This window comes from Lytechinus pictus, chromosome 2 (assembly GCF_037042905.1).
Source record: "Lytechinus pictus isolate F3 Inbred chromosome 2, Lp3.0, whole genome shotgun sequence".
Classification (NCBI taxonomy): domain Eukaryota; kingdom Metazoa; phylum Echinodermata; class Echinoidea; order Temnopleuroida; family Toxopneustidae; genus Lytechinus; species Lytechinus pictus.
The window spans coordinates 5611389-5683477 of NC_087246.1; the positions used below are offsets into that span (position 1 = coordinate 5611389).

The window sequence follows — 72089 nt, forward strand, 5'->3', positions numbered from 1 at the left end:
TCTTTTGGGTTTTTTATTATGTGAAATTAGGTTTATTCAAAATTTTCCTACCAAGAACTAAAACAATTGGATTGACAACTGATTAAGTGCATTAGTAATATTTCTTGCTGCAACTTGTTTCATAATAATGGAGACACATCATTTAATTATTTATGAACAAAATTAAATAATTATGATTTCATGTAATAACATAATAAAAAGGAAAGTGGGGTATTACTTATTAGCCAAGAAAAGTATCATCTTCAGATACGCAAGATAAAATTTATCACGAGATAAAATTTCAAATTTTATCTCGGAGATAAAATGTCATTTTAGAATACCAATTTCATTTTAGGAGATGAAATAAAATATTTTAAAGATAAAATGACCTCAGAATACCACCCCAGGTCAGGTCAATCTTGGCGTTCATATGCCATAATAATCAATATAATGATTGTGAACATTAACGGAAAGACAGGACATAACACACTCATAGGTCCGACATACTCTCTTACGATAAAAAGTATATACACACTACCAACCACCATGTACCTCAATTCCCAATTAAATCTGATTTTTTGTCATTATCATCAAAATGGCATCAAGCAAAATACCACATATAATTATGACAGCCTCATTCGATACGCTTTCACTTTATAAACTATTCTTAGTCGCAATATTGACGAGCTTTTGAACAGGTGGTCACACATGTACATACTTAAAACCCATTAAAAATACACAATAAGTGAAAAGAAGATCTCCATAAGTCAGGCTGATGCATTGATGTGTTTTAATGTTTGAACATGATTCTTGCAAGCTAGTATTATAACCTAAACTCTATGAAAAACGTTCTGCTAAATACATGTATATAGTTTATATAATAACAGTTACCATGGTTACATTTAATGCAAGACATGTGCACCGTTAAAAATTATTTAAACAACGCTGTTTACTATATGAATCAAACAGTAGTTATTTAACCGGTTTAAACAAGTATTTAAAATCTTAAACAACCATGCTTAAATTATTGATAATTAAACATTTCAATTTAAACTTTGTTGTTCAGGATTTTGAACACTTGTTTAATTTTTTAACCAACTACTGTGCGATTCACATAGTAAACAGCGTTGTTTAAATTATTTTTAACAGTGCAGTAAGTCATGTGTATTTTTGACTTATGCTTACTGTAACACTTTCTCTAAGATAACAAATTGTTTCATGATAAATCAAACACAGTTCATGTTCTTAAGAAACAGACGAAAAACAAAAAAGTAAAGGCGAATTTAAAAAAATACACATTCGTTTTCATAGGTGACCGTCCACTGGAGTTCGGACACTCAAGGAAGGGTTTTGGAAGCAATTATGTTAGGGACGCACCATTAGATACCGGGGGGGGGGGCTGGAAGTTTGGGTTGATGCAAAAAAAAAAACTTTTCCTTACTCCATTGAGACAAGTTTTTTTTTTTTTTTCACCTTTCAGATGATTTGTCTGTGGACCAAGTTCTTTTTTTTACTCTGATGGTGAGTCAAGTTTTGTTTTTTGCTAATATAGCAAGTCAAGTTTTTTTCTATAATCTTCCAGCCCCCCCCCCCCCCCCTTGGATATCAAATGGTACGTCCCTTGTTTGGCGCCCTGTCCGGACCCGCTGCGGAAATACTTATACTTCATGTTCATAGGCACATACAGGTAAATCATATAGAGGAAAGTACATATCACTGCCATACGCAGCATGGGGGCATTTTTTCCTTTAAATTTTCACAAAATTTTCCAAAAGTGTGCACTAAAGCTTTCAATTTTTTACTTTTGAAAATACAAGCGTCTCTGTGACCTGCACGGTCGCTTCGCTCCTTTTTTTTTTAGTTTCTTCAAAAAAATTTACGCGTCTTTCCCCCTAGGAAAAAGAAGTCCGCGTAAAGCCTTGCTCGCCATGAGTCGAGACCAAAATTTGATACAGATATTTTTTTTCGCATTCCCGAACACCAGGATTCAGAAACGACATATACAGTGTACTGACTAATTCAAGAGTGGCATATTATTTTCGCAATCACTACGGTGAGATGCTTTCTACAACGCACTAATTCCTTTGAAAATGCAAGTAAAACCACGATGAACAGCCTAAAAGTTTTCTCGTCGAAAGTTGGTGGACCGGGACAGCAGATCGTCCGAAGATTGCAATTATGTAGTTGTCCACGGTCCAGGAGGGCACTGCTGTGTTGATTCACTGATTTTCGACAAAGGCTATCATCGAAGGCTTTTGACAAAAGATTCTTTGCATTATTGAAGCGTCTGCGCAGTGATTGCGAAATTTCTCTAATGTCAATGAAAGGGATGAGGATTACAAATTTGCATTCCTAGCCTTGTCGTTACGTTTTCCAGGCCCTAGTGGACAGTTTAAAGCAGTTAAAAAAATATTAAGGGGCCGTGGAACCAGGTGGCTTGGGGGCTTCAGCCCCCTACGCACATACATGCACAATCTTGCACATATTTTTCAATAACCATGCACACAGATGTTTAAAAATATATATATATTTTAAGTAGGGGAAGTATACAATTTTTTTCGAATCTTTCGGGGGCAATTTTACTAGCTAGCTTTTGTTACATAAATGTGTGATATGATATTGTTAGCTTGCCTTCCGAAACCTTGTAATAGGGGATCAAAACCTAACCCATTTCCATCCTGAAAAGAGATATCTGACTAAGAACCTGGAACAAGCATGATGGTTGACATTCTAAGTGGTGGTGGCCTGGGGTGGTGGCGGTGGTGTTGAATTTTACGACACAATAATCGAAAAGGTGTCATTTGCCTTCAAAATATTCATATTGAAAATTGAGCATGAGAAACTTTATAGAGGGATGATTCCCTAAAAAAAAAAAAAAGTTAAAATTTATCCACGGCCCTGCCTTTGCGTGCAGTTGTACATTAAAGTTGGATGAAATCCAATTGATTTATTTGGGTAAGATGTGTATTTTAATGTAAATCTTTTCCGATTGAAAAAGAACGAAAGAGCAAAATCCCCATATGGAACAACGTTGAACAGATGAATAAAAAATACACATTGGGATAATCAATAAGTCCCAAAGAAAAGACAAGTAAATATGTAAGCAACTAAAATATTGAAGAATAATCCAAAGCGCGAAATGCATTTTATAGTAATTCGAAAGATTATTTCTTGATGACTTCGGATCGCAGTATTCTTCATGATATCAGATCGCATCCAAGAAAATCCGATTGACATTGGTCTGAAATCTTCAAGCAACTGAAATATCGAAGATCGCATCCAAGAAAATCCGATTGACATTGGTCTAAAATCTTCAAGCAACTGAAATATCGAAGAATAATCCACAAAGCGAAATGCATTTTATAGTGATTCGAAAGATTATTTCTCAATGATGGATCAGATCGCACCCAAGAAAGTCCGATCGAAATGAAAATGATGAAGAAGAAAAAAATAGCATACGTAAACCATGAATCCCAAAGCAAAGATAAGAAAATTGATAAGAAACTGAAATAAGGATAATCCGCAAAGCAATGTGCATTTAATAGTCATGCAAAATATTTTTCAATGACAGACCACTCCCAAGATCGAAGGTCCGATCGAAATTGATCCAAAGTGTTCTCGCTCTTTTTGGAAATTAACTTAAGCAATAAAGTTGGAATAGAGTTTTAATAAGTAGATTCGATTAAATTTAACATGTCGTTATTGCATACAAAATTGAACCAAAGCGCCCGAGATGTAAAGTCTGAAAGCAAATCACATTGAACAAAGGGACTCAAAATTACCGGTAATAGAACTTTGTGTTCTGCGATATAAATCAAGGATGAATATGAGCACATGTGTTTACCAATATTTATGTTTTTAATGATCTCTTCAGATGCAAACATAGAAAAGGTATTTGTTTTAGTTTTAGGGGCGAATATGACGATAAATCAAATTGGATGTAAGCTCTCAGTTTTGATAAAGAATTTTCAGAATATTGTTTGGTGACTACGATTTTAACGAACTTATCTGTATTGAGTAAACTTGAATTGTACAGTAACTTTGCGGTGTCTCTACCAGTACTCTGTTGATACTTAAGCATGGAACCCCGGAACACCTAGAACTATTTTTTTTAAAATCACGTACCTATATCGAACTGCACTATTATCTTTACATTTAATTCTAGATCACATGTATCCTTGTTTCATCTTAGGTTGGCTTTTTCTTGGAGGGAATTGTTAAAGATATTTGATGGGTTAGAAGCTAATATTTTTCATTTCCTTTTCCAAAAACTTAAATTTTCCTTCATGACATCCAGATCACTCATCATCCACATCGGTGTCCTTCACAAGGTGGTATTCATGTTGGAGCATACGTCGCTTTGGCATCATATAGAGCACTACAGCTACCATGGCAACAATCAAGCACGTGATACAGGCAAATACACCAATCAAAACTCCCGATTCCGCACTGACGACCGAATCATCTGAAAACAATTTAAAATGAAACAATCGTATAGATTCATAAGGAAACAATTTTTAAAAGAAGGCAATTATATTTTGTATATTTCTTTTAAGAATGAGAGCTGTGAGGGTTTTTTTTTCATCCCATGCAGCTGTTTCCATCAATTTTACAGAGCTCTGCTTAGCAACAAACTTAAAATTGAAAGTGGGGGTCATCTTAATTAATCATTTAAAAAAAGACCGTGCTATAAGTAGGTAAGTTTTATATCTTATATGTTTTAATTTTCCCCTGTAAAACTTGGAAAATTCCCCGCAAATTCAAAAACATCTTTATAGGAACTACGGCAGCTATTACTCTGTGGAAAATGACGTCACTATCGTAGCTATAAAAATGAATATTTGATTTAAAGCAAATACTAAATAACATTTATTAAAACGATTATAAACAATGATAAAGGCTGTTCATGTATAAAACAACTGCCTTTGTAAAAAAAAATCGCTTTAACTACAGCCATAGTTTAATATTGATTTGACTTTAAAAATCTGTTCTGCAAGGTGCCACCAGATTCTTTTATATTTTATAAAAATATATCCCAGAAAAAATTAATATAAAAAGGTGAAATAAAGTGATCGTAAACACTATCTGAATTCAATCCCGTACACTGGCATGTGTTGTATTAATCCCTTGAGCAGGAGGTTTAGTAAATGATGATTTTTCAATTACAGATATCTTCAAAGTGTCCGCACGGATTTTTTTTTTATCTTCGTTGTTGTACAACTTCATCCTCATCCATAAGTTCATTTTTTTTTTTAAATAATGCCTTTGTAATGTTAGCCTTTGCCTTAAAAATAAGCATTACCCAAACGTCAAATGTCACATCTATTTTTTTTTAACTACAGGTAGTACTTTTTATCGATTTCCCCTCATTACCCCCTTCTCCATTTCTTCCAATCAACTTGTATTTGTGTGGTGAGTTTAAGAGAAATTACCATGGCTTTCTGCTGTAAGAGAGGAGTGAACTGTTGACAAAGGTCCATTAGAGATAAGATGAGGCGTTGAACTAGTTCCACGGGTGTGGCGGCTACCACGTCTGAATCGACTTTGACATCCTTGAGCGCATCGAGATAATGGTTCATCATTGCATACAAGTACCTCGCAGTGGAGGAAGACCTATACCGAAAAAGAAATCACAAATTTGCATTATTTTTTTTCGAATTAGTGTGTGTAGACCAAATAAACCCACTTTATCTATCTTAATTGTCTCAATTATATCATCCATTACAAATAGTGTCGTAATGAACCACATATTTTGAGGGGGTCATAGCGTATCGGCCAAAATTTATTATTTTATAAGTTGCAAGTGAGCAAAGCAAGTGAGCAAACAATTTGATATTTTTGTTACAATAATCCAATTTTGTTATCGATTTTGACATATATTCACAAAATAATATCATATTTCACTCTCTAATTTCTTGGTCGGAAAAAATGGGGGGGGGGGGCAAACGCCCCCAAACACCATCCTTCTGTACGCCACTGCTGACAAATAGAATCAATCAATCAACTCGTAATGCAAAATAATTCGTGTGTAGTACATTTATATGTATTTTCGATCCGAACGAAATACCTTAAGTATCCTTTTGAGTTTATAATAATAAAATAAAAACATTATTATTCAAGATAAACTTTCTTCGATGTGAACATGTTTTACGATGTTGACATATTCAATGATTTACATATTGAATAACCGAACTCCCTTTAAAGCAATTTACTCTTTACACATCTAGGAAGAAACAGATGCGCCAAATGCAATCTTGCTTCAAACCTATTATTAATGTCGATAGTATTAATGATAAAAAAAATATAATGATGATATTACTTACAATAACGATAATAATAATAAAAATAATCATAAAAAATGAACATGATAATGATTAAGTGGTAATCATGAAGTTAGTATGAAAAATACTTTGGTAAAAAATAAATTAATGGCAATAAGTATGTGCATCAAGAGCGTCATACTGAATACCTTATTCTCAAGGCGCTTTACATTGAAATATTTTATGGTAACCTGTCCTGGGGGTGTTTAACAAAGTTGAGAGTTAAGTATGACTTATAGTCGTACTTAAATGTCCATTTGCGTGCCGAATAAAAGGCATCACCGCATTGGTCAAATCATGCTAAGTTGACGCGCGCTACTGCGTATTATTAATCAATTTGTGCCATAAATAATCATGTGCCCGTAAGCACTAAGCATGACTTTAATGAAAAACCCCCTGGTTTAGTCCAAGATAAAGCAAATCTTCTTTTTTAAAGCGTGTGCTATTCACGCTAATGCTAAAGACAAAATAAATTTATGGCACATTGACCCACCTGTGGATTTTCATCAATGAATGTGAAAGCATCAATGACAAACTTAGCGAACGAAGGATCAGAAGAGTGTATCATTGCCATGGTGGGATCATCTGGGCATCTAAGATAATCAAATAAAAAAAGATATAATATTATAAATACTACATTATTCGAGGAGACTATACCGACACCTATTTCATTTGGGGGGGGGGTGATGTTTGATTCCTTCTATCTTTTAAGATGAATCTGGAATCTTGTTGTTAGTCACAGATTGAGAAGCTACTGTTTCTTTTTTCTTAGGAAAGACGGCTAAAACGTTTAGTCAGTTTGAGCTGAATAGCGCTGCATTATGCTTTCCGTTTCAATAGGCTGACAGCTCAGCGAGCCTTTTTTGACCAGTAAATATGAAAATGTGTCCACTTTTGGTATTACATATTAGTGTTTTGTTTGTGTGTGTAACCGTGAAAAGTGTGTACTGAGTGTATTTTTAAAAACGTGAATAAATAAATGATTATTTACCTTTGTAGATTGAACACTACGTCACCAGCCGAAAACGGTGATGTGGATTAAACTTATCAAAATCGTGGCAAGTTTTAGTTACTTTTAATTGAGATAACGTTCATTTTGAAAGTTTTGTCTATTGATAGGCCTAACTTCACTGAACTTAAGCCTAAAATTCCGCTCAGAACTATTAATTTCCATAAGGAAATTGCAGTTTGGGGCATTTTATTTAATTCAAAAGGAACTATTAAAATGCATATCACTTTGATATCTTTAATTATCATCTTCCAAGTAATGGAATATGTCATCCCTTTCCCATCAAAACAATTACACACTCGTCTACCACAAAATGTGTGTAAAAAGTAATTTACACCTAAGATGTAATAAATATCAGTTCGATGGAATGGAATTAAACCATACATCATACCATAGACCACACACGTAATTCTCAAATATTTTTGTCATAACATTGTTATCACTGTGTTGTTTTCGAAGTATTCCACAATTAGTATGACTTTCATTCAATTATAAACATACCGATCAATCAAGACAATGGTGAAATCAATTTATTATTACAAGGTTACCAATATTTCTTAAATGGGTTGTTGAAAACACACAGACTAAAAATGATCTAGTATGAATTTATGAATAACAAAGTGAATAATTAACTAAATATATACACAAATATCTAAATTAATACATTAATTTATGCACCCTGAGTCATTCCCGATATCTTCGTGACCGATGGTTGATCAGCATGATCAATCGGCAAGTTAAATAATATGAATATTCAACACCAGTGAATGCACATCGGATAAAATACTAAATTAAGAATAGGTGTATAAATATGAATAAAGAAAATACAATATGAATGAAACGAAATTAATAATACTCTACAGTGCGTCCCACAAAAAAACGAAACCTAGATTTATCGATGATTTAGCATAACTTAATCACAAATACAATAGACAAATGACCTACCATTGTAAAGCTTATAATCTACTCTTCCATTGAAATTACTTAGATTATTTCTCATTCACGCATGAGTGAGCAAAAATATGAAGAGGGGGATTTCAAAAAGTCACTTGGCGGACTGTATCCGAGTTTCAAAAAGAAAACCACATTTTTAAATCAGTTCAGATGAAAGAGGAGATTCTAAGCTTTACATTGGTATGTCATTTGTCTATTGTGTTCATGATTAAAGGACACGTCCACCCCAACAAAAAAGTTGATTTGAAAAAAGGAGAAAAATCCAACAAGCAAAATACTGAAAATTTCATCAAAATTGGATATAAAATAAGAAAGTTATGACATTTTAAAGTTTCGCTTAATTTCACAAAACAGTTATATGCACATCCTGGTCAGAGTGCAAATTGGCAGACTGATGACGTCACCTACTCAATATTTAATTTGTATTTTATTACATGAAATATGAAATATTCTAATTTTCTCCTCCTTGTCAAGTGAAAAAGTTTTATTTCTCCCTGAACATGTGCAATTACCATTATTTTAACAGTTTATGGTTAAGTTAAGTTGGTCCTTATTGTCAAATCTGTAAAAATTGAAATATTGTATTATTCAAACAATAAAAAACAAAAGAAATAGTGAGTGATGGACATCATCGACTCTCTCATTTGCATATCGCTGAGTTGCGCATTGAACTGTTTTGTGAAAAATAAGCGAAACCTTAACATGTCATAACTTTCCTATTTTACATCCGATTTCGATGAAATTTGCAGCGTTAAATATGTTTGTTTGATTTTTCTCTATCGATTCAAATCAACAATTTTCTTGGGTGGACTTGACCTTTAAGTTATGATAAATCATCGCTAAATCTCGGTTTCGTTTTTTGTGGGACGCACTGTATATATATATATATATATATATATATATATATATAGTGCGTCCCATATATATATATATATATATATATATACTTGTAAATAATTCAGCATCATTTATATATATATATATATATATATATATATATATATATATATATATATATATATATATATATATATATATATAAATATATAAAAAAATGAGAAACTTTAATCCATACCCATTAGTAAGAAAGTTATAACTCTTTTGATCATTCGGGTAGTAAGATGGTGTAGCCCAGCAGTTCTCGATAAAGACAGACAAGCCAGCTACTGATGTCAGATTAACTGCAAAGTAAAGATGTTCTCCAAGGATAATCTCGCCTTCGTTATCATCCGCGAATTCGTCGAAAGTTGCATCTGCGTAGCGATCGAGTCGAAGTGAAAAGTCACCGTAACCTGTTTCGTTGAAGACTATTTCACCAGTCTTAGGAACGAAGGAATCGCCCAGAAGCCGATGCCTATCAAGCTCGCATGCGACAGGTATCTTAAGGATATTCTCACGAGTGATTACCGTGCCCAGGATTGGTCGAGGTGTGTGGTAAGTTACCATGTTAGAGTAGATAATTTTCGTATCGGTTTCCTAAATGATTCATAAATACAAAGATAACAAGTAAGGTAGAAAATGAGGACGTTGGTGTTAATATTGGTGATAATTGAGAAACCTGATAACAATCAACAGCACCTATCGCAACTTATGATAACGATCTACACAGCAAAAACTGTGGTGTTAACCGGTGTACATAGAGGACCACACCAGTTATTTTACACCGGTGTTAAATTGGTGGTGTTAGTTTTACACCTATAGGTGTTATTACAACACCTATGGTTGTTAAATTTACACTCTTTGGTGTTATGTTCAATCTCTAGGGTGTTATTTTAACACCTCAGGGTGTGGTCCTCTATTAACACCAATTGGTGTCAGTTTTAACACCGCAGTTTTTACAGTGTATACATGACACATTCATACACTTGTATGTTATGTCATCACATTAATTTTTGTTGTTGCTTGTGGTGTCTGATAATGTATTTTGTTGTGTATAACTCATGAGAAATATATAAGATCAATCAATTTAAAAATTAACAAGAATTACGAATGATACTGATGCTGATGTGTTCATCTACGTGTAGTAAGACTTTCCAGGCATTCACGATTTTTTTTTAAAACCCTGAAGCCAACTTCATTCAATTCAATGAAATCTCGTGTTATGTCATCACATCATTTTTTTTTATTTAATCATTTTTCTTTGTATGTATTTTATCATAAGAAATGAATCATATCAATTAATTAAATAATGACGAGAACAAATTATTAATACTATCAATACCAATCAATGATTGGTAAGACTTTCTAAGCATTTACTATAAGGCCAATAATTTCAATTCAATAAATGACAATGCAGCGTTTGATAAAAAGATACCAAGCATCAGATTTGGATGCAACTCAATTTGAAATCTTCGTACCTTCGTTATCCCCTTATCTTACTCCGTTGATATAACTGGTAAATCGTGGATATTAGGGCTCTTCATGAACATCAGACATAAAGTATATATTTTTTACTTAGATTTGTCTATCACCTGATCACATATGAAAATGACCGCAAAGGATTTGAAAAATATCATGTCACCTTTAGCCTGGTTGAGCACCTGTTGTATCTGGTGTAGAGTACGATTTGATTGTTGTTATGGTCCCTCCCTGTGCATCCATCATCATGAACATTCTCAAAATGGATATCTTCCGAATGGGTTCCGTTTGCAAGAAGCCTCCTGTCCAGGTAGACCGTCATAGATGAACTGTCACACTCCACATCGACTGCCCTGGAAAATATCATTAATTCCAAACCATCATTTAAAAATTCGGCGTTTCTTCAGGTTTTGTAGATGATACAAGTCTTTAGAAACTCTGGTACAAATTCTTAAGAGAAATTGCACTCTGAAATAACGTTATTTAAACATAGGACCGCATGTAGGTTTGAAAAAATGCAGACTTTCGTTTAACAAATAAAAGGGCGTTGACTTTTGAGTAAATAATTATTGCAAAATTAAAGGTACTGTGCGAGCTCAACTTTCACTTGAATGATTTTTTTTAAGCATGACACGAAAGTCACAATCTATTTTTGTAAGTATGTTCGTAAACAGATCATGATGACAGGGATGCAATTACTCATCAATCAAATGATCACTATATTTGAAAAATGAAACACTCAATTTAAATTTATAGTTTATTACTAGACGTTGTTTTAAAAATAGAAACATTACAATTATCGGGAAAGTAAATAGATACGGAACAAGAACAGCTAAACCAAGCAAGGTTCAAATCATTTTGTTTGAAACTGTTCGCAACAAAAATCTTGATTTCGATAAAAAAGTTCTACTTTCCAATAATGATATTGTTATCGAATTAAAAAATATATGATGATAATTGAATGTTTATTTTGTTTACTGATCAATTAAACAAATTAACTGATGCTGGGTATGACAAATTAATTTCCACTTACCAGGCGTCCCCATGGCATCGAGATGGCGATAGTTAATGTTGATCAGAGAGTTAATTAGAAGAAATGGTCAACATAGAAAGAGAAAGGGCGAGGCAGAAAATGGCTTGATTAAAGGTAAATCTCTTAAAAGACTCAAAATGCTAATGAAATAAGAAGTTAACTAGGCCTACTTTCGCTGAAATAATATTCTACTATTTGTAATAAACTCTATTTAATCACGTGGATAAACAGTGATTTATAATGCTACGTTTATCATTTTTTTGGACTTTCAACAAAAATGAATAATAATAGACTTAAATTAAATCAGATTTGATAATTGTCATCAAAGATCACATTTTCATAAAATCTTCCAATATTCAATCACCGGTATGAATGTATATTATTTTATGAATTAGGCTTGTAATTTCCAATTTGTTTCTTCTTTTTGTGCTCTGTTTTATTTACAAAGTGCTACTGACAATTTTACCATCCTAAATAACATTTTCATCAGTGGCGATCGCATAAATATTATTTCATTAGACAGAACTAAAAATCTTGTTGTATTTTGAAAATATACCTTCAAATACACAGCTAATGCCGAAACTAGCTCCTTTGCCAGAAGTCCCAAAATTGTTGTAGTAGTACACAGTCATAGTGTTGCTGCTTGAAACCGTACTACTCGGTGTGTTTGAGCCAGTTGAATGTTGAATCACCGAATATCCGGTATTCGGGCCATCGTGTACACGAATATATCCGGACGAGTCAAGCCCGAAGTCGTTAAAATCGATTCGAACTGCCGTTTGGCTGGGGCATTGTATAAACCACGAGCACGCGTAGTAGTTACCGCTAACATATTGGTAATCGGGTGTATTTAGTTGGATGCTACTATCTTCATCAGTCAATTTAATAGCGCTACCACATGAAGACATCGGTTCCATATTTTCCCATGCTGGATCTCCTACACATAACAATAAAAAGGACAACCGACAAAAATGATCCGGCAGTTTACTGCGATGCGGAAAACGGAGGGAAAAAGTCACCGAATTCATGAAGAACACAGAATTTCAACAGAAAGAGCATTTTTAGGCCAACAAGTTAAAGTACCGGAAATGACGGTGAAAATCATGAAAATCAAATCAAAATTCAATGAAACAAAACTGTAGACAAAACCATTTTGAAGTGTAAAACATGCCTTGTGTTTGCCAAGCTTGCTCGACATAGAAACTTCCATTTTACAAAGATTTTCACTATTTACTACTGCTTTAAACTCTATTTTGAACAGTTATAAAAAAAAATAGCTCTTACCAATTAGGTAGCAGAATTAGAATTGGTTAAGATCAGATTATCTTTACGTGTATTCTGAAAAATAACTGCCTGCTGATAATAATAGAAAAGACAACTAAATGAAAAATTATGTACTACAAATTATGACATTTTCATATTATGTCTTAGAATGGTCAATATTTTTTTATTTAATAACAAACTGTAAAGACAAACATCTTACTTCAATGTAAAAAAAATACGATGTCAGCTTTATATCAACATTAACATAAGTTGCGACATTTTTTCTGACACGTAGAATATTAGACATATAAATTGAAGAAATCAAATACGAACCTGACGGAACAATGAAAGCATTAGCTATTATCCCGCGTTGTTTTGTTACGTCACTCCAGTCAGCATCGTCGTAATGCACCGTTAGTCGATTACTTGATGATTGAATGGGTGCTATTCCCGGGAGTGAACTCGCAGATATGGCAGCCAACCGATTGGTTGTTGAATAAATATCATCATCATCATAGACAAACAAACGGGAACCAGAGAAAGTGTCAAAATCGTTGAAAAGCAATGAAATTCGGTATCCATATGGGCATGTGAAATACCAGAAACACGCGTAGTCATCATTGGCAACCTCCACAGGATAGGTGGGTGTTTGAAATGAGATAGATGGTGAAGAATCGTCCAGGTGTACCGTCTGACCACAAGAATCAATGCCCTCCGAATTCCAGGATAATTCGTCTGAAGAAAATGAGGTAAGCACACGATTTTGAGATGTTTTAATTGAAGGATTAGATATAAACAAAATTAAATAGATTCATCAATAGAGAAAGAGATATTTGTGGTGGGGTCTTATGATTAGGCAGTTCAAGTATCATTCAAGAAGGATTAGATATAAACAAAATTAAATATATTCATCAATAGAGAAAGGGATATTTGTGGTGGGGTCTTCTGATTAGGCAGTTCAAGTATCATTTTAACATAGACTTCGGTTTCTTCATTGAGTTCTTATGTATTTAGTTCTTACACAGTAAACAAAAGTATAAAAACACGAGTTAAAGTTTGTTACCGCAAAGGAATTATGATTTAGATGTAGCCTACCTGTTAGTGCGACATCCATGGCAAAGCCTCGCCCATTTTCAGTATTCGATGTATCATCGAACTTTACAGAGAAGCCTCCTCTTGTTGAAACCACTGTAGAATCACTGACATTACCACGTAGATTAGATATCTGGTAGTTCTGTGACCAACTACGGCTATGGTCGTATATATGTACGTACTCGTTCTTAGTATGCATATCGTGTACGCTTATCTCGACTTCCTTGCCAGAGGGACTTGTAACATACCACCAACAGTCTATCAAGACATTAGCTGAAGAACCTTGATAGTACAGTGGAGTAGTGATGCTGACTCTGGGGATACTAGTACTCAAATGAATCTCTCCGCCACAGGAACCCGAAATATCCGAAGGCAGTTCATCTGATTGTGTACGGGAAGAAACATGAATGTAAATTTGTTGTTTATGGATTAAAGCGTGTTTGAACCCATTGTTAGTTCTTTATTCCATTCGTTCCAGAAACCGTCTTAAAGTCTATTTCATAGGTCCTTAATTAACTAAGAACTTCTCAGAAAGCCCATCAGTGATGCGATGTAAATAAAACCTGGATATTTTGCTTTATGATAGCCATGGTGGGCCTATATAAACAGTGTTATGCTATATGTTATAAATTTACCAAATTGATCGATTTACCACCCCCCCCCCCCCGGGTTGATTTCCGATTGCCGCACAAATACTACCCCATGTTTCATTATGGTATATCTTTAAAATTAAATAATGGAAGCCATAAAATCATAGAAAATAATTATGCAATCATGCATCAGGAAGAGACATATAACAACCAATGCTTTCTATATCATTTTACTTAAATTTAAATTATTGTGTGTTATGAGGGAATTAATTAGTGGAAATAGTCACGATAATCTTCAGAAATCAATCCTTACAACAGCAATAAAAATAAGCATCCCCCTATATAGCTAGTAATAGTTAGTTTATTTATTTGTAAAAAGCCCAGTTTAATTGATTGCGTTATGTTTTGTTTTTATTTTTAGAGTACGCCTAAGCACTCAATGTAGCTTACCTATAATCTTCGCTTCGAACAGAAACCCGGGACCGTTATTATCATATCCAAAGTCGTCGTATTCAACTGTCACTCCTCCGCGCGAAGACACGACATTAACAGGGGATTTTAGTTGTCCAGAAAGCTCAGATACACGGTACGACGTCGATGTCGGGTAGTCATAAATTTCTATTCTCTCACTGGTTCCGGTTAACATATCTAAAACCGTAAGGTGGACCTGCTTTCCTGAGGGGCTTGAAATATACCACCAGCAGTCCATGTAAACATAGGCTAGAGAGGTCTGATAGTAGTATGGGGTTGAAAAGGTAGCATTTGGTGAAGACTGTGTCAACGGGATTGTGCCACCACATGATGCCGAGGAAGAATAGTACTGGGTATCTGCCATGGGGGATATTAGTTACAGATAAGAGGCCGTTTCATGAACAGTTATACTTATTATGGCAACTATACCATGGTATCAGGGCTTAGCAACCAATCACGATCACGAGTTTCAAAGTACTAGTTACAAATTTTTATGAAAAATGTCCCTGGCCTATGTGATAGTAGGATGTGATGTACACCTTAATGTACTTGGAACAATTTTTTCTTTTTCTAATTTTGTAATTTTCTGTATAATATTATGTATGTTTCTTTTAATGTGAAATAAATAAAATGAAAAATATTGATTACTGGTGAATTTTCAGTAAAACTATTCAAAATGAATTCTACGGTAATCTCCTGGCACTCGACAGCCAGCAGCTCCCCTATCGCCTACAGCAGTTAAACAAAATTAGTAGACTCTTTATATTGCAAATAAAATAGCTATTCATATTATAATCAATGATACAGACTTCTTGACACAATTAATTTTTCTTGAATAGAAAAAATCGAAAATTTAAGAATTTAATACTTTTCAGCATGGACAGTTTGTGTACAAGTTTAATACTAAAACATCACTTGCTCCAAATAAGAAGCATGTTCATTGAAAGGCATATTCTGATACATGACATCAGCCGATATAAACCAAGACTAGGGGCCCGTGACACAAAACTTAGCAATGATCGTAAAACATTTTTCTAGGATTGATTCCATTGACTACAATCAATCGTAAAACTCAAGCGTACGATTAATCGCTAACCTTTGTGTTACGGGACCCTGTTACTGTTCGTTTTATATGAATGATTGCGCTGAGTGTCGTTTTCGTAAAATTTCGTCAGAACACGTGTATGATTGTATTTAAGATGCACATAATCAAATTAATAGTGATCAATTCATCAAAAGAACACTGGCGTTTATCGTCAGTCTCTTTGTATGGCCATGATTTAAGCAGTATATAATCTCATAGACATTTCTTTGCAAATCGTCTAAAAAAATATCAATCTGCAACAAGAATCTAATTGAAGTTTTCAAAATGCAAACGCATGTACGCCGCCCACTTTAGATGACGTTATAGAATCCTTGCTGGTAAATTGGACAATGATAATTGCAACGTTTCTAAACGTAATAATAAACTTTCAATCTGTCTATGATTCATAATTTTTTTTTCTTCCAATAAATGCTTTTTAGTACACAACCTCGCACAGTAAATTCCATTGACGTTTCAGTAATTTCTGAATCAGCTCTTCCCAAATAAGAGAAAATATATATGGCATATGCTGAATTGTACGCTAAAAAGAAACGAAAAGTAAGCCTTCTATCTTTACCATTTATTGTGCCCCTTGTGCTGAACAATCACGTCATTGTTTATTACACAATTAGATGTTTCTAGTAGCTATTCGCAAATCGGCTTCAGTGAAAAAAATTCTTAATTAAAAACAATGTAATATCATGAAGGGCCGATACCTCTTTGAATGAATTGTGCCAGGAAGCCTCTTCCGTTGTTACCCGAGTAGTCGTCATAGTGTTCAATCGTCCATCCACCACGTGAAGATACCACAGATGATATATCAACGTCAAAGTCCCCACGTAGATATGAAATTATGTAGCTGGTAGATAATGGGTAGTCATAGAGAGACAACCATTGATTTGGAATTTCTACTTCCAACCAAGTAATCTCTACCTCATTTCCCGAGGAAGCATACACGTGCCAATAGCACCGCACATAGGCATTTGACGATGGTTGGTAGAAGAAGTATGGAGAGTTTAGTGTAAAGTTTGGCATCAAGTCGTTCAGTCTTACGGTACCCCCGCATGACCTTGGGCCCACAACCGTAGTCGCATCTATAAAATATAAATTTCAGAACGAATGAATAATTTAACTGGTGTCGTGAACGTGATTATAGAACCTTGGGGAACCTTCATCATATACAAATGTGTTGGGAAGGATAGAAATGTATGAGGCGCCGAATGTACCAATATTATATAGAACAATTATTTGTTATATAATCATTATTTATTAAATAATAACTATTATTTATATATAATTTACATTTTATTTGTAAATAACTACTATTATATAAAATATAATTTCTAATTATTTATATATAATTCCAAGTAATACTTCATTATTTGTAAATAATAATAGTTCGACATTCCATTATTTATAAATAATGATTATTTGTTTTTCATTATTTATAAATAATGATTATTTGTTTTTCATTATTTATAAATAATGATTATTTGTTTTTCATTATTTATAAATAATGATTATTTGTTTTTCATTATTTATATATAATGATTATTTGTTTTTCATTATTTACAAATAATGATTATTTGTTTTTCATTATTTATAAATAATGATTATTTGTTTTTCATTATTTATAAATAATGATTATTTGTTTTTCATTATTTATAAATAATGATTATTTGTTTTTCATTATTTATAAATAATGATTATTTGTTTTTCATTATTTACAAATAATGATTATTTGTTTTTCATTATTTATAAATAATGATTATTTGTTTTTCATTATTTATAAATAATTTGTTGAGTTTTCCATTATTTATAAATAATGATTATTTGTTAAATAATGAAAACGTCTACTTCATTATTTATAAATAATTTTTTCGAGTGCACCATTATTCTCATTATTTATAAATAATCATTATTTAATGTTCGAGTTTTCCATTATTTATAAATAAAGATTATTTGTTAAATAATGAAATATCTACTTCATTATTTATAAATAATAATTTTGTTTCAATATCCCATTATTTATAAATAATCATTATTTATAAACAATTTTTACAGTTTGCCATTATATACAAATAATCATTATTTATATACAAATAACCATTATTTATTAAATAATGCCATTATTTATTAAATAATGCCATTATTTATTAAATAATGGAAAACTCGCTATAACATGCAAATGTGGGACCGCCCATGATATGAATATTCATGATGCGATTTCCTTTTTCGTGATTTTTCTTCACAAATTTTTGTCCATTTCCTCTTCATAATGACATTTCTTGAAGCAATTTTCTAGGGATATGGTCTGATTGTAATATTCTTCATTTTCTATATAACTTCGTCTTCGTAGAAATATCAAAAAGTGTAATTTTATACGATTTTTCCTACAGTTCACAATCCCCATAGGCGCGCGTGTACGGTAGGGACAACCGGTGAATCGACGGAGTGCTCTTCATCGAAATACTACGTTGGTTGGTCCCCGGAAGTGGCGGGCGGAATTTAGCCCGAATCCTCGATGGAAGTCGATCAAGTGCATATGAGCTGAGAGAGTGAAATATCAGTGTACTTGTACAGGCCCTTCTACTTTTTATAAATATTTCTTGTTGCTTTTTTTGTTAAGTTAATTTTTCCTGGTGTAGAGATAAGTTTCAGTTCTAATAATGCACTTCAAATACATTTTGGAGTGTCTGTTTGAGGCGTTTGGGGCGATTTCACCCTGGCCCCAAAATGCTCGCAACGACAATACGGGGGCATGATGACCCCTAAATTTTTAAAAACTTATTTTTCTATTGAAAATTATCACAAAATTCACCAAAAGTGTGCACGAAAGCCTTCGTATTTCACTTTTAAAACTCCGAAAAGTGCCCAAATGACAAGCTTGGTCGCTTCGCTGTGTCGCTTGATCAACTTGAGAACGTTTACGCGTCTGCTCCCCCCCCCTCCTCCGAAAGAAATTCTGTATACGGCCATGCTCTAAAGAGCCTGGCACATTGATTTATGTATACTTTCATTTTCATTATTTTTATCTCATTATCAACATGGCCTTACGCAGAATTTTTTCCAGGGGGGCCGGGGCCGGAGCATGACGCGCGTAAACTTTCTCAAAAAAATCTTGAAAGCGAGACAGCCACGGGACCAAGCCCAAATGACAAGCTTTGTCGCTTCGCTGTCTCGCTTTCAACTTGAGAACGTTTACACGCGTCTGCCCCCACCCCCCGAAAGAAATTCTGTGAACGGCCATGCTCAAAAGAGCATATGGCACATTGATTTATATGTACTTTTCATTTTCATTATTTTTATCACATTATCATCATGGCCTTACACAGAATTTTTACCGGGGGGGGGGGGGGGGGCAGCTATAGGACGCGCGTAAAGTTTCTCAAAAAAATCTTGAAAGCGAGACAGCGACGCGACCAAGCTCAAATGACAAGCTTGGTCGCTTCGCTTTCTCAAGATTTTTATGAGAAAGTTTACGCGCGTCCTGCTCCCCCCACCCCCCCCCCCCCCCGGAAAAAATTATGCGTAAGGCCATGATGATAATGAGATAAAAATAATGAAAATGAAGTATACATAAATCAATGTGCCAGGCTCTTTAGAGCATGGCCGTATACAGAATTTCTTTCGGAGGAGGGGGGGGGGGGGAAGCAGACGCGTAAACGTTCTCAAGTTGAAAGCGACACAGCGAAGCGACCAAGCTTGTCATTTGGGCACTTTTTGGAGTTTTAAAAGTGAAATACGAAGGCTTTCGTGCACACTTTTGGTGAATTTTGTGATAATTTTCAATAGAAAAATAAGTTTTTAAAAATTTAGGGGTCATCATGCCCCCGTATTGTCGTTGCGAGCATTTTGGGGCCAGGGTGAAATCGCCCCAAACGCCTCAAACAGACACTCCAAAATGTATTTGAAGTGCATTATTAGAACTGAAACTTATCTCTACACCAGGAAAAATTAACTTAACAAAAAAAGCACCAAGAAATATTTATAAAAAGTAGAAGGGCCTGTACAAGTACACTGATATTTCACTCTCTCAGCTCATATGCACTTGATCGACTTCCATCGAGGATTCGGGCTAAATTCCGCCCGCCACTTCCGGGGACCAACCAACGTAGTATTTCGATGAAGAGCACTCCGTCGATTCACCGGTTGTCCCTACCGTACACGCGCGCCTATGGGGATTGTGAACTGTAGGAAAAATCGTATAAAATTACACTTTTTGATATTTCTACGAAGACGAAGTTATATAGAAAATGAAGAATATTACAATCAAACCATATCCCTAGAAAATTGCTTCAAGAAATGTCATTATGAAGAGGAAATGGACAAAAATTTGTGAAGAAAAATCACGAAAAAGGAAATCGCATCATGAATATTCATATCATGGGCGGTCCCACATTTGCATGTTATAGCGAGTTTTCCATTATTTAATAAATAATGGCATTATTTAATAAATAATGGCATTATTTAATAAATAATGGTTATTTGTATATAAATAATGATTATTTGTATATAATGGCAAACTGTAAAAATTGTTTATAAATAATGATTATTTATAAATAATGGGATATTGAAACAAAATTATTATTTATAAATAATGAAGTAGATATTTCATTATTTAACAAATAATCTTTATTTATAAATAATGGAAAACTCGAACATTAAATAATGATTATTTATAAATAATGAGAATAATGGTGCACTCGAAAAAATTATTTATAAATAATGAAGTAGACGTTTTCATTATTTAACAAATAATCATTATTTATAAATAATGGAAAACTCAACAAATTATTTATAAATAATGAAAAACAAATAATCATTATTTATAAATAATAATAATAATAATAATAATAGCCAATTTTTATAAAGCGCTTTTCCCTGAATGGCTCAAAGCGCGTTACAGCATATTATTACCCCGGTCATTGGATTCATTACAATCCCGCACGAAAAGTGCACAATATTCACTCCCTGGGGAGCATTCCTTGCATTCATCGCAGCCTCATTATGGCGCTGGCAAAATCAAACATACAATATCTTTCGCATCCTACCGGGTACCCATTTAGCACCTGGGTCGAGAGTGGCAAAGTGTGGATTAACGCCTTGCCAAAGGACGCTAGACCGCGGTGGGATTCGAACACACGACCCTCTGTTTACAAGGCGAGAGTCAGAACCACTACACCACGGCTCTTCCAATAATGAAAAACAAATAATCATTATTTGTAAATAATGAAAAACAAATAATCATTATTTATAAATAATGAAAAACAAATAATCATTATTTATAAATAATGAAAAACAAATAATCATTATTTGTAAATAATGAAAAACAAATAATCATTATTTATAAATAATGAAAAACAAATAATCATTATTTATAAATAATGAAAAACAAATAATCATTATTTATAAATAATGAAAAACAAATAATCATAATTTGTAAATAATGAAAAACAAATAATCATTATTTGTAAATAATGAAAAACAAATAATCATTATTTATAAATAATGGAATGTCGAACTATTATTATTTACAAATAATGAAGTATTACTTGGAATTATATATAAATAATTAGAAATGATATTTTATATGATAGTAGTTATTTACAAATAAAATGTAAATTATATATAAATAATAGTTATTATTTAATAAATAATGATTATATAACAAATAATTGTTCTATATAATATTGGTACATTCGGCGCCTCATAGAAATGTACCCGCTCAGTATCCGCCTGCTTTAACCCATTGTGTCTGAGCCGACGACAAGAAAATGTGTTTTAAGGACGTTCCACAGTTATGTTTGTGCGCATTATGATCTGCGCATAGTTTACACTCTGCGCGCTGACGTCACAATGAATGAACAGGTGATTAATTAGCTGCAGGTTTGAGCTGATTTTTCTCATCTTCTGCACTTTAACTGCAGATCCTATGTGTTATTTCATGAAACTAAAAAATTGAATTATTCCATGGACCATTCAAAAAAATTTCTGTACAATTTCAAAATACTTTACTCTGCAGTGCTGCCAAGAATCACGAATATTACCCCGAGTTTGAATAAATGGTAGAGTGGTTTTGATTTTTCTTCACATAGATACAAAGCATTCGGCGCATTTTTGGTGTTTTAAAAAGCACATTTGCTCTAATAAAAATGCTAATAGTTTAAAAACAAGCACATGAACCCCTATTTTTTAATGTTTGTACCTCTTAGGTATACCTTCCTCTACAACTCTGCAAATTTTGGTGAAAATGACATGGATTTTGAATAAAGTGCAGCATATATTGTACGTTTGTAGTTTGTTACTGAAATTTCACATTTTTTAGATTGGGATTTTGTTATCTTTTACGCCATTTTTAAGAACTGGCAGTGCTGTTAAACTTAAAATTGCAAACAAATAGCACTATAAATAGATTATCCATTCTAATGATACAATTATTAACTCTCTTGCGAAATTTGATGACTTTTTCATGTATTTTGACTGAGTAATAGAGGTTTAAACTTTAAACTCATTGTAGTAATCTTGGGCGGTCTAAAAATGCCAAATTCGTTTGAATGCGCAATTCTTAAGAATATCAATTTGGGTGAACTTTGAAGCTCTATAGCAAAAAATCAAGCACATGGACCTATGTTAATTTTTGCATATTTCGAATATTAAGGTTCTAAAGTATCTATGAGCAAAGTTTGGTGAAAATGACATGGATTTCACTTTAACTGTGGAACGTCCTTAAACAGGTGTTTCAACTATTCATACATTTTAATTTGGCGACAGTTTCCCGGAGCAACAAGATAAAGTCATCTGCTAACTTGTTAAGTTCTTAGTGAAGCATTAGTACGCTTGGTGAGCGTTACATGTATCAGCAAAAAGAAATAACCATTATTCGAATAATATTTAAAAAAAAAAAATTTGCAGAAAATGTGCATCAAAAATATTAGTCTAAGGAAATGCATAGTGTACAAAGAACGACATTTCTAAAACTTGAGTTTTCAAGTTTGAGACATTATAGTTTAGTTAAATAGTAATATAGTCACTATGTTTTTCGTCCTGGAGATGGCTTTAAATGACTGTATAAAATATTTCTTTCTGGAATGTTTAAAGACTAGTGCTTTCTTTATACATAATATGCTAAATCACGTATTTTGCAATTTTTCAATTTTGGGAAAAATGAAAAAAACTCATCAACCAAGTGACCTATTCATACGTCATAGATAGTATCAGACTGTAGGAATTTTTTTTTTTCAAATGGCACTAACTTGTGGCGTTTGAAAGTTTGTATTTCATAAAAAATGGCGGCCATTTTGAACACCATCTTGGATTTTGAAGCTTTCGCAAATTTGTTAGTAGAAATCTTCAATATTGTTTCCTATACTTTAAGCTAGTAAATAATTATGGTCCATTTCGTTCGTAAGAATATAGTGGAATGAATTTAAAAAGTAAGCTAGATGTTGGGGCTCGACCCTCCGCTTAATACCAAATGTTTTACATGTATGTCTGATATATCCATTATGCATCTTAAATTGAATATCATTTTAGAAATATCATCATCATCATATATCAAAAGAGAAATAACTTTGTGACTGCTGATATCACCGTTAAACCCAACAAGTATACTAGGAATCCTGATGGATAATAATACCTGAAAGTGAGACGTTGGCGAGGAACCCTTTCCCGTTCATACCAGAGCTGTAATCGTATAGACGAATCGTAATGGCTCCATGGGTAGACACAAAAGGCGACAGGTCTGGATCAACATTTCCTCGGAAATAAGACACTAGGTAACCATAGGAATCATATGAGTAGTCGGATACGTACAAATATTCACTGGTTGTCTCGATATCGAGCCATTCAAGCTGCACTTCTTTACCTGCTGGACTCGTCACGTACCAATAACAATCTGTTTTCCCGCTAATTGGCTGCTGACTGTAGTAGTATGGGGAGTTAAGGACAAAGTGATCCTGATAATGATCAAGTTCTACTCTGCCGCCACAGGTTTGCTGCCCAACAACTGGATAATCGTCTGCAATAGAGTTTGTATAAAGAGATTTTATATTTGATTTGTTAAGCCTAATTTATGACAAAAAATGGCGTTTGGACGTGACTGTGTATTAATGTCATTTGTTACATAAAAGATGAATTGTCACAGAGATTATTTTCATTTATTCAGTTATCAATAATTTCAGAGATTAATTGCAGATGAAAATTAATCATAACCAGTTTGATATAAGAACAGCATATAATTACACTACGCAAGTAAAAAAGAAAGTTCTGGATTTCTCAATTAAGTCTTGTCACAATTAACACTCCATTTGATAGTATATGATAGTAGGTTTATTCTTGTTACATAATAATAATAATAATAATTACATCTGACTAAGGGCCTTTTCAAAAGTTACAAAGCGCTATACAAATATCAAAAACAAATACAATCGGTAAGAACTTAAATAAAACTACACAAAATAAAAACTTCTTGCAATATATCAACACAAATGAGATATGAGCATCTTTTTAAAACATATTAATAGAAGGACATTGTTTAAGTTTATGAGGTAGTGTATTCCGGTATTTTGGGACAAACACAGAAAATGACCTATCACCCATTGATTTGAATATCCGGGGGATGTGAAGAGGAATATGTGATGACCGAGTGTTGCACATTGGTTGGCGAACTGTTATAGGAGGTCTTGCTAATGGTGGAGCTTTCTCATTGAGACATTTGAATGTGACAGTCATATGCTCAATTCGATATTTTACTTTCAGCCAGTGTAATTCTCTTATCAGGGGGGGGGGGTGTATATGATGGTTGACAGTAAATGACCCTTGCTGCCTTATTTTGTAATTTCTGTAGACGATTTAGGTTATGAGAGGTGACACTCGAGAATTTTAATAATCCAATCTAGACGTAACCAGGGACCTAACAGCAATATGACATGTATCCTTATCAATAAACTTTCTAATTTTATTAATATTTCCAATGTGGTAACTAACTTAGACACACTTTATAGTAACTTGATCTGACATTGTCATGTGTGTATCTATAACACAACCAAGAATACGAATAGAGTCTGGGTACAAACTTATCATTATTACTATTATTATGAAACTTGTGTTGAATTAAACTACTCAGACTTGATTTTATTTTTGGAAGCTCAGATACCGGCGCGGCGGGGCGCCGGCCAAGTGACTTTTTGGTATCCTTTCTTAAAAGTATGTTTGCTTACTCATGTGTTAAAGAGGAATCAAGTAAGTCTTACCAGATGAAAGAGAAAACTCTAAGCTTTACAGTGAAAAGTCTATTGTATTTGTGATGTAGTTATGATAAATCAGTGATAATTATTATTTTTGCATTGAAATACTAAATTCTGTAATGCCATTTAAGCATTATTTGTATTGGTCTTTTAAAGAAATGTGGAAATAAATGAATCAATCAATTCTAGGTTACGTTTTTCTTGGACGCACTGTATAATATATATTGATTTTCCTCATTAAGTGTCTTATCCAATGCTGATCCCGGTGGGCTCTACGTCAGACCATGACATATCACTACGGACACAGTTTCGATAGAGCTTCCGATTTTCCCCATTAAGTGTCTTATTCGAGAGTTTGCAGTTGAATTGAGTACTCCGTTGGCTCATATCTTAAACTCATCTTTCCATCTAGGCGTTTTTCCTCAAATGTGGAAGTATGCTGAGATCATTCCTGTTCCTAAGTCTTCCCCACCAACAATCAACGAGTTAAGACCAATTGCATTGACATCATTTTTTGCGAAGATTGCGGAAACATTTATTGCAAAATGGCTTTGGGAAGATATTTCGAACATAATTGATCAAAATCAGTACGGAATCAGAAGAGGAATTTCTACATGTCACTATTTGATTGGGTTGTTACATTAATTATTTAGGAATGCTGATAAACCTAAGTCAATATCAACAGTCATACTGACGGATTTTTCGAAAGCTTTCGATCGGATAAATCACAACATTCTTATTACTAAATTATGTGAAATGCATGTTCGACCTTGTGTTATATCTTTGGTAGTAGATTTCTTAAGTAATCGTCAACAAACTGTGAAGTATAGGAGCCAGTTATCGAAATCAAAATGCAGTGTCACGGGTGTACCTCAGGGTACCAAACTTGGTCCCATTTTATTTTCGATAATGATAAATGATGCCTGTGGTGATAGTATTTTGTCATATTTTAAATATGTAGATGACTTAACCATGGTAGAGTGTAGAATGAATAATCAAACTTCACAAATACAAACTGAAATTGAATTACTCGAATCAGTGGTATGGAACTCAATGCATCAAAATGCTCTACAATGTCAATTTCATTTTCAAAACAACCTCTTCAACCGCAAGTGATCTATATAAATAACACCCAATTGCAATGTGTAACCACGGTGAAAATCCTAGAAATTACAATTCAGAATGATTTAAAGTGGAATGCTCATGTAACCGAAATAATGAAAAAGAGCAATAAAAAGTTATACATGCTAAGAAGATTGAAAGCTTACAATCTACCTGAATGTGATTTGTTAACAGTGTATATAGGGTATGTAAGACCAGTCCTAGAGTATTGTATACCTCTGTTCGCCGCTTCTCTTACTTTGAAACAGATAAAAGTTATTGAAACTGTCCAGAAAAGAGCATGCAAGATAATATTGGGAACCAAGTATCTATTTTATGACATGGCTCTAAATACCTTAAATTTGACATCGCTTGAAAGTCGAAGAGTAAAACTTACCACAGATTTCGCTTTAAAGTTAGAAATGAATCAATTGTACAAGAACTGGTTACCTCCACTGAAAACAAACACTTTCAATTTACGACATATGAATAAATATAAGGAGATTTCATGTAAAACAAAAAGATTTCAGAACAGTGCTCTTCCAAGTCTGACAAGATTATTAAATAAGTACCATGGTAATCAAGTTTGACATTTGTGTAATGAATGTGCAATATTGTATTATCTATCATTTTATTTTTTTATCCATTTTAACTCCATTTTTAACTGCACATATGTAATTTTAACTTGTATATTCATTGTTTATCTTAGTAATTTTGATTATTGTTATATATTGGCATTGTGTAAACATGTACAATTCAGTCTGTGACTGCCAATCATGTTTTTTGCAATAAACCTGAATTGAATTGAATTGAATTTTACATGAAGTTTGGGCCTATTTATCAATTACAGGGAAATCAGCTCACCTGTAATGCTTATTGAAAAAAGCGACGACTCATCTTCTTCATAACTATCGAAATGGGTATTTAGGGTTCCCGAGTTCTGCGAGAAAACCCTGTCTTCAGGCATGACAGATGGTTTACGGAAGATCGAGACCCTTTTACTGCTGCTGGTGCTAGAACCATCATAGACGTGCAAATATCCTGCATTTAGCTGATGAAACTGAACCTTCAGACGTCGTCCAACTGGACCAGTAAAGAACCAGTAACTATCCATATTTCCATCGTCCTCATAAGTAGAGTTCATGGTCTGAATAGTCAGCGATGTCAAATTGTCATTCAATTCAATGATTCCACCGGATGAAGGAATAACGCCTACATCATTGGGTTGCAGATGATCTAGGATATAAATACGAGTGCAATGAAAAAAATATATATATGATTTTGAATTTACTATATTTATCGATACTTCTAAGGAACCAACGGTTTGGGTTATGAGAACTCTACAAAGTGGATTTGGTGCTTTAATGAGACACATTCATTATGAAGATGGAAATTGATTGGACATATTCTTAGAATGGATACCCAGAATATCACAAGTGTAGCTCACCACTGGATACCTGAAGGGAGAAGAAAGAGGACGACCCAAGACCGCATGACTCAGAACAGTACTTGGGAAACTATACCACATCCTGTAAAAAGTTGAAATGCGAGAGTTTCCAGATCTAGGTCCAGGACCGAAAGAAGTGGAGGACATTCTTTGCTGCCCTATACATGCCAATAGAGGCATAGCGGACAGAAAGTAAGTTTTATCATGTTTTACTTGCTCATTTTGTTAATATCAATCAAAGATATTTTTACCTGTGAAGCTGACTTTAACACCGAAAGAGGAATCTGAAACCGAATTGTAGGCGTCGAAATGGATCCTGACACTGGAATCAGATACAATTGAATGTGGGGCTCTATTCCATTGTCCGTAAGAATAGAGGTGGAATATTAGCCTTCCTGTCGAATCAAACATCCAGATACGATCACTTTGATCTAGTGTTTGCCAATCGTAGAACTCCACTACAACCGCCGTGTTTGTTGGACTATTGATGTACCAGTTGCAATATGCAGCGCTGCCAGATGGGTAGGCATTTGTGACTATGAACTGAGAGGTCGGAGAGTTGTGGTCGAGATTGATAGTGTCTCCGCACTCGCCTGGAATGGCTGCTTCGATTGACAGTTCACCTGCATAGAAATAAATTGTAATTGTTTGTACATTCAAAGGAATGTCTAAAGTAATACACAAATAAATCATTCCAACATTAAGAGACCTGTAGTGTCATGTAATTGCATACTGCAATTTTAACGTGTGTTCATTCTAATGTACAGTAAGGTATTTTGATATTCTTATAAGATCCTTATAAATTCAAAATAATATTGAATAACTGAATGAATTAATAAAGTATGTCAATAATATCAGAAACATTTTCCATTATATATTTCTAAAAATAAATCATTAGATGATTAAAAAAATAATTGACAATCACACCGGTTCGTATCATAGACCATGGTCTATGTGCTAAAATTATGGGAAGCCAAAAGTATGAAAATTGTGTTACTTCCCTTTTTTTCTTGTGTTAGCTGTGCTCTTCCCTAATTCTTTGATATTGTGAAGACAACTATCTTATTCATCATTCCAAGACAGTAAATACATTGAACCTCTATACTGTTAGAGATGTACACTGTTAGAGAATTTCTATTTAAAAAACAAAAAATTCCTGCAGCAGAGTCTCGAGAAAACCGTGAATCTTACTGCACTGTGTAATCTTACATGCATTTTGTGTAAAATTACAGAAAATTAGTATTTGGTGTATGTAACCTTACAAAGTTATGGTAATAAAAATGTTTTCCCTTTTTTTAACAAACCTGTTCTGTAATATTGTAAAAAATTGTAAAATGAATTCTTTCCTGTTATAGCAATTTACAGAATGATTTGGTTATTTCTTTCTGTAAAATATGTTGTTGGTTTTTTCTTCTGTAAAATCTTTTTTTCTAACAGTGTATGTCACAATTGGCTATGAATTAACTTTATACCAAAATTTTAATAACACCCGAATTCGGAATATGGGCCAATGTGTTTTAAAAGATGTTGGTTTTGCTATATTTAGACAGAAAGCACAATGTTGTAAATGCCATCGATATCGGATTGAAAATAAGAAAATTATTGAATTTTGAATGGTGAGAAAATTTTTATAGAATTGATACAGGATGTAAAAATATGAAATTTAACAGCTTTGCTCATCATTTCACATAACAGGTAGGCCTATATACAGCAATATCCTTACAAAGAGAATAATAATTATTTACCCAGAGTATATATAGCGACCTCAAATACCTGATTTTTAAGCGGCCTGCATACATAACATAATGTAATTATCTTTCACCCTACTCTTTTTAAAAGTCGACTGATTGGCGAAAAGACAGGAGGTTCCATTTTCAAGTATTTTGTTCAACTTGTAAGGGGGTCAACTCCCGTTCATGAGGAGGGCGCTCGAGCATGAACCGCCATGTCTATGATTTTGATATACTTTTGTCGCATTTGCGTTAAATTGATTTTTTTTTCTCATTTTACTGTTAAAGAACATTTGCTTCCTCTGCACATTAAGAAATTACTAACCTTTTATGATTCAATCAAGAAGAAAAAGGGTTTTTATGTCAAATTGTCAAATATTTAATCATGGTTATGTAAATTGTTATGAAAAACAATCTCAAGGGTTTACTGACGGTTGGTCAATCACTCGGTCTAAACATCAGATGGGCTAACCACATTCGGGCTAAACCCACTTAGTCCAATTCTCTTTTGGTCTAATAGCCAATTAGTCTAATGACAACTTGGTCTAATAGCCACTTGGTCTAATGATCACTTGGTCTAATAGCCACTTGGTCTAATGCCAAGTTGGGCTAGTCGTCACTCGGTCTAATTGCCATTTCGTCTAAAGTATTTTTTTGTAACTTGTTCTTAATGCATTTGGTCTAATAGGCCTACCAGTTCGTCTAATAGTCGGTTGGTCTAATCCTCACTTGGTCCATTATTCATTTGGTCTATATTGCAGTTGGTATAATGTGCAGTTGGTCTATAATCCTCACTTGGTCAACTATTCAGTTGGTCTAATGTGCAGTTGGTCTAATTTCCATTTCAGCTAATCTCCACTTGGTCTAATTTCCGCTTCGGCTAATTTCCACTTGGTCTAATTTCCATATGGTCTAACATTCATTTCATCTACAAGCCATTTGGTCTAAATTGTTAAGTTTGCATGGTGACTTGTTTTCAATTTTCTGGAGAAATTTTTAAAGTTTTACTTTCCGCGCGCCGGCTTCGAATCTTCACACGCGCGCCCCTCGATATTGGAGTACAGTTAGAGTGACATATATTTCCATCCCCAAATTTTGAAAATATGGGGATTTTCACAAGCCTGTGGGAATTAAAAAAAATATATTTGGGGATTAAACAAACTTTGGGGATTTTATTGTCTGTTTCAGGGGATTTTTGAAGGTTTTGGTTCAAAACAATAAAATCTGTTATTTTTCGATAAAATAACGCTAAAATACGATCATGGAGGTGTACAAAATGTGATTTTTATTTATCCACCTCTATGTATACGATCTACTGTAGATAGTTAACGGCTGGCTTAACCCAATCAGGGTTCCCAGCTTTTCAGGAAAACAAAAAGTCCCTGATTTTTCTCTGATAAAGTTTTAAAATTCCCTGATAATTTTTTAAACCCATTCCCAGTTTCTCATGTTTTCTTAGTTGTTGCAGTGAATTACATGTATTGTTATTATTTTTTATACACATATATCGGCATATTATTATTTTTGGGTCCACCCGCCAGTCATAAGGACCACTGGTCATAATACCCGCTAGTTATAAGGACCGCTAATCATAATAGTCATAAGGGTCGCTATTCATAAGGGGCTTTGCTCATCCATTATTATGATTTGCGAACCCTTTCTATTATTATGAATAGCGACACTCATCTACCATTATGACTGGCGAACCCCTTCTACTATTATGACTGGCGACCCTCATCCATTATTATGACTAGCGAACCCTTTCTCCTATTATGACTCGAGACCCTCATCCATTATTATGACTGGCGAACCCTTTCTCCTATTATGACTGGCGACCCTCATCCATTATTATGACTGGCGAACCCTTTCTATATACTATTATGAATAGCGACCCTCATCCATTATTATGACTGGCGAACCCTTTCTACTATTATGAATAGCGACCTTCATCTACAATTATGACTGGCGAAGCCCTTCTACTATTATGACTGGCGAACCCCTTTTAGTATTATGACTGGCGACCCTCATCCACTGTTATGACTGGCGACCCTCATCCATTATTATGACTGGCGAACCCTTTCTACTATTATGAATAGCGACCCTCATCCACTATTATGACTGGCGACCCTCGTCCATTATTATGACTGGCATGAAAAGTGACCCTCATCTACCATTATGACTGGCGAACCCTTTCTATTATTATGAATAGCAACACTCATCTACCATTATGACTGGCGAACCCCTTCTACTATTATGACTGGCGACCCTCATCCATTATTATGACTGGCGAACCCTTTCTACTATTATGAATAGCGACCCTCATCCACTATTATGACTGGCGACCCTCGTCCATTATTATGACTGGCGAACCCTTTTTACTATTATGAAAAGCGACCCTCATCTACCATTATGACTGGCGACCCTCATCCATTATTATGACTGGCGAACCCTTTCTCCTATTATGACTGGCGACCCTCATCCATTATTAAGACTGGCGAACCCTTTCTATATAATATTATGAATAGCGACCCTCATCCATTATTATGACTGGCGAACCCTTTCTACTATTATGAATAGCGACCTTCATCTACAATTGTGACTGGCGAAGCCCTTCTACTATTATGACTGGCGAACCCCTTTTAGTATTATGACTGGCGACCCTCATCCACTGTTATGACTGGCGACCCTCATCCATTATTATGACTGGCGAACCCTTTCTACTATTATGAATAGCGACCCTCATCCACTATTATGACTGGCGACCCTCGTCCATTATTATGACTGGCATGAAAAGTGACCCTCATCTACCATTATGACTGGCGACCCTCATCCATTATTATGACTGACGAACCCTTTCTACTATTATGACTGGCGACCCTCATCCACTATTATGACTGGCGAACCCCATCTACTATTTTGACTAGCGACCCTCATCTACCATTATGACTGGCGAACCCCTTCTACTATTATGACTGGCGAACCCCTTTTAGTATTATGACTGGCGACCCTTATCCACTATTATGACTGGCGACCCTCATCCACTATTATGACTGGCGACCCTCATCCACTATTATGACTGGCGAACCCTATAAACTATTATGACTAGCGACCCTCATCTACCATTATAACTGGCGAACCCCTTCTACTATTATGACTGGCGACCCTCATCCATTATTATGACTGGCGAACCCTTTCTACTATTATGAATAGCGACCCTCATCCACTATTATGACTGGCGACCCTCGTCCATTATTATGACTGGCGAACCCTTTTTACTATTATGAAAAGCGACCCTCATCTACCATTATGACTGGCGACCCTCATCCATTATTATGACTGACGAACCCTTTCTACTATTATGACTAGCGACCCTCATCTACCATTTTGACTGGCGAACCCCTTCTACTATTATGACTGGCGAACCCCTTCTACTATTATGACTGGCGAACCCCTTTTAGTATTATGACTGGCGACCCTCATCCACTGTTATGACTGGCGACCCTCATTCACTATTATGACTGGCGACCCTCATCCACTATTATGACTGGCGAACCCCATCTACTATTATGACTGGCGACCCTCATCCACTATTATGACTGGCGACCCTCATCCACTTTTATGACTGGCGACCCTCATCCACTATTATGACTGGCGAACCTCATCTACTATTTATGACTGGCGACCCTCATCCACTATTATGACTGGCGACCCTCATCCACTATTATGACTAGCGACCACTAGCGTACCTACGGGGGGGCAGGGGGGGGGCACTCTGCCCCCCTGACGAGTCACAACCCATGCAAAAACGTATCTTTGCCCCCCCTGACGGACTTGAAAAACCTTTTTTGCCCCCCCTGACGAGCTTGAAGACTTTTTTTTTTTTTTTTTTTTTGCTTGTCAATTTTTTTATGGAACGAAATCCTTTATTTGTGATCGAAGACCTTTTTTTTTTTTTTTTTTTTTTTTTTTTTTTTTTTTTTTTGCTTGTCAAATTTTTTGGCGGACGGTTTTGCCCCCCCTGTGGAAAATCCTAGGTACGCCACTGCTAGCGACCCTCATCTATCATTATGACTGGCGAACCCCTTTTACTATTATGACTGGCGAACCCCTTCTACTATTATGACTGGCGACCCGCATCCCCTATTATGACTGACGACCCTTATGATTAATGTAGCCTCTTCCTTTTTATGACTAGCGACCCTTATCTAGTATTATGAATACCGACCCTCATTGTTGATTATGACTAGCGATCCTTATGATCAATTACCCTTATGGTCCATTATGAATAGCGACCCTTATCTTGCATTATGAAAATCGGACCTTATGACTCATTGTCCTTATGACCTTATGACTAGTGACCCCTTTTGCCTATTATGACTAGCGAGCTTTTGGGTATAGGATTTTACACGTTATGACTAGCGGTCCTTATGACCAGTTAGTATTATGACTTATGGTCCTTATGACTGACGGGCTTATCCCTGTATCCCGTACCAGTAGGCCTATACTTGTACTGTAGAAAAAGAGGCTACACTAAAAAGGAAACCTCACCATAACATGTCATTCAATGAATGTTGTTTTAATATACAACAAAATATAACAGAGTCTGATTGACTCGAGCTTTCGACTTTTGGGCCGATCGAAATTCCACGATTTTGCCCTCATTTGAGGCATTTTCACCTGATTTGAGACAATTCCCTGATTTTTCCCTTACTGGAAAAACGTTTTTGAAAAAATCCCTGATTTCCTTGATTTCCCTGATGGGCTGGGAACCCTGCCAATCCATTTTAAGGAGGAGGCGAAGAAGTAGAACAAAAACAGAATGAGAAGATATATAAGATGAATGACTACTGTGGTGATAACTGATAAAGGTCTGCAAGCGTAGACTATACTATGTTATTACACGTCAGAATGAGTCTTGGCTGCTACCAAAATGGTTGCTGTGATGTTGCCGCTAATCCGATAAACCTGTATAGTGTCATCAAACTATATGTAATTGGTCCGTTATTTGCCTCCAAATTAACTATTGAAATAACGAAACAAAATATTTCATCACAATATTACATGATCTAATTACTTTGTAACTTTTTGGAATCCCCAAACTGCATAACTATTGCTTATTTTCCATCAAGTTCAAGTATCGTCCGCAATGATGCATCACACTGATTTAAAAGAGGCATAAACATGCTTACCAGATACGTATCCACACAATCAATTAAATTATATTTTCGTTCCTTTCTTCATAATAATGTTATTCTTATGACACCCCGCCAATCGACCATTATAAGCTACAAGGTCCCTAACTTATTGTTCTGTAAATGAGCATTAAGTCCGGGTTATAACTGAGCAAGGTGCCACTTGGAGAAGGAGAAATTTTCATATAGTGCCTCTAGACCAGTTTTTTACGCTGAATATGAATATATGAGATAAACAGGCTGTATCCTGAAAATTAATCTGTGAGGGCGCTTTTTTCAAAATGGCCGCCATATTTTCCGAGAATTTGAATTTTCGTACATAGATTTTGACATAAGCATTTAATTGCCATAAAATTAGTGTCATATAACAGCCAAATAAATTTCCTACAATTTGGTACTATTTATAGGGGATAAGTAGGTCATTTGGCTGAGATTTTAAGTAGAAAACTGCATTTTTTGTAATTTTTTTCCCCAAAATTAAAAATTTTACAAATACATGATTTTACATAATTCTATTAAAAATTAATCAATTACCTTGAAATGTTCCTGAAAACCTTATTGATATACTATTATCATGTGGATGAAATTCCAACTCTGTATCATTCTTTTTAGCAAATTTATAAGGTATCAAACTTGAATACTTCAATTTCAGAAATGTCGCTTTTTGTATGCATTTCCATAGATTAATACGTATAACATGTATAATACATGTATGTATAATGTATAGTTAAAACTTAAATGCTATTATCTCCGCTAGTTAATCACTTGCAGAGTTAAGAGTAGGCTTTTCTCTATCAGCTACATAAAACAAAATGTTGGCACATCGAAGCCTAACATTTTCAGGGGGTGGGGTGTCAAAGTCCTCCCCCCCCCCCCCCGTTGCTATATCATGTTGTTGTATATTGCCTATTTGTTAGAAAAATAACTGTTTTTTGGAGCACCCATTGAGGCAAAAGGCATTTATGTTATACAGTACATCCACTTTAATTACTTTAAAACCACTTAGAGAGGAAAAGAGTAGGCTTTGTTCTACCAGCTACATCAAAAGAAGTAGCACATCGAAGCCTACCCCTCTCGGGGGGGGGGGGCTGTGGAAGTCACCCCACCCCCCCCCCCCTCCTCTATATCATGTATATTGCCTATTTATTGGCAATTTCACCATTTTGGATCACCCATTGACATGATTGAGGCATAAGGGCATTTCTACAATACAGTATATCATACAGCCAATTTTATTTTCTTGCTATTACTTGGAGAGGAAAGCATGGGCTTTGGTATATCAGCTACACATTATTAAGAAGCGCTTGCACATCGAAACCTAGCCCTCTCATGGGCTGTCTTAGTCAACCTCTCCCCCTCTATATTATGTTTATTGCCTGTGTATTGGAAATTACACCATTTTAAATCACCCATTGAGGCAAAAGGGCATTTCTACTATATAGTACAGCCAATTTTATTTTCTTGGAATGACTTGGATAGGAAAGAGTAGGCTTTGCTCTATCAGCTATATATAAACAAGTGCTGGCAAATAAAAGCCTACCCCTCCGGGATGCAGTTGAAATCACCCCATGCCTTTTGCATTATTGCATATTTATTGAAAAATTCACCATTTTGAAGCCCCATTTAGGCAACAAGGCGTTTCTGATTTATAGTTCTTCCACTTTTACTGCCTTGAAACCACTTAGGGAGGAAAGAATAGGTTTTGCTTTATCAGCCAAATATAAAGAAGTGCTGGCAAATAAAAGCCTACCCCCTCCGGGTGGCTGTTGAAATCACCCAATCCCTCTTTCATTATCGCCTATTTATTGTTCTGCCTTTTTTCACCCTTGAAACCACTTGTTGGAGAGAAAAGAATAAAGGCTTTGCTTTAAACAGCTACATATAAAGACATGCTCGAAAATAAAAGCATATCCCCATAAGAGGGCTGTTGAAATCACCCTGCCCCTTTTTCATTATTGCTTACTTATTTGAAAATTCACAATTTTGGAGCCCCCAGTGAGGCAAAGAGGCGGTTCTGATATATAGTTCTGCCACTATTACCGCCTTGAAACTACTTGGACAGGAAAGAGTAGGCTTTCCTCTATCAGCTATATATAAAGAAGTGGCTCTACTATATACCAGAAACACCTTTTTTGCCTCAATGGGGGCTCCGAAATGGCGAGTTTTCCAATAAATTGGCAAAAAATCGTTAAAAAGGTTGGGTAACATCTATAGTCCCCTGACGTGGGCCAGGCTTCGATATGGCAGCAATTCGACATATATAGCTGAAAGAGGGGAATCTACTCTCCAAACTCTTCCTCTCCAAATGGGTTCAAGAAAATGAAATCGGGTGTTTATACAGCAGAAGTGCATATTGCCTCAATGGGGCTCACAAATTGTGAATTTCCAAATAATTAGGCAATAATGCAAAAGGGGTGGGATGGTTTGACAGCCGCCCACATTGGTAAGCTTCAATGTGCCAGCACTTCTTTATAGAGCAACGCATATTCTGTCCTCCTTAATTGGTTTCAAGGCAGTAAAAGCGGCAGAACTATATATCAGAGATGCCTTTTTACCTCAATGGGGGCTCAAAAATTGTGAATTTTCCAATAAATAGGCAATAATGCAAAGGGGGGAGGGGGTGATTTCGACAGACCCCAGAAGGGGGTAGGCTTTTATTTGCCAGCACATCTTTATAGCTGATAAAGCAAAGCCCATTCTTTCCTCCCTAAGCGGTTTCAAGGCAATAAAAGTGGCAGAACTATATATCAGAGACGCCTTTTTGCTTCAACGGGGGCTCCAAAATGGTGAATTTTCAACAAGTAGCCAAATACCGAAAATTAGTGGGGTAACTTTTACAGCCGCCTGAATGAGATAGACTTCAATTTGCCAACACTTCTTTATATGGAGCTAATAGAGCAAAGCCTACTCTTTCCTCTCCAAGTCATTGCAAGAAAATAGAATTTGCTGTACTATATATTAGAAACGCCCTTTTGCCTTAATGAGTGATCCAAAATTGTGAATGTCCAATAGATAGTCAAATACCGAAAATTGGTGAGATAAATTCTACAGCCCCCGAACATTCTAAAGGGGATAGGCTTCGATTTGCCAACACTTCTTTACAGCTGATATGGCAAAGCCTACTCTTTCTTCTCCGAGTCATTGCAAGAAAATAAAATTGGCTGTACTATATAGTAGAAACGCGCTTTTGCCTCAATGGGTGATCCAAAATGGTGAAATATCCAATAAAATAGGCAATATACATGATATAGAGGAGGGGGGTTGACTTAGACAGCCCCTGAGAGGGTTAGGGTTCGACGTGCCACTGCTTATTTATATGTAGCTGGTAAACTCTACTCTACCCTACACTTTCCTCTCTAAGTGGTCTCAAATCAATAAAATGGGGTGTACAACAAAGCACAAACGCTTTTTGGCCTCAATGTTGTGAATTTTCAAATTAATTGGCAATATCAAGCAAAAGCTCCCCCTCCCCGAGAGGGGTAGGCTTCGATGTGCCACTTCTTTAGATGTAGCTGGTAGAAAAAAGCCTACTCTTTCCTCGCCAAGTGGTTTCAAAGCAATTAAAGTGGATGTACTGTATAACAGAAATGCCTTTTGCCTCAATGGGTGCTCCAAAAACAATTATTTTTCTAACAAATAGGCAATATACAACATGATATAGCAACGGGGGGGGGGGGGGCTTCGACACCCCCACCCCCTAAAAATGTTAGGCTTCGATGTGCCAACATTTTGTTTTATGTAGCTGATATAGAAAAGCCTACTCTTAACTCTGCAAGTGATTAACTAGCGGAGATAAGAGCATTTAAGTTTTAACTATACATTATACATACATGTATTATACATGTTATACGTATTAATCTATGAAAATGCATACAAAAAGCGACATTTCTGAAATTGAAGTATTCAAGTTTGATACCTTATAAATTTGCTAAAAAGAATGATACAGAGTTGGAATTTCATCCACATGATAATAGTATATCAATAAGGTTTTCAGGATTATTTCAAGGTAATTGATTAATTTTTCATAGAATTATGTAAAATCATGTATTTGTAAAATTTTTAATTTTTGGGAAAAAATTACAAAAAATGTAGTTTTCTACTAAAAATCTCAGCCAAATGACCTACTTATCCCCTATAAATAGTACCAAATTGTAGGAAATTTATTTGGCTTTTAAATTATACTAGTTTTATGGCAATTAAATGCTTATGTCAAAATCTATGTACGAAAATTCAAATTCTCGGAAAATATGGCGGCCATTTTGAAAAAAGCGCCCTCACAGGATAATTTTCAGGATACAGCCTGTTTACCTCATATATTCATATTCAGCGTAAAAACTGGTCTAGAGGCACTGTATGAAAATTTCTCCTTCTCCAAGTGGCACCTTGCTCAGTTATAACCCGGACTATATTAGATGTAATGATTATGAGTATTATGAGTTGACTGTATCCAACCTCTCAAGATTTCCAAGTTGAAAATACGACCCTTTCGTGATTCTTCTGTTCGGGTGTTTGGGCAATGGATCACCGACTTTAGCTGGAAAGAGCTTAACGCCACTTGTGATCCTGACGAAATGGTTGATATTCTCCACTGTACGCTCATGACGCAGTACAAACGTTGCTTTCCTGAGAAATCTTTTAAACGGAGAGCAAGAGACAAACCGTGGTTCAATGTAAAAATTCGAAGTCTGATTAACCAGCGTGAACTAGCTTATAGAAGTAGAAAGTTTGATCGATACCATCAACTAAGGAATAAAGTTCAACGTGAAATTAGCAGAGCTAAATCAACCTATTTCCGTAACAAGGTCGAGCATCTGAAACAATCAGAACCAGGAAAGTGGCACAGACAGATACGGTCTCTTACTGGAATGACCAAGAAGCCGTCATTTTCCCTGGGTCCTGAGGATGAATCCCCTCGTCAGATAGCAGAGAATCTTAATGTTCATTTTTCCCTAGTCTTCAACGTGTTGCCTCCATTAGACTTGTCAGCCCTCCCAGCGTATCTCCCAGCCCCTTCATCACCTCCGGTAATCCAGGAACATGAGGTCTATAAGCGTCTTAAACGTCTCAACTCATCGAAGGCACCTCATCCCAATGATGTTCCTACTCGTCTATTCAAGGAATTCGCATTGGAAATTTCAGGACCGTTGAGCAAGATATTCAATGAATGCCTGAAAGTCGGTTATTTCCCTGCGAAATGGAAGTGTGCATCGGTTTGCGCTGTTCCTAAAACTCAACGAGTCACCTGCCTTGACCAGCTTCGTCCAATCTCGATCACCTCTGTCCTGTCCAGATTATTTGAGAGCTTTCTGGCAGACTGGTTGATGATTGATCGTAGGCCTCACATTGATCCTTCTCAATATGGCAATATGAAAGGAAGCTCAATCAATCATTATCTTGTAGATATGCTGGATCTCATCTACAGGAGTTTGGAACGCAGTGGATGTTACGCCAACATTTGTACAATTGATTTCACAAAGGCCTTTGACCTTGTCAATCACACCAAGGTTATTGAAAAGCTGATCAATCTGGGAGTAGATGCTTCTGTTTTACCTACCGTCTGTAGTTTTTTGTCGGAGCGTTATCAAATGGTTCGACATCAGGGATACTCATCTAGTCATCTGCGTCTCTCTTGCGGAGTGCCCCAGGGTACGAAACTTGGGCCTATCCTCTTCCTTGTACTCGTCAATGATGCTGCCATAAGTACAAGGTATCGATGGAAGTATGTAGACGACTTAAGCGTTGTGGAGGTTTTACCAAAGAACCAGCAAAGCTCCATGCAGGACCATGTTAATTTGCTGAGTCAATGGTGCATCTCAAATGACGTTACGCCTAAACCCGAAAAGTGTAAAGTCATGCAAGTGTCCTTCCTGAAGGTCCCTCCACCCCAGCTAGACATCACAATCAAGGATTGACACTTGGAACGTGTCAACTCGTTAACCCTTCTTGGTGTGATGATTCGTTCGGATCTCAAGTGGGATGATCAAGTCCAACACATGATTTCACGCTCTTCAAGAAGACTGTATATCCTCTGCATTCTAAAGAAATTTGGTGTTGATAAGCATGATCTCGTAAATATCTACAAAGTGTACATTCGTCCACTGTTGGAGTTTGGTGTTCCGGTTTGGGGATCTGCAATCACTAAAACACAAAGTGACGAAATTGAAAGACTCCAAAAACGAGCTCTTCGTATGATTTTGTATCCGTCATCTCTTTCATACTCTCAACAACTCACTCTTTTTGGCCTCCCTTCATTATGTGAACGCAGAAAGGATCTCATCTTGAGTTTTGGACTTGGTCTTCTCAAATCTCACCGCCATCGAGACATGTTACCACTGGCGTAAATCCCGGGGGGATGGGGGGATATATCCCCCCCACTTTTCGAGGAGGGGGGGATGGCCTGTACAAACATCCCCCCCCCACTTTTTACGAAAGAAATGAAAAAAAAAAATCACAAGAGATAATTGTTTTATTGGTGAAAATTCTTCCTAAAATACCGCTTAACAAATAAAACAATATCATTGAATCATAAAATGCAAATAAAGAGCCAGTTCACCATTTCCAAACGAAATACTTATGTCCTTATTATAACATTGAAGAGAAACCCCCGTTTCTTCCAATTCATCAATGTTGGGGTCTTTGGGAAGGGAATAAGATGGAATGTCAAAAAAATTTGAATGTAATCTAAAAAAAAAAACATTAAAGGAGAAATATATTGAAAATCGTAAAAATGGAGAATCATATATCAAATCAAAGGAGAAAATAAGGAGAACACGATGGTGTACATCATTTATCATGGAGACCGATTGAACTCAGTTAATTGATAGTTTAAAGTTCTCTCTCTGAATGCTTCAAACACGCAGAATTACGTCCGCGAAATTGGGGATTTTTTTATGACGTCACTTTCTGTACGAGAGGCGTGATTGGCTCTCCCACGTGAAGCTCCACTTGCATGCAAACCCTGGTGCGAGGGTACGTTTTCTCCACATTGTCACTGAATACTTTGATCACGAAATGAAAGAAAACCCAGAATTTTATCTAGATTTGGATTTTCAAATTGATGATTTTGAAGATGAAGAGAATGATGATGAAGTGAACAACAAAGTGACGTAGTTGGAGGTAAATTGGGGGAATTGATGATGAGGAGTCGGACAATTCAACTTGCAACACGATCACATGCCGATTCGCTACCAACTCATGCAGCTGCTAAGTGCTAGCTACACCGCGCGTGCCAAATTGAATTCACGAAAATGACTTACCACACTGTCCAGACAGAGTCTCTTACTTCTGTGACTATGAAGAAGGAAAATAATGATAAAACTGTACTTACAAATAAGTGAATGTAATCCGAACCTGAAGGCAAATCAACTCAACGAATAGCAGCAGACGATATGCACCGATGATAAACTTCATGTGGCTGGGATAGATTGTCACTCGTTCTGTTAGATGTAATTTTTATCTCATTAATTTGACAAAATTACGAAACTCGGGGAATTATTTATTTATATAAAAATATAGTAACATCTCGTATAATTTTTAAAATACGATAAAACGTTTTTTGAAGGAAAACGTTGAGGTAAATTAAAATTAGATGTAAAAGATCCCCAACATGCGTAGCTTGATTGAGAGCTGTGCAACACGTGCATTGGTCTACTCTCTCAGCCAAGGCGAGAAAGCGATACGGCATGATTGTGATTTTGATTACGATCACATATACGAGCTTTTAAAAGGTTTTACCGTAATTTAAAAAATAATACGAGATGTTACTATATTTCTATATAGATAAATAATTCCCCGAGTTTCGTAATTTTGTCAAATTAATGAGATAAAAATTACATCTAACAGAACGAGTGACAATCTATCCCAGCCACATGAAGTTTATCGTCGGTGCATATCGTCTGCTGCTATTCGTTGAGTTGCCTTCAGGTTCGGATTACATTCACTTGTTTGTAAGTACAGTTTTTAACATTATTTTCCTTCTTCATAGTCAGAGGTAAGAGACTCTGTCTGGACAGTGTGGTAATTCATTTTCATGAATTCAATTTGGCCCGCGCGGTGTAGCTAGCACTTAGCAGCTGCATGAGTTAGGTAGCGAATCGGCATGTGATCGTGTTGCAAGTTGAATTGTCCGACTCATCATCATCGGCGTAATTCCCCCAATTTACCTCCAACTACGTCACTTTGTTGTTCATTTCATCATCATTCTCTTCATCTTCAAAATCATCAATTTGAAAATCCAAATCTAGATAAAATTCTGGGTTTTCTTTCATTTCGTGATCGAAGTATTCAGTGACAGTGTGGAGAAAACGTACCCTCGCAACAGGTTTTGCATGCAAGTGGAGCTTCACGTGGGAGAGCCAATCACGCATCTCGTACAGAAAGTGACGTCATCAAATTCAAGTCAATTCAGAGACCGATGCGAGGCATATTTCGGAGAGGCATTTTGAGCGTTTTTTAATCGGCGATTTTCACCTTATGTATTATTTTCGTTATTTTTGAATGACCCACTGATAATCCCCACATCATTACCTTTCCATTGACATATAATAAGACCACATTCATAATCAATATAGTTCTCCTTTAAACCATCATGGGGTAAAACAGATAATAATATTGGAGGGGTATTTGCCATATGGACATACAGTGGCGTAACTACGGGGGGAATGGGGGGCACATCCCCCCATCGGCTGACCAAAAAAAAACGGGAAAGGGGGAAAAGGAGAAAAGAGGGAGAAAGGAAGAGAAACGTGGTGGGAAAGAAGAAAATATTATTCATTATAATGTTATATTATGTTATAATTATGTTATGTTACATTATACATAAGAAACATTTTTATCATAACTTTATGAAACATAATTTGCCTAGGGCCTACGTCTTCATTGTTCCTGGTGCTCGCATTGTCTGTTTAACGAGATATATAATCCTGTTGTACTAAAACATCCCGTTTTCAAGTCAATATAAACCAAATATATTTCCTAGCACTTGAGTTATCATTGTTTTATGTAGTGACATATGCTTCTTTTTCATGACTCAAAAAGTGATTGCTCCATGTTAAGGTCTTCGTATATATATGAAACATTTCCTGTCCGTGATTACGTTCGCATTAGTGGATTGGTGAGATATGTCTGCTCTTAATTCATGAATTCCTAAAATCAGTCCTTAAAATGTCCCTTCTTCTGAACTGAATATCAAAAATTTTCAGCTCGCGCTTCGCGCTCGCATCATGTGGTTAATGAAATACGTATGGTCCTAGTTAATTCCTACAAAGAAACCTTAGAATGCCCCACTTCAGGTCTGAATTATCTAAATTTTCAGCTGGTGCCCCCCCCCCCCCCAATGCCGTGACCCACGATACGCCACTGTGGACATATCAATGACAATTCCTTGCATATCTAAAAACATGATTGCAAAAAAAATGCCAAAATATTTCAGTCACCCCCCCCCCCCACCCATCAACACGGATTTACGCCAGTGCATGTTACCCCCCACACGTCAATCTGTTTCGCGACACAGTTCGGCCCTGCGTAATGCGCATCTTCTAGACTTACCGCGATGCAGAACTCAGAGATATAAGAACTCAACTATCCCTCATGTCACAGCATTATTGAATGCTGCTCTGTGATATGTGCCTCTGTAAATGCCATTGAAGTCAATGTCAACCCTTGTTCATGTTCGTATATAATTTGTGTGTAAAAGTATGACATTGTTTTCTTCCCTTCACCCTTCACCTCCTTTTTCATAACTTACAAAAGTTCCCCCCCCCCCTCAGTTTACATTGAAATCAATCAACATAATACATATCCCAATATTTTTGTGTGTTTTTATCGGTCATTCTATTTTCTCTTTATATAGCATTATCCCCTTAATTATATTTGTGTAATGTGTAGAACCTCGAGTGCAATATTTAATCTTACTATTATGTTCTTATTATATTTTGTTAATTCGTATATAGGTATATAATTTAATGTATTTTTCCTTTTTTTCTGTTAACTTTGTATGTGTCAGTCTTCGGACTGTTTTACAATGTCTTTCATAATAAACCGAATTGAATTGAATGATATAATTTTCATCATCATCTATCTAATCGATATATAGGCCTAATTATAAGAATTATATTTGATTTGAACAATTCATTGATGAGCGACTATCTCGTCATCGATAGACCTTCACGGTGAGGTTTTGCGCGCACCAGCCCTTACCCGCCTCTACCCCTCCGGATCCTGGCGACATGTATTAACTGATGCATGGTATTTATTAGTAGACCGGCCAAAAGTAAAAAAGTGCTCTAGATAAGGATTCGACGGCAAAATTTGTTAATGCTTGGCATCCCAGCTAAAAGTCTTGCAAAAATACCCAGGAATAGCGTACGGCCGGATGCCAAGCGCAATTTTGCGTGAAAGTGTCATTTTTAGCGTAAAAACTGAAAGAATGTCGAAAATCACGCATTTTGATATTTTGACGGATTATCATCATATTTTTGATTATCTTTGATATGAAATTATTTTGATTCAGAGTTTCAAATTATAAGTCTCATAAATATGCATTTTGAATTTGAATATTACACACACACATATGGCCCAGGGAAACATAAAACCACGATTTCATCGAAATAAAAGTTTGTGAAAACTATCAATAGTTTGAAGTTTTTTTACGCAGCTTAAATTCTTCGATTTAACTGCGTTTATCCATCAAATGTATAGTTAATGTCCTAATGTCACAAATATTAAAAGAATTTTCAAGTAAGATGGAGGATATCTCACTTTATGTTATCCGAAAGGAGACAATGTGCATTTTACCAGGCGCGCATTTTGAAAGAAAAATTGAAAATACCGTACATTATGTACATAATTACATGTATAAGTACATACTAAAGCGAGTTTTTAATTACATGTATAAGTGCATTCTAAAGCAAGTTTTTAATTGGATAGCACAATTTGTCAATTCTTTGCATCCCAGCTAAAAGTCTTGCGGAAGTCCTGAGGAATAACGTACGGGCGGATGCCAAGCGCAATTTTGCGTGAAACTGTCATTTTTAGCGTAAAATCTGAAATAATAATAATAATAATACATGAGATTTATATAGCGCCATTATCCACTTTGTTGAAATGCTCAAGGCGCTTGAAAAAGAGGAGCTAGAATTATAATTCAATGTAAGAATGTCGAAAATCACGCATTTTGATATTTTGACGGATTATTTTAATATTTTTGATTATCTTTGATATGCAATTATTTTGATTCAGAGTTTCATATTATAAGTCTCATAAATATGCATTTCAAATTTAAATATTACACACACACATATGGCACAGGGAAACATAAAACCGCGATTTCCTCCAAATATAAGTTTGTGAAAACTATCAATAGTTTAAAGTTTCTTACGCAACTTAGATTCTTCGATTTAAAAGCGTTTCTCAATCGAATGTATAGTAAATGTCCTAATGCCACAAAAATCAAAATAATTTTCAAGTAAGATGGAATATATCTCATTTTATGTTATCCGAAAGGAGACAATGTGCATTTTACCAGGCGCGCATTTTGAAAGAAAAATTGAAAATACCGTACATTATGTACATAATTACATGTATAAGTACATACTAAAGCGAGTTTTTAATTGAATAGCACAATTTGTCAATTCTTTGCATCCCAGCTCAAATTCTTGCGGAAATACTGAGGAATAACGTACGGGCGGATGCCAACTGCACTTTTGCGTGAAAGTATCATTTTTTGCGTGAAATCTGAAAGACTGTCGAAAATCACGCATTTTTATATTTTGACGGATTATCATCATATTTTTTTATTATCGTTGATATGGAATTATTTTTATTCAGAGTTTCAAATTATAAATCTACTAAATATGCATTTCAATTTGGAATATTACACACACATATATGGCAATATGAAATAAAAAATCGTGATTTACTCAAAATAGAAGTTTGTGAACACTATCAATAGGTTTAAGTTTTTTTACAAGTTATTTTCTTCGATTTAAATTAGTTCATCTATTGAATATCGATCGTTTCTAATGTCACAAATATTAAAAGAATTTTCAAGTAAGATGGAAGAAATATTTTGCGAAAGGGGGCATGCAAAATTTAGCGGGGAGGGGGGGGGGCATTTTGAATGTAAAATTGAAGATACTGTAAATTATTAACATAATTACATGAATAAGTACATACTTAAAACAGGTTACAAAATTTATGGCCGCAACTGCCTCTTCCCCCCCCCTCCCCCCTGCCTAAGGTCATGTATAGTGTCCGAAAGGATTACATGGAGCTGAAAGTGTCCCGTTTTCAAGATAATATACCACTAGCGTAAAGGGGGGGGGGCAGACTGCCCCCGATGAGTCACAACTCATGCAGGGGATGTACCCCTGCCCCCTGGCTCCTTTAGTCTTTTTTTTTTAAATTCATACATGTTTATTTTCTATGCACTAGCGTACCTACGGTGGGGGGGGGGGCAGTCTGCCCCCCTGACGAGTCCCAACACATGCAAAAGACGTATCCATGCCCCCCCCCCCCCCGACGAGCTTGAAGACCTGTTTTGCCCCCCCCCCCCCTCTCAGGAGCTTGAAGACTTTTTTTTTGCTTGTCAAATTTTTGGCCGACGGTTTTGCCCCCCCCCCCCCCCCCCCGTGGAAAATCCTAGGTACGCTACAGTAACTGTTTCTATGATTTTGGATATAGATATTCCTACAAAATTAATATTACCATGGTAACGGCAAATTAAATATCAGACCTATTTATGAATATCGCCACAGGTAGATTTACGTTCAGCACCAATTAATTCGCGGAAATAGCATGAAGATCGAACTTTACAAAAGTAAACATAATCCTATATACTATCATGACGAGTATCGCACTGATTAATATTAGTATGTGCAATATAGATGTAATATTGTGCGCTGTTTGTATTTTGTCAGAAATGCGCATCCGATAAATGTACATTGTTATCTTTCGCATATATAACATAAAATGATATATCTTGCATCTTATTTCAACATTTGTTTTCACTATACGTGCCATGACAACAATTATTATGTATTTATTCGGTTAGCGCTAAAATTGACGAAATTGAGATGCGGAACACAAACATTATACTATTGATAGTTTTCACAAACTATTATTTTTAGTAAATCACGATTTTATATTTCATATTGCCATATATGTGTGTGTAATATTCCAAATTGAAATGCATATTTACTAGACTTATAATTTAAAACTCTGAATAAAAATAATTCCATATCAAAGATAATCAAAAATATGATGATAATCCGTCAAAATATCAAAATGCGTGATTTTCGACAGTCTTTCAGATTTCACGCAAAAAATGATACCTTCACGCAAAAGTGCACTTGGCATCCGCCCGTACGCTATTCCTCAGTATTTCCGCAAGAATTTGAGCTGGGATGCAAAGAATTAACAAATTGTGCTATTCAATTAAAAACTCGCTTTAGTATTTACTTATACATGTAATTAAAAACTCGCTTTAGTATGTACTTATACATGTAATTATGTACATAATGTACGGTATTTTCAATTTTTCTTTCAAAATGCGCGACTGGTAAAATGCACATTGTCTCCTTTCGGATAACATAAAATGAGATATATTCCATCTTACTTGAAAATTCTTTTAATTTTTGTGGTATTATGACATTTACTATACATTCGATTGAGAAACGCTTTTAAATCGAAGAATTTAAGTGGCGTAAAAAACTTCAAACTATTGATAGTTTTCACAAACTTATATTTGGAGGAAATCGCGGTTTCATGTTTCCCTGTGCCATATATGTGTGTGTAATATTAAAATTTGAAATGCATATTTATGAGACTTATAATTTGAAACTCTGAATCAAAATAACTGCATATCAAAGATAATAAAAAATATTAAAATAATCCGTCAAAATATCAAAATGCGTGATTTTCGACATTCTTTCAGATTTTACGCTAAAAATGACAGTTTCACGCAAAATTGCGCTTGGCATCCGGCCGTACGCTATTCCTGGGTATTTTTGCAAGACTATTAGCTGGGATGCCAAGCATTAGCAAGCATTAACAAATTTTGCCGTCCAAAGTATAAAAAATCGTTTTGGCCGGTCTACTATTATCCATTACGTACCATATTTTGTTAATTCTAGATAAAATGAATAATAATGATGATATATTAGAATAAATGGACATTAGACCAAGTGTTAATTAGACCAAATGGAAAATTAGACCAAGTGACGATTATCCCAGCTGGGCATTAGACCAATTGGCGATTAGACCAAGTGGTCATTAGACCATTCGCCTATTAGACCAAGTGGTCATTAGACCAATTAGATATTAGACCAAAGGATCGTTAGACCATATGGCTATCAGACCAATTGGATATTAGACATAGTGGAAATTAGACTAAATGGTTTTAGCCCAACTGCTTATTAGACGAATTAGATATTAGACCAAGTGGGAATTAGACGAATTGGATATTAGACGAACTGGTTGTAGATAAAAATGGATTTAGACTATGTGAAGTTGGAAGAACTGATTTATAAGTAGACCAAGTGGTATTAGACCATCCGATAATTCACCATCTCAAGCACGTTCAATATATGATTTTATTTAGCTCGGTCACTACGCTCCCTCACATATCGGAAATGTTTATTTTGGCGGTGGGGAGGGACTAGCTGCTCGGTCAGTATAAGGCTGCCAACAACATGCCATTTCAATTGTTTTGAATAAACCAACGTCGATAATTTATCAAGCCCCCAGATGCCCCTCTAAAACTTACATTGTCACTCCCTCGTAAATAATTGTCTTGTTGAAGTTAGCGAAACGTTGAAAATCTAGGCTTCATTATTGCATATATCCGATTTGATGACATTTTCAGCGTTATACTCATTTGATTTTCCCTTTTTATCTGGGACGCACTGTAAATAATACATGCTAAAGGCAACGCAAAAAGAGGAGCAAAATCAAACTGACAACTCTGTTCAGTCCAACTGTATAATTTTCTTTCATCTATATTTTTGCTAATTTTACTTCTCTGTAAAATTATGAAATGATGTTATGGATACTAATCAAAATGGATTGGCTAACATTATATCACGTGACCAGTCACTTATTTTTGGTTCTGACTGGTACTAATGACTACGTTTATTGACCCGTTATGGTTTGGAGATGAGGATGGTTTATGACAAGGTTCCAACATCACTAAAATAAAACAAATAATACACATCTTTTATTCGTTATGCCAATAGGTCAATATGAAATTTCTTTAATCCATTCAGATTTTGAAGGACACATTTTCTATATTTATGATGATAAACTATTTCAATTTAAATACCTTGAAGGGTTGCTTGAAGAGTTATCGATGGTTCTTGGGTTTCATCTGACGGTTTGGGTAGCTTACATGTTACTCCATGATTGCTAGAAATGAACATGTTTCCATTACGTCCCCCGAATTGAATACCTTGATCAACATCAGTATTGACCCCGAGCCCATCATAGATTATGAGAGGTTCACTGGTAGTAGATACAATATCCAGCCGAATGGTCGATCCAGGTGGACCGCGAAAATACCAAAGACAGTCTTCACCAGCACTAATCGCATCGTTATCATCGATCTCTCTGAGACGGTTTTGTTCATCGGTAATTTCGGCATTGGGTTGATCCGAGTTCAGATGGATGACTTCCCCGCACGGAGTTGATTCTGCATTAGACACATTATAAATACGGTTACACTTCGTAATTCCGAAGGTTCGTAATTCCGAAGGTTCTTTATTCCGAAGGTTCGTAATTCCGAAATACGTAAATTGCCTATACCTCGATGTTCGTTAATCCGAAAACGTAAAAGGGTTCGTTAATCCGAACATTTGTCGCGTTATTCCGAAGGTTCGTTATTCCGAAGGTTCGATAATGCGAAAACGAAATAAGGTTCGATGTTCCGAAGGTTCGTTAATCCGAAAACGAAATAAGGTTCGTTGTTCCGAAGGTTCGTTAGTCCGAAAACGAAATAAGGTTCGTTAATCATTTCGTTTTCGGACTTACGAACCTTATTTCGTTTTCGGATTAACGAACCTTCGGAATTACGAACCTCACTTCTTTTTCGGACTAACGAACCTTCGGAATTACGAACCTCATTTCGTTTTCGGACTAACGAACCTTCGGAATTACGAACCTTCGGAAATACGAACCTTCGGAATAACGAACCTTCGGAATAACGAAGCTTCAGAATTACGAATGTATGCGATAAATACATTGATAGAAATGTCGGGCCTATTGACTGTGGCTGGGTAATACAGAGTTTTAACTACTTTATCTTTCGAACAATAGATACTTCTCTTTTTTATATTATACTTAATTGATATTTAATAATTCGTTATCCATTCTGCTCATATGATTATATGGTTAATATACGTTTCGTTTTGTCATATTTTTCAAGCATTTTTTGCTTAATGGCAATCCATCTTCTGCCACTAATTTTATGCTATATGCCTCTTTTAAATTATTCATTCATCTGGTCACTGTATGCTGATTTAAGGTATCAGAATATTGAATTAAACAGTTGAGCTACACATGTCAAAAAGTATGTATTGTTTCTCATGTTATTGGCAACCGTGTTATTCAAATTAATTACAAGTAAATTGGTTAAAATTGTTAAACAGGCAACAAGTGACACCCGACCCCAACTTTATTCGAATTTGTTTGCACCCAATTATTATTTATTCTCGTATTAACTATTGCAGCATTGTCTGGGGTCTATAGATCTAAACAAATAAAATAAAGACCGAATATAATGTTTAATAATGTCTTTATTCAAGTTCAATAAAGTGATACTGCAAACAAACAAAAAACGACATTAAAAGACGAGGTCAATCGTTTCATACCAAACGGATGGCAGATCAAAATACTTACATGGGATGTACAACAAAACAATTAGAAATTGTAATATCACTGAACAATTACCTAGTGTTATTTATAAATCATGCGGTTGACCGGTTTGATCTTCCCCAATTCCCCTAGGTATGCTAGGTATGAAGACCTGTACTGCACCCTGTATAATTCATTATGCTGAACTCAATTGAGATGGGGTAACTGGGTACCTTGCAGGATTTTCAATATCTGACTTGGTCCTTTCTTACAGTAGGTGTAATTTCTTCAATTTCAAAGAAATAATAGAATGTATCATTACGATGGCCTCCTGCCAGGCAACTGCTAAAAAAGGTGTTCAGAATTTAAATTACAAATCATAAAAAGAAATGAGATGCTATGAGCACGATTATTATTTCTCGTCATTTACTTGATTTTGCAAAGACTTTATGAAAACTCACCTATCTTAGGTAGTAGAATCAAAATGATAGACAAATAGAGCCAATCGCTTGGCATCAAAGTTGAAAAGTATCGCACCATTTTGGTGACGATATGCTGATGACTTCTGAATGGATAGAACTGCAGATCGAGTTTCTATGAACAATCTCTCCTCCAAAGAATGATTTTGTGTGCCAAGTCGTCTTGCTTATATTAAATCATTATTTGGCTGTGTATATGTGATCATGTTTAGCAAGTGAACATACTAAATACGATTGGTTGATAATAACTAACTAGGTAAAACAATCAGTCCAATCCAAAACGAAATCGATTTTACGTCGCTAAATTTGCATAATTTGCACTGTTATTAAGGGTGCGATGCATGAAATGGGTATGCCAACAACCACGGGTCTACCACATAAGTACGATTCCTAGTACGATTTAGTAATTAAAGGGGTACTCCGGGTTGAAAATAATCATATCTAAAAAAAATTCTCCAAAAAAAATGCTGAAAATGTCATTAAAATCTTATGATAACTAACAAAGTTATTGATTTCAAAGTTCAATAATATTTTGTGAAAACAGTTATATGCACCTTATCATGAAATTTAATTAGTTGGGCTGATGTCATATCCCCAACTTTCCCTTTTCTTATGAAATTACATGAAATCATAATTATTTCGTATTTTCATACACGTGTGTATGAAATGTCTCCTTTATAATGAAATAAGTTGCGGCATATAATGTCCAATGCATTGATCAGCTTTTACTCTCGGAGGAAAAAAAAATGAATAAACAATTTCATATCATAAAATACAAGATATTAAGTGGGGATATGGCATCATAAAGTTTCTCATTGAATATCCATGAAGACACTCATAGAACTGTTTCACCGAAATAATGCAAATCTTAAACCATATTTTTTTCAGCCTAGAGTACTCCTTTAATATGACTAATGTTTACATCACGCGGGCATACGGGTGTGAATGACCCAATGATAGGGGTGTCGGTGGAACAGGAGATATTGGTTTAAGCTGTAAACTAGCTTTATTAAACTTTTACTAAATGTTTTAGAGTCCGATTGTAATGAATAGTCGATGAAGCAAAATGTGCAGTCTGATGTGAACCTCGAGGACCGATATTGAATCCTGTCAAACAATGAATCCCAGTCTTGTATGCATCATAGTATTCAATGGTATGGTGTAAACCCGGGGTGTAAATCAAGAACTCTCTTCGGTGTTCCAAGAGGATCACATCATCAGGTGTTGATAATATACGACGGTGTTTGAACATAACACATAACAGTTTTGCAATCAGCTATGTGCGTTGACTGTAAGACATAGAAACTTGCTTGATCTTTCAGAGGTCTTTTAATCAACTTTCAAAGATCTCAGCGGTCTTTCTTTCTTCCTGATTTTTTCTATTAGTGATCTCCGTGGTCTCCATGATCTCTAAACCTTTTGAAACGGTTCAAAACAGTCTTTCAGCAGTCTATCAGGTAAATGGTCGTTTGGTCTTTCAGCAGCATTTCAGCGGTCTCTTGATGAACCTTTTAGGTTCTTGTTAGTCTTTCCATGATCTTTTCGCATACATTCGTAATTCCGAAGCTTCGTTATTCCAAAGGTTCGGATATTCCGAAGGTTCGTTATTCCGAAGGTTCGTAATTCCGAAGGTTCGTTAATCCGAAAACGAAATGAGATTCATAAGTCCGAAGGTTCGTTAGTCCGAAAACGAAATGAGGTTCGTAATTCCGAAGGTTCGCTAATCCGAAAACAAAATGAGGTTCGTAATTCCGAAGGTTCGTTAGTCCGAAAACGAAATGAGGTTCGTAATTCCGAAGGTTCGTTAGTCCGAAAACGAAATAAGGTTCGTTAATCCGAAGGTTCGTTAGTCCTAAAACGAAATGAGGTTCGTATTTCCGAAAATGAAATTAATTCATTTTGGTAACAAGAACGGTATTGTCCTTACAAGATAACATGATATTATGCAATAATAAAATAACGAACGATGATACATTTGTGTGTTGTGGCCAAAGCATGTATTGCATTAAGAATAGGCGGCCGGATCAAGCTAACGCTTAATTTCGATTTTATATGAGCAATTGCTGCCCAAGCAAATGGTTTAAAGATGCAGGGGATTAAGTATTGGAGGGGATGTCATTTTTAATAAGAGATTCTGCTGGTAATAAAAATAATACTAATGATGATCATGATAATCCCAAACGATGATCATAATAAAAATGGTGATAAAGAATGTTAATAAAATTTTATTGATCGTTTCGCCTAGTGTTAACAATGTTAATCCTTTTTTCATGATTACAAAAAATGCTCGGAATGTTTATTTTTTATGTGGGGCGTTGTAGACCAGTGGATTTGTCTTCTGAATATGAAACAGAGGGTCGTAGGTTTGAATCCCAGCCATGGTGTAATTTCCTTCAAAAAGAAATTTATCCACACTGTGCTGCACTCAACCCTGGTGAGGTGAATGGGTACCCGGTAGGAAGAAATTAATTAAATACCTTCCTTTTGGCGCCTAGGCAGCCCAGCTAAAGACGGGGTAATAATAATAGCAGGGTTAGCTGGGAGAACAGTTTTCAGAACTGAAGTGGCTTCCCTTGGTGGATAATACCAATATTATTATTATTATTATTATTATTATATCTTATTAGGCCTACATGAAATTTCCAAAGTTTGAGCTCGTGATTCGCTCGCAATATCTCACAAGGATGCCCTTTTAACAGTAATTAGGTCCATAATTGACCAAAAGCGAGTTTTTCAACTTCAGATTTGATTTTTTTTTCCAAACCGCTTTCTCGCTACGCTTGCTCGCGAAAATAAAACCTAAATATATATCTTATCAATCAAAAATCAATTTAAAAAACTTTGCTCAACTTAATTACGACAAAACACACAACTTTACACAGATGATATTCTCATGGTGAAAATATCCGTTTGCACCAAAATACCCGTTTTGGCATATAAGCACCTTTTTTGGCTTTGCCTCCCCCCCCCCCCCCCCAAGGAAAATACGTTCCGCCGCCCCTGGTTGAAACATGTATCGTCTTCATGGCTTACTGCAAAAATTCATAAACATGTCCCTTTAGATCAGGTCAGAGCTTATATTTAAAAATTCTGCTCGCAGTTATCTAGTTACATAGGCATCTTGTTTTGAAGATCACAAACATTATTGCCCATCATATTTTCAACAAAAAATAAAGCTCGCGCTTCGCGCTCGCATTATTAAAAAAGGGCTTATAATATCATTACATATTTACTTCATTTTATAAGAATAAAGCTAATTATTGGCTGTTAGGACTACCCTTTCAAAGAAACAAACAAACAAAAATCAACTTTGAGCTGCCGATCGGGAAATTATGGGTGAAAAAAATCACCCCCCCCCCCCTATTGGCGAAAGTTGGATCCACCGGGGGGCAGGGGGCACTTGCAGCCCCACAATAAATAACACGGAAATGCTATTTTTTCAAAATGGGAAATTTTCTTTTTTTCAAAATAAATTCTCTTTTTAAAGTATATATTTTAGAGTAATTTTCAGGCTGGAATATTACAATTTTTTAGCTCGCGCTTCGCAAATTGGTAAAATAATTATGTATCCTAAAGAGGTCACTAAATGCAGTCCTTAACAAGTTCCTTTTCTGGTCAGTATATTTAAGCTCGCGCTTTGCGCTCGTTGCGTGTTAACTCTTTAGTTAGATCATGGACCCTAGGGTCCAAGGTTTAATGATAGCAGAAACCTGCTCGGAATTTTTTCATTTTCATTTCATAAATTTGAGCTTGTGATTCACGCTCGCAACATCTCGCAATAATGACATTTTAACAGTAATTGACCCCAAAAACGAGTTTTACAACTTGCAGCTTTGATTTTTTTCCAAACCGCTCGCTCAATATACTCTCTCGCGAAAAATAAAGCCTAAATATACATCTCTCATAATCAGAAGTCACTATAAAAAGGCCTTTCTTTACTTAATTATTATAAAACACACAATGACTTCATTGTGAAAATATCACCAAAGTCCCCATTTTGACGTACGAGTGTCATTTTTGGCTTTGCTCCCCAAACGAAAATTCATTCGGCCGCCCTTGCCTACCCATCCTCATAACAATTGAACAGCAACGGTGTCCCCCCCCCCCCCCCCCCCACCACCACATTTGCCCTTCCTCTGCTTTCCCGGTTTTCATTTTTCGGATTAACGAACCTTCGGAACAACGAACCTTATTTCGTTTTTGGAATAACGCCACAAATGTTCGGATTAACGAACCCTTTTTCGTTTTCGGATTAAAGAACATCGAGGTATAGGCAATTTACGTGTTTCGGAATTACGAACCTTCGGAATTACGAAGTGTAACCGATCTTTTGACAGTCTCTCAAGATTTTTTCGGGAGATAATTGAAAGACTCGTGAGAGAGCATTAAAAGATCATTGAAAGATCATTGGAAGACCAGGAAAAGTCATTGGAAAGAGTTCTGAAACTGAAGATCGCGTGTAGCATATCTGAAAGACAATTGAAAGATCTCTATATAAAAAGTATAAACCCAGTAAGACAGTAAGTATCAATAACTTTTTCGAAGTTCTTTGAGGGGTCTTTCTGAGCCATTCCACATAGATCCGGGACATAGATGACAAATTTCAGTGATCTTGGAGACTGCTGTTAAGACCTTCATGACCTTGCTAATTCGTGGTCTTTCAAAGGTCCTTCAGAAGTCTCCCTTCTGTGGAATGGGGGCCTAACATGATATAGTGATATTTGTTATACCGTGGTTTTTCGTTGCTTGTTATAAGCCATTTCACGGTTACCTCATGATCAACTTTTCACAAATGACCTTTGTGATTTTTCATTAGGATAAGCACTATCATTTTCAAATGTAGATGTTGCGTAAACTTTACCGGTAGGGTATTCAAATTCTAAGAACAAAAGGCATTGTATAGTACATCAGGGATTCAGTTTGGAAATCTATTTTATTGTCTGCCTTTGGCACATTTGACTATTGTTTAGGCTACTGTCAAATACCAGTGATTATGAAGGCTCTATTTATTACTCTTCAGCTTGGATGTGATAAAATGAATATTTTGAAAGGAATACATGAATAATCATGAAATCACAAATGCCTATGTCAGTGAATTTGAAAGCCACCTTCATGGTTTATCTCAAATGACCTTTTCCTGCTCGTGCGCAGTTTACAACCGTGAACAGGCTTATTGTACATATTCGTGACCGACCACCTCAAACCTACATACATCATAATATGACGTAGTAGTAAATACTAAAACTATTCCTATACTACTACTACTACTGCTGCCGCTGCTGCTGCTGCTACTACTACTACAGCTACTTCTACTACAGTGTTAATATTATAACTATTTATACTGCAGTAATAATACTATTACTACTTCTTTACTACTGCTACTAGTAATAGTAGTTGTATGGCTACTAGTACTACCACCTCCACTGCTATTACTGCTACTATCACTACTACTAGTAGAAGCAGTAGTAGTATAAAGACAATAAGATTAGACATTTTCGAAGCGATATTGATAATGCATGAGCTTTACAAAATTGCAATAATCACATTGAACAATTTGCCTATTCCATTTGCAGCTGAAGAGAACCAACTTGTATTTTGACATATGTTTTAGGATGGTGTTGGGACTTATGACATAAAGTAGTTTTAGAATGATTACCAGATTTACTTGAAGTTTAAGTTTCGTAATCATTTATTTGCTATGCATCATTCAAGAAAATATTAGGGAAGTTTCGTTTCTTTTTAGTGTGACGAGAGCAATGAACAAAATAGGCATGTGAAAAAAGCATATGACAGTTTCAACAATGTTTGTTTATAAAGTTAACAATCATTACTATATGTTTACTGTAAGCCGACTTCCAGGCAACAGACCTAAGGTGTTTCAACAATAAAGGAATTGAAATAAATTATTTCAAGCTATTGCAAACAGCTGCTCATGTTTTCGTGTGGCCCAACATCTACACGGTTTTTCCTACACTTTCTTCCCAGTGCGAGAATATGGTCTATTCCGTAAGAATACGGATTAATTAATTGACATTCATTGTTTTGGGCACGAACTGCAAAGCTTTTACTTAATTAAATGACAATACCAAATCAAAGACTTGTAGCCTAATTCAAAGACTCCAAAGGGATCATCTTGGGGATGGAAAAATAAAAAGGCCGAAAAAACACAGGAAAAGTAAAATACGCGAGCGGAGGGGAGGGGTCAATACACCTCATATTGCTTAATTTAAGCCTCCCCCTTCCTCCTTTTTGCATTGTTCTGTGTGTGTTTTTTTCTGTTCAATAATGACGGAATATAATTGTCTTTCTACCGACTTTTATCTATCATGTTTTGGCTTTGTGGAGTGTTTTTTTTTTTGGGGGGGGGGGTTAAAACGCTTTATTCAAGCTTTCTGCCGAATTACTGATATCATATGGTATCCGTTGCCATGAAAGTTTAATTTCTGTCAAAATTATGTATATCCGCAAAACGTAATTAGTAATATCATGAATAAACATGGTTGTACGTGCTCATTTTAGTTAATAGTTTGGTGTAGTGGGGCAGCCCACTAAATTCTCACGACTCTCAATAGAAATTGCATTGTATGTAAAATGCCACAATGATTAATAATATATTTTCTGATAACGGTATGAACATGGACACTGGCGTAAATCCCGGGGGGATGGGGGGATATATCCCCCCCACTTTTCGAGGAGGGGGGGATGGCCTGTACAAACATCCCCCCCCCCACTTTTTACGAAAGAAATGAAAAAAAATCACAAGAGATAATTGTTTTATTGGTGAAAATTCTTCCTAAAATACCGCTTAACAAATAAAACAATATTATTGAATCATAAAATGCAAATAAAGAGCCATTTCACCATTTCCAAAACGAAATACTTATGTCCTTATTATAACATTGAAGAGAAATCCCTGTTTCTTCCAATTCATCAATGTGGGGGTCTTTGGGAAGGGATTAAGATGGAATGTCAAAAAATTTTGAATGTAATCTCTAATAAAACCATTAAACCATCATGGGGTAAAAAAAGATAATAATATTGGAGGGGTATTTGCCATATGGACATACAGTGGCGTAACTACGGGGGGCATGGGGGGCACATCCCCCCCATCGGCTGACAAAAAACGGGGAAAGGGGGAAAAGGAGAAAAAAGGGAGAAAGGAAGAGAAACGTAGTGGGAAAGAAGAAAATATTATTCATTATAATGTTATATTATATTATAATTATGTAATGTTACATTACAACTTTATGAAACATAATTTGCCCAGGGCCTGCGTCTTTTTTTATTGTTCCTGGTGCTCGCATAGTCTGTTTAACGAGATATATAATCCTGTTGTACTAAAACATCCCGTTTTCAAGTCAATATAAACCAAATATATTTCCTAGCACTTGAGTTATCATTGTTTTATGTAGTGACATATGCTTCTTTTTCATGACTCAAAAGTGATTGCCCCATGTTAAGGTCTTCGTATATATGAAACATATCCTATCCGTGATTACGTTCGCATTAGTGGATTGGTGAGATATGTCTGCTCTTCATGAATTCCTAAAATCAGTCCTTAATATGTCCCTTCTTCTGATCTGAATATCAAAAATTTTCAGCTCGCGCTTCGCGCTCGCATCATTTGGTTAATGAAATACGTATGGTCCTAGTTAATTCCTACAAAGAAACCTTAGAATACCCCACTTCAGGTCTGAATTATCTAAGTTTTCAGCTCGCGCTCACATTGTTTAGCGAGACAGGTACCTATCATGATTACACAAATTTGATTTTATTGTCCTTTTTTAGGTGTGAATATAAAAAATTTCAGCTCGCGCTTCGCGCTCGCATTATTTGATCAGTGAGATACATATCCGTTTAATGACATTGTCCTTAAAATGTCTCTATTAGGTCAGTATAACTGGCAACTTAGTGCGCTTCGCGCGCTCACTAGCGCACTCACTTAGTGATTCAAAAAAATTGCTGGTGCCCCCCTCCCCAATGCCGTGACCCACGGTACGCCACTGTGGACATATCAATGACAATTCCTTGCATATCTAAAAACATGATTGCAAAAAAATGCCAAAATATTTCAGTCATCCCCCCACCCATCAACACGGATTTACGCCAGTGAACATGGATAATGCATATGGGGGGGGGGGGGGCTTGAGGTTACTCATTGCAGACTGAATGTTCCGTTTATAATAACTTGCTTTTAAAGGGTTTGCGTGTGATATAATTATTACTTGTATTCGTTCAATACAACAATATACATCTACAATATCATTTTTTTGTAACTTTAAAAAGTACACAAATAAGATGGACATAACATAATTCAACAATCCCCTTTCCATTTTAACAAGTTATTCTACTATACATGTATACACATGAGACAATTAACATTGGAAATATTCGAAAATCAAAAGACTTGATAAGAATACGGCTTCTAACATAGGCCTATAGTATTCTACAATGTGTTTCGAATTAAATTATACTAAAACAGAAGGCTTGATAAAAAAACGGCTTCTATTATAGTATTCTGCATTGTGTTTTGAATTGAATTATAGTACTTAAAGGATACAGGATCAAGTAATTTAGTACACGTAATTTCACTGAAAACTATTTTTCTGGCAAAATAAACATTTGAAATACATACATAAATGAAATAAAAATGCGTGAGTGTAAACAAAAATATAAATGGCACCTGTTTAGCAAGTGTTTAACAGCTTTAGCTATAAGCTTAGGGCATAACTAGAAATCAAGAAGGGTACAGAAATCATTTTTAGTGAAGCATAACAAAGTGGTTATCAAAATTTGTAACTTTTTCGAAACCCAAACAAAATTGACGAGCAAAAAGTCGATTACTCTTATAAATATAATATGTCCAAGTTTATTGAACTTGATCCATACTTTAAAAGTTATGACATTTCCAAAATTTAACATTGGTTAAGATTTCAATGTTGATAAACAAAACATGGTAAGCTCACTGACCATAAATGACCTTTGACCTTGTCATGTGACCTGAAACTTACGCAAGATGATCAGTGAAACCTCATTTACCCTCAATGTTAATTTTCATGTACTAGATCGATATACTTTTAACCTGGGTTAAGATTTCAATGTTGACGACGCTGCCGCCGTCGGAAAAGCGGCGCCTGTAGGCTCGCTGCGCTGTGCAGGCGAGACATACAACGCTTCAGTCACGCATATTCTCGAATGACCGAGCGACCGTTGACATGTACAGATTGCCGTAGAAGTTAACTATCAGTCGAAGTTAGCTTCTTATCAGTGTAAACCAATACCCGCAAAATGTAATGAACGATAAAATAAATTGATATGAAAGTACGTGTTCAAATACTAATCAGCTAGTATATGGTGGTTGGGTGAAGTGGGACAGCCCGCTAAATTCTCACGGCTCTCAATAGCATTGCAATTAAATAGCCAAAGAAAAATGTCACAATGATAATGAGAAATTTTCTGATAACGACATGCACATTGATATTGGCAACACGAGGAATTACTCATTGTAGACTCAAATACCTGTTCATAATTACCAGTATTCTTAACTCGGACTTAATTGAAACTCTGGTCTAAGGTTACGGTTTAACAATGGATTGTCAATTGTGACACAAATGTTTAACTGTACCAGGTTGTACAGGTTTGGTTTACCAGTTTATCTGTTACATGGATCATTGATAATTGTCATTCATTGCATTCATTTTCTTCGCCATTGTAGCCTGTTGATCACAATACAGTGAATAAACATACAATGTTAACAAGCTTCCCATAATTTTATTACAGAATTCGGCAATGGCCTGAGTTAAACCGGACTTTAGATTACGAGCCAATATATTCAAATTATAATTTCGGTTGCTTTATTTGCTAGTTGCTTAGTATTTTCATTCAGGCTTATTGTATTCGTTAAATAAAACAAAATACATAGTATAATATATATATATATATATTTATATATATATAATAACCAAAATGAAGATCGACATAACACAATTCTCCAATAATCCCTTTTCGTTTAAACAAGGCAATCTCCTTTACGTGTTTGCCTAACTAAATTCAGAACAAGTTCTGTAGGGAGAGCTCATTTTGTTATGCTGCCCCTAAACTTTGGAATTACGCGGTTTTATGATTGAGACGGTCTACATAATATCTTTAATCCTCCATTTTTTATATTTTCCTATTAAGCGCATAGAGACGCCCAAGGGCAGTGATATGCGCTATACAAGCAGCGTCGTATTATTATCATTTCAAACCCATAAGGAATAATAAAGAAAACACCCCCTAAAATACGTAATGTTCATTGATTATCAAAATGAATAATATTGACAGAACACTCTCGGACAGAACCAGGAAACAAAAAAATCACAAGCCCCCCCCCCCCCCAAAAAAAAATGGAGTCTTCCATGTTTTTTCATCACTTCATCTTCATCCTCAATTCACAAGAAGGGACACAAGAGCACAATAGTACTATTTGTGTATCAGAAATGAACTATATCTCAATAAATAACAAATATTATTATTGGGAGTCGTTTTTTTCATGAAGTATCTACCTACATGTACTTCGATGATTGATTGGTCGACGGGAGAATCTTACCGGTGCATGGCCATATGACGTGCTGCTTGTACATTAAACATGCCCATTTTCGTATCTGATTTAGTTACGGTAGCTTTAAAAGTGCAGTTGTAAATCATGACTTAAGAAATGCGTGAAAAAGATATCTAGATTGATGAAAACGCTTGCAATTTGTGTATTCCTATGGTACTAATACTTCTGACTCCACTCAATAAATTTGAGTATCTAAAATACCATTTAAACATCTATTTATCCGTGACTTTTACCACAAGTCTATTTCATCGATGAATTCTTGAGGCACTCTCACCAGACCGATGTCGTCCGTCGTCCATATCTCTTTCGGAAGGATCTCTGTATATGGTACGAGCTCATTCTCTTCTATTAGATGAACCTTGAGACAAAAAGTAACAGTGACAATTGGATCTTTAAGAACTAAAACGTTTAAAGAGTCACAAAACTGCATAGGTAGGAAGGTGAAACTATTGACTGCAGGCATGGCAGGGGAAATGCACTTTTAATAGCCATAAATCATACATGTATAGTTTTTATACTGTATACCGTAAAGCTTGCTCTGTGATTCGGGGACTAACTGCTTTGTAAGGAAGGGGGTTGTGCTTTTGAAAGTCAATAAAAAGGACATACAATGCCAGCGGGTGCAAAAATATACCTTATCATTCCTTACAATATATGTCCATACACCCGGGCCTTACACATTAAGCAAATGAATCTAAATCAAGTTTTAACGAATTTAATATAACTTGAAATGGACAAAACACTATTTGATCTCAATACATACCTTGTGGTATAACTTCATATCTGGAATACACCTTTTCTGATAAGCCGACTGTGTAGTAACATCTTCTTTTGTACAAGACCCACTGAGAACAGACCTCCTTCTCTTGTCTGCATTCAATCCTATTGGTTCATCTTTCCTATCACAACATACCGGCGTTTCCTTGGAGATATCATGTGGTTTATGCTGAGTTGGAGTTGGAGTTGGTCCTTGGACCACAGCTTTTCCTTTGAAATGTGACCAATTAGCTGCATCCATGATGATACTGTCAATATGACTTAGCTGCTTGTTATGCGAATACTCAAAATCAAACGTATTCTCAGGTAAGGTGGATGAAACTGTCCGTGCTTTCTGTAAGGGAGCACCCACATGGCCAGACAGTCTCTGTCGAGTATTAGGTACATCCTTCCCTTCTTGCTGGAAAGTAAGTAAATATTTGGTGTTTTCCGACAGTGAGGCATTGTGTATTGATCCCAATCCGAACTGCAATTTTCCAGTAGGCTTATATCCCCCTGAAGGATCTTTGTTGAATTGAACCCCCGAGCTGGATCGCTGGGCACTGCTGTCAAGATTTTTCCAAAGAGGACGAAAATGTGCATTTGTTTGTTTTGAAGAAAGAACGTTGCTTATTTGTTCCGGTGAAGACTGAACATTCTTCTGATCGGCTATTACGCTACCGAACTGATCATCACTTGATACGGGACAGCCATAGCTAGATCCCAAACATTCCAAAGACTTGGAATTCGGAAAGGTATTCATAATATTTTCATTGGCTTTAACCATTTCAGGAGCAACCTTTCCAATTGACGTAACTTGCTTTATTTTGTTTAAAGAGCAGTTTGACTTTGATACTATTGTGTCTGCGGCATCATGGACATCACCAACAGCCCCGGGTTCTACTGACACCTCATCCATGTCATCATCGCTGCTTGACATCAATTCAGCGCCGCAATCTCCTGAAGAGGAATGTTCAATTTCATCAGGTGTGTTATCCATATCAGAGTCTATAGTCACTCCTCTGGATGATAATGTTCTATCCTTTTGAGAAGATTCAACCAAGAATTTGTGTCGATCTTCAAAGATCTCCGCCTGTGCAGGTTTTAACAGATTTGCTGAGATGCCTTTTTCACCTAGTGAACTGTCCGTGTTTATGTTCTTCATTGCAGCTGATTTTCTTTCTTCGGTGTCTCCTGCACATGATGAAGGTAGTGTTTTCTTTGCATCTGATGATTGAAGTTCCACATTCCCTTTGTTTTGCAACATTGACATAAATTTGACGAGTAGATTGCCTTCAGAGTCGTCAAGAGATTCCACAAGTTGTTGAAGAAGGGTATTTTGCTTCTCCTCAGTGATAGTCTCTGTTTCAGTGCATGTTGCCGCTTTTTCGGTAGCCTACATGAATAAGATATCAACGGAAAAGTAAATAAAGTTAACACAAGCAAATACTGGCTCTATTAATAGCGGGTCTTTTGAAGGGCAAAAAAAATCCCCCCCCCCCTTTCACATTTCAGATGCCAAGTTTGCAGACATGAAGAACACTTTTAAAGTGTGTCGCTATGTAAAGTTTTTCGCCGTTTTTTTTTAAAGATTTATAACAGAATCGAGAAAACTCTGTATTCAATAAAATCGCAATGCTAAATAGAACTGTATTCCATGCAGGGGAAGGGGTGGTCAAAAATCTAAAGATTTTACTGAAACTGTCAATGGATAACAACCTGTACGTAATAAAACCTTCAAGAAATCGTGCCTTCTATTCCGTTCATAGACATTCCTCATTACATTTATTTTCTAATGATTACAAACGATTTTTTTGTGTTAGAAGTAAACAGTTTACGGTTTCAAAGTATAGTGATTTTAATGTAAAATAGACCTTAATCCAACGTTTTATGTACAGTGTACAGTGAGCAACATAATCAGTCATACCTCTTAGAAAATTGCTGTTTTATATTTATCTGCAGAATGAAAGGTGGGCTAAGAATGAATGTATTTAGTAATAATGTAAGAAAAATCCAGTTTCTGGTTACACTTCATTTGTATAAAAATATGTAAGAAGTCTTGTCTAAATCTGGCAATGTTCAAAATTTTTCGAACTCATGTGAATTCTTGATCGGTATAAGTTGGGTCTTGGGATATATACTCTTGATACATTACCGGTAATTGTGTGTCCGAGGCTTTTCGAGGTCTGTAAAGTTTTGACTTTAGGAGATGATATTTGCAATTAGCTAATGTAAGTTTTGCTTTATTTTTGCAGAAAAAATGTTTTCAACCAAAAATCTAAGGAGTGTGAATGATTCTGTTCCTAATTGTACATACATGTACTTTAGCTGATCTTCAGTAGATGTAGACATGTTGAATCAAATAAACTATAGATTGAATAGTTCCGTCACCCGTAGAATAATAATAAAGATTTGAAAAGATAAACGGAACTCACATTTTCAGAAGAAGCCCCACTTCCATCGCCAGACGTCATTCCAAGCGTTTCCTCGTTATCCCTCTTTAGTGCCAGTGTTTGCTTTGCCCGCTTTTTTCTGGTGCCCTTTAGTTCCTCAGAGTGTTTTCGGATGATATCTTGCAACCTGGAAGCGATTTGCCGGTGAACCTTTAGTCGTGTCAGTAAAGTCTGCTGGATATCTGTTACACTTTTAAGCTCCTGTTCGATGTAGATCTTGCGCTTTTTCTGACTGTAAACGAACCGCAGGTCAAAGAGGGATCGTTCAAGATCATTCTTTGTTTTTTTCAAGTCATCAGCGATCCGCCGTAGTTTGCTTTGGAGTGTATCTAGTTGCTGACCCACCACACCTGCATCTGTAATCGAAATGACGAAATAACGAAGTTGATGAATTTTAAGGTTTAGCAATATTTTGTGAAAACATTTATATGCACGTCGTCATGAATATCCATTAGGTGGGCTGATGATGTCACATCCCCTTATTCTTTTTTCTTATGTTATTATATGAAATCATAATTGTTTCATTTTTGTCATACATGAGTAAAGATGTGCCTCCATTAGGATGAAATAGGTTGGAGCAATAAATAATTAATGCACCTGATCACTTGTCAATCCAATTGTTTTAGTTGGTAGAATTTTTTTTAATAAACATATCATATAATAAAATACAAAAGAAGTGGGGACATGACATCACCAGTCCACCTAATGAATATTCATGAAGACATACCGAGAATTGTTTCACCGGAATAGTGCAAATCTTTAAAATTCAATAACTTTTTATATTTTTTTATTCGATTTTGATCAATTTTCAGCATTTTCCTTTGTGAATTTTACTCTATTTATCGAAATATGAATATTTTCAGCCTGGAGCATTCCATTGATTATGGGTAATTGACTTTAGAGGTACACTGTAAAAAACGAAGTGCTAATTTAGCACTTAAAGTGCTTGTATAGTGACTGCACTACGAGTGCTGATTTTCTAGTTTAAATTTGAACTAAAAAATCAGCACTCGTAGTGCATCACTATACAAGCACTGTAAGTGCTAAATTAGCACTTCATTTTTTACAGTGTAAGATCGTGGTTTTTTTTTCATCATTACTTTATTCAAATTCAAAGCAAACTATTATATATGGAACAAAACCTGGTTCATTGTCACATTCGCGTCAATAAAAATCATTGAAAAAATAAAATGCATGTATTTTCTTCGGTGATTATTATTTCCGATTGCACTGACGTGCCTGAAAATTAATTTGAAAACTGAAAGGAATTTTATATACATGAATGGTATTTATTACCCGGTGTGCTTAATTTGTATTTCAAAAGGTTTTTCCAATCTAATGCCATGATGCACTGTGTCAACACAATTGAAAAATTTGCCTTGCAGTGTTGCATATCTTCAAGCCAAGACTAATCTGTATACCAAAGCTCCCAGTGAATCAATGGAAACTTGAAATAGTTCGATCCGAAAGATTCGCAACGGACCAACCCACCCCCAAAATTGAAGTTACAATGATTCTATTGAATCCGCATAACAAGTTTTCTAGTTGGGAGGGGGGAGGTACTGGTGAAAAAAAAAAAAATATATCTAACCTTTTATAACTTTTTCAGGCTTTGTTAGCGATTTATTAAGTTTGTCTTGGCTCCATTTTATTTCAGTCATTTTCCCTCGCAATTCAAGAACACGTCCGTGAATCTGCGATGAAAAAAGAGACATAACCAAATAGTTAAACAATGAAAATAAAGCACATACTATATAGAAAAAGAAAAATATGCCGGCCTAGGGTCCAATTATTGAAGGTGTTTACACTAGCCATGTATACTGACAATCAGCAGTTTTCCTGTAAAAAAAAAAATCATGTATAAAATATGTGGAGTTTATTACTAGCAAAGAATGAAAAGTGCCAAACTTCATAACCTGATTGAGTTTTGCTTGATTCATGGGGGTAAATGTTTACTTCAATATAATTCCCCCTTTAATGTTTCTTCACACAAAACAGGATATTTTCATTCGGTCATGTTGGATCCAGGGGGGCACAGGGGGCACATGCCCCCCCCCCTTTGAGAAGCAAAATTAAAAATTTGTAATCTAAAAATGCCATGAAAACATAAGTGTGCCCCCTCTTTTGAACTTGAAGACCTTTTTTTTTTTTGCTTGTCGAAATTTTTCGGGTACGAAATACTCATAATTTATGGTTGAAAACCTCTTTTTTTTTGGGGGGGGGTGCTTGTCAAATATTTTCGGGAACGAAATATCCTCCGAAAAATTTGTCCCCCCCCCCCTTTTGGAAAATCCTGGATCCCGCTCCTGTGTTGCGCTACCACTATTTGTTACAATGAAAACAAGCAAAAATATACCATTTAATTATGATTTTTTTTTTTAGCTCCCAACCATTCTGCAGCGACTGAAAAAACAAAATCTGGAAGGGTTATTACTGCCGCCTGTATTTTGACTAGAGAAGTCCGGAAGTGTAATATTCATGATTAAAATCGACCAATAGGTTATTATAAAAATAGCAAATATAGCATAATAAGAATTTTTTTAATTGGACTTACTATTGTGTCGCTACGATGAATTCCAGCATTCATTCGCTGACTCCTTTTCGTAACCTCATTAAAATCATCAAGACTTGGAGCGTTCTCCGAAACTCTTCCTTTCTGGTTGATGGTTTTGGATGATCTCTTTCCGTCCTTCCCTCTCTTGCCACCTCTTCTCACTCTCAGCATGACTTCAGAATCTGAACTCCTTCCATTTGGAAAAAGGGCATCGGCAGTCCCTTCACTGTGTTTATCTTCCAAACATTTTTGAATAGCTTGAGCTTCACCAGTCTCCACTGCATAAACCGTAGAAAACTTTTCCAGAGAAGAGTTTGGTACAGTCGCATCTTCCTTCCTCATATTTCCAACTTTATTACACTTGAAGTCGTCTTTGTGAATAGGGTGATCACTACTTCTAGTGCTGCTTTTTGTAGGCGTGGATATGTGGGCAACAGAACCTGACTCTAGCTGTACCTGACTAGAAAATTGAGCCAAAGAGATGTTTCCGCTTTGGCTTTCATTAAAAGATATACTAGTATCGTAAGACTCACAGGTTTCCTGGTGAATGCCTGTTTTGAATTTACACTCGACGGTTTGCTGATCTTCACTCCTGTCAATATCACTCCCAATAGGACAAGGGAACGGGAAATGAGCCAGCGGGGATTTCACTGGGCTTGAGTCTGAAAACATACAAGCACTTCCATCAACCTGGGTAACCTCTTCACTGGAATCATACGAATGGACTTGTTCTGATTTTCCTACGGGCTTTCTCATTTTTTCGGGGCGTTCCAAATTACCCTGAAATTTTGTAAGGTCTGATACACTAGAGGATGTGTGATACGAACCTCCAGCACATAGGAAGGTGGTTTCACAGCCAGTAAAGGAAGGGTGTACTGGGATATCATCCATGATTGCTATTCCACCTCCAGGATTCCTTTCTGAATATGATTCGCTCATCGGTCTGTGTATGTCATGTAAGTTTTTTCCGATACCTTCAATGGACGGCGAGGCATGTGAATCACAACGGAGGACATTCAGATTTTGAGTAGCGAGATGAACTCGGAAATCTTGCGGAAAATTCGGAATGGTCGACAACGGGTCTTCATCTTCGACCTTGTCTTCTCTACCATTTGTTTGATATATTAGTACTTTGTCTGATCCTGGAGAACCAACACACTTGACCAGACTTTCAGTTCGGGAGTCATCTGTCAGTGCTTGGACACTGGTGTGTTTGTGCCCCATCTCATTAAAAATGAGCCCTTTTAACCTGTTGAAGATAAAGGTACTTATCGTCACCTCAGGTTGTACCATTACAATTCTTGATCATACAATTTCGACAAGTAGTGTTATAGACAATAGACAAAATAACAAATGAAATAATATAATAAAAAGCTATTATAAGCTAGAAAACACAATAAAGCAAGATTCGAAGTATTGTTACAGCTCATACGATTGTACTGGACATTTATCGTTTAAACTATCTTGATCTTAAATTGAAAGAAGCTGTTGATCGATATCACTTCCACGGTATAATACCGTGTGAGTAAAAAAAATAAATAGAAAAAAAAAATTGACACCTCACGAATCCCAATTTTAAGAAAAAATGTGTCATAAAATGCATAATCATTATATATGACTGAAAAGAGTATCTTCTCTCAAATAATTTGATACCATATTTGCGTGTTATTTGTTAATGCTTGGCTGATCAGGAGGAATTCTTTGAAGTGATGTAAATTTTTATTTGCGCCAAAGTAAGGCATGACTGAATGAATGAATTCAGTTGGCAATGGTGTCATAATCCCATACGAGTTGCATTAAAATCCATTACATAACACTTATTCAGCAATCTACATTATAATTGTTCAATAAACACTTTTAGTGTTTTCATTGAAAAAGGATTTGAAAATACGTTTATTGACTCATGTACGATTATGAATTCATTGGCATCTGGTGTTAATCTATTGCATTCATGCCTTACTTTGGCGCAAATCTAAATCTATATCACTGCAAAGAATACCTCCTGATCATCCAAGCATTAACACATACCCCGTAAATATGGTATCAAATTATTTGGGAGAAGATATTATTTCCAGTCATATATGACACGTTTGTGACATACTTAATCTTAAATTAGGGATTTGTGAGGTGTCAATTTTTTTTTGTACTCACACGGTATATATATATTTTTTACCAATCATTCGGTTTTGATTAGAAACATTTTCTACATAATCAAAATGCATTGGTAATTAACTGCGAAAAATAGGCGACTGGAAAATAAAGGGCATAAGATATGATGTAGCATCGTATTTGAGCAGGAAGCGCTTCGTAAAACGGTGAAAAAAGGTATATATAAAAACACACAAGAACAAATTTGCAATTCAGAAAACAAAAGAAAATAGAATCACTTGGTTTTACGTGGAAACGCATATCCACTTTCATAACATGTCTGATAATTTTGCTTGGTGAAGACAAACAAAAAATCAAAACTTCTGAATTTGAGGGTTACTAAAGCAATTTTACTCAACCAAAATAGTGTAATGCATTATGAACTAATTATATATTAGTTCCCTTTATCATAATGGCTCCCGGTAAAATAGTACTGTAACATAGGAATCATCTAATCATGCTAATTGAAAACATGTTAAAAAATACTAAAAACAGAAACATTACCTATTCGTTGGGTCTAAAATAGATTCAGAATCTTGTGAACTTTCTGAATCATCTGTAGTGGAGAGAAAGAACAGAACATATTTTGGGGTATGATTGGCGTACTGATGGGGAGGGGGGCTTGAAAGCCAATTACCCCCCCCCCCCTCTAAAAAAAATCATGACCAAGAAAAAAAAGGGAAAGTGAAAAATACAGAAAGTGAATTATTAAATCGATTTATAATTTATTCATTAAACGGTTTATTACAAGGGTATCTATAGGCGCCAAAAAGTCGAATTGCATAACGCTCACAAAATGTTACATAAAAAATACATGCAAAATCCAATCAAAAAGCTCAATTTACAAGAACTCTACATCCTAGAAACAAATGCAAAGATATGTTGTTTATCATGTTAGGGACGCATGTGTTAAATTATGACAAGCATCTCCATCACTAGAAACCACAAAATTGAAAATACATGTCAAATTCTATCAAAAGAAAATTTGATTTGTTGTTTCGGTTCGCTCGCTCACATCTTCTTAAACTTTTGCTCCATTCGAGATGAAATATCAGGCCGCCTCATTCATTTTCTTATTATTTTTTTATATTTTTTTTTATGGGGGGGGGGGGGGTCATTACGGCATGTGGGAGAGGGTAAACATTACGTGTATACCCATTACCTTGTATTTGTTCGGAAGATTTTTGTTTAGTATACGTACTTCGAACACAACAACACGAAACACATCGCCTTGGGTGCTAATAATATGAAACCTGCCTGTTAATTGCACAAGTCTTTCCTTTACAAGGTAATATCTTCCTTTACAAAAATGAAATGAATACCTTACCGTATGTTTTAACATGACTGTATTTCGACTTGTTCTGCATTCCACACTCTCTCCTT

General features: G+C 35.6%; 2 protein-coding genes across 2 annotated transcripts; both read right to left on the reverse strand.

The window, feature by feature from the left end:
* Nucleotides 1-1449: 1449 nt before the first annotated feature.
* On the reverse strand, nucleotides 1450-28568 carry LOC129254946 (cubilin-like). The gene is made up of 13 exons (XM_064107987.1): nucleotides 28201-28568; nucleotides 27367-27738; nucleotides 23793-24173; nucleotides 16870-17247; nucleotides 15049-15426; nucleotides 14012-14389; nucleotides 13250-13651; nucleotides 12210-12590; nucleotides 10784-10968; nucleotides 9338-9738; nucleotides 6793-6892; nucleotides 5412-5592; nucleotides 1450-4444 (listed from the first exon to the last, which is right to left on the reverse strand). Exons 1-13 carry the CDS (start codon nucleotides 28358-28360, stop codon nucleotides 4278-4280), a joined length of 3864 nt encoding a protein of 1287 aa, XP_063964057.1. The 5' UTR covers nucleotides 28361-28568; the 3' UTR covers nucleotides 1450-4277.
* Nucleotides 28569-62593: 34025 nt separating this feature from the next.
* On the reverse strand, nucleotides 62594-69798 carry LOC129253628 (uncharacterized). The gene is made up of 5 exons (XM_064095745.1): nucleotides 68559-69798; nucleotides 67596-67698; nucleotides 65987-66360; nucleotides 63559-64947; nucleotides 62594-63153 (listed from the first exon to the last, which is right to left on the reverse strand). The coding sequence occupies exons 1-5, from the start codon at nucleotides 69780-69782 to the stop codon at nucleotides 63025-63027; spliced, it is 3219 nt and encodes a 1072-aa protein (XP_063951815.1). The 5' UTR covers nucleotides 69783-69798; the 3' UTR covers nucleotides 62594-63024.
* Nucleotides 69799-72089: the final 2291 nt, after the last annotated feature.

Coding starts and splice junctions, on each gene's coding strand:
- LOC129254946 (XM_064107987.1), bottom strand. CDS start 28,360: ATGTTTGATTCGACAGGAAGGCTAATATTCCACCTCTATTCTTACGGA. Junction 15,427..16,869: donor GGCACAATTCATTCAAAGAG/GTATCGGCCCTT, acceptor CCCCCATGGCAG/ATACCCAGTACTATTCTTCC. Junction 4,445..5,411: donor TCTTACAGCAGAAAGCCATG/GTAATTTCTCTT, acceptor AATTGTTTTCAG/ATGATTCGGTCGTCAGTGCG.
- LOC129253628 (XM_064095745.1), bottom strand. CDS start 69,782: ATGGGGCACAAACACACCAGTGTCCAAGCACTGACAGATGACTCCCGA. Junction 66,361..67,595: donor GCCTGAAAAAGTTATAAAAG/GTTAGATATATT, acceptor TTTCGATTACAG/ATGCAGGTGTGGTGGGTCAG. Junction 64,948..65,986: donor GTGGGGCTTCTTCTGAAAAT/GTGAGTTCCGTT, acceptor TTATTCATGTAG/GCTACCGAAAAAGCGGCAAC.